The sequence below is a fragment of the Engraulis encrasicolus genome, chromosome 11 (genome assembly GCF_034702125.1).
Source record: "Engraulis encrasicolus isolate BLACKSEA-1 chromosome 11, IST_EnEncr_1.0, whole genome shotgun sequence".
Taxonomy (NCBI): domain Eukaryota; kingdom Metazoa; phylum Chordata; class Actinopteri; order Clupeiformes; family Engraulidae; genus Engraulis; species Engraulis encrasicolus.
In genome coordinates, this window is record NC_085867.1 from 27472272 (window position 1) to 27543662 (window position 71391).

Consider the following 71391-nt stretch of genomic DNA (forward strand, 5'->3'; position numbering starts at 1 on the left):
CTTTTAGCTATGTATCAGTAATACATTAATAATGCTAATTATACTATAATAATATATGTTCATAATAGAATTACAGTTAGTTACATTATTCAACAGTGAAGTTTTTAATTAATTGTTTAGTGATATATTGTTGTCATTGAGGAATGTTTAGATAGTGTTTTACAATTGATTTATTATTATTTAATAAGTAATTATAATAGTTTCGTAGGTGCACTACAAATCATTAGTAAACCATTTATTAGGCCTACTTGTGTATTATAATATCCAGTAAATGTTTAGTGAGTGTTTTACAATTGCTTTATTATTATTTAATAAGTATTTATAAATAAATAATAATCATATTATATATGCACTATTAACCATTTAATAACTATTTACAGCATAGTTAAAACTGTTTAGTTAGTTTATCATTAAAATGAATAAATGTTTAGTAAGTGGCATACAATTGACTTATTATTGATAAATGAGTAGCATTACAGATGAGCTACAAACCATTAGTTAACCGTATATAGTTATAGAAAGTGTTTTAGTTATATGTCTACTAATGCATTATTATATACAAAACGTGTTTAGTAAGTGGTATACAATCGTTTTATCATTGTTTAATAGGCATATATAATAGTATTATTAATGCACTACAAACCATTAGTTAACCACTTATAGTGCTATTGAAAGTGTTTCAGTTATATGTCTATTAATGCATTATTATACACAAAACGTGTTTAGTAAGTGGTATACAATTGTTTTATTATTGTTTAATAGGCATATATAATAGTATTATTAATGCACTACAAACCATTAGTTAACCACTTATAGTGCTATTGAAAGTGTTTCAGTTAAGTCTACTAATGCATTATTATATACAAAACATGTTTAGCAAGTGGTAAACAATCATTTTATTATTGTTTAATAAGCATTAACAATGGCATTATAGATTCACTACAAACCATTAGTTAACTACTTATAATGCTATAAAAAGTGTTGTAGTTATATGTCTACTAATGCATTATTACATACAAAACATGTTTAGTAAGTGGTAAACAATCATTTTATTATTGTTTAATAAGCCTTAATAATAGTATTATAGATGCACTACAAACCATTAGTTAATCACTTATAGTGCTAAATAAAGTGTTGTAGTTATATGTCTACTAATGCATTATTACATACAAAACATGTTTAGTAAGTGGTAAACAATCGTTTTATTATTGTTTAATAAGCCTTAATAATAGTATTATAGATGCACTACAAACCTTTAGTTAACCACTTATAGCGGAAGGTTATTGTAAAGTGTTACCAATTATTATTATTAACTACATTTTATTCATGCTTTATAAAATGTTGTATTATAATATTATGTTCAAGATTTTACATTTATTCATTTACAAACATTTGTTAATGTTTTGTTCATCATTTGTTCATTATTTACTAAGTGTTATTAATGCTTTATAATCAGACAGTGTTACCGTTTTACTTTTTTTTTAATCGACTTTCTCCTTGAAGACTCAATGCCCTGAAGATGTTACTCATTACTCTGGGAAAAACCCCTGAGTTGACTCTCACCAGCTGGTATGTTTGGCCTTCGTCTTCACGATACCATCTGGGAACCCCCCACAACTGACACGTTTTCAGATGATGCTCCTTATTTAAAATCCTTGCATGTGACAGGATTAACAACCTGTCCTCTTACCTGAAATGAGAAACAACCTTATTTTTTTATCAACTTCCTCCATAAAGGTTCATTTCCTGTAAATAGTACTGGTTGTTCTGGGAACTACATGGCATCATCCAAAGCGTTAAAGGATAACTTCAGTCAATTTCAACATGCAGTTGTAATGCTCACATTGCCCTGCACTTGTCAGTACCTGAGGTTTTTTTTCTTCATCTTGAGCCTTTTCCAAGATCCTGGTCATTTTAATGGGGGTAGCGGTTTGTTTACATAAAAAAAACCCAAAAACATTTATATTTATCCCCAAAAACATCCAAAAGGTTATGCAACATCAGCAGACAACTAGCAAACAGCGGTACCAAAGTATTTGGAGGAGGCCTATGTTCATTTTTTTTTAAAATGTAAACAAACGCAGACCCCATTAGAACAGCTCATATCTCGGAAAGGACTAAGCCGAAATATGTGGCATCACCGGGTACTGACAAGTCAAGGGTAGTGTGAGCAATACAACAGCATATTGAAATTGACTGAAGTGGTCCTTCAAGATAAAACGGCAACTTGAACCGTCTATCGTGTGTATGCACTACTTTACAACCCCCTGACAGGTTAGGAAACCCATTGGGCCACAGACAGTTCCACTGTTGCTGATGGACATTTTGTTCCTATCTTTCGTAAACTAGAGCAGTGCAACCTTTTTGTTTAGCATACCCCCTAAGCCTTTTCTTTCATACCACTAACTCATGCTCCATATGCATTCCTCTATCCCAGCGGTGCTCAAACTGTGGTACGCGTACCACTGGTGGTACTTGAGACATCATTAATTTCTTGATCAAGTTGTTGAAAGAGGTGTTCGAAAATGTCTCTTTGGTCTCACATTTTGTAATATTGAACTGTATGAATCTGAAAATATAATGCAGAATAATACAGGCAAGCAAGAAATTTAAAAACACTGAATGCACTGAATGTGACCGTAGCTGTTGATGCCATTATGAACCTCTGACTGGCAAAAGTGAATATGGAAGGTTGCTGCGATATTCCAATGTTGGTTGTCAAGGTGGTACTTGGAGAGCTCAATATTTTCTCGGGTGGTACTTCACACAAAAAGTTTGAGAACCACTGCTCTATCCCAATGTGACTATGCTCCAGACATTTACCGTACTATTAAATTTTCCACTCATCTCCTGCACTGTGCTCGCATACACCTAGTGGGGGTCGTGGTGAGAGGACCCATACCTCACACACAGAGTGGGCATTTCTAAAAACCTAGTGCAGCCCACTTCCAAGTGTATCAGCCTAATTAGTTGCGCCCAGTGATTGGATAATCGAACTCTACGGAATATCCAATCACTGGGTGGGACTAATTAGGCTGATACACTTGGAATGCACTGCACTAGGTTTTGAGAAATGTGCCTCGTTCAGGACCTGTGCTAGGCATAGGCGAACTAGTCCTACTCACAATAGAATTAGTTTGGTCTGGGGCAGCTGTGCATGCGTAGGTAGAGCTGTGCTGGTATACTGTATGTACAGTATGCTATGCAGACTCGCATCATTTTCTTAATGATCAGAAAGCCATTCGTTTGTGTATATACTATATACACTGTGCATGAAATGAGGGTAATATACAGGTGCTTGACAAGGGCAACAAAGTAACCAGAGCCAGCCCTGGACTTGTTCCACCAGTATTTAATTTCATTTTATTCATTCATAACAAGTATTTGTTGATCTAGTGGTCTAAATCACACAAACAACTTTTGTAGAATGAAACTACATTTGGGTGAGGAACAGCAGCCTGAAAGCATTTTATGTAGATAATGTCTGACCTTAAAAATAGTATCTAGACTGAAGTTCCACCTGTTAGTTCTCAGAAATCCTATTCAAAGCAAACTTTAACGATACCTTTTCAGATGGTTTTTGCTCATTGTTACTACGGCTGTTGAACAAGTCACTGTTAGTCAACCCATACAGGAACAGAGAAAGACACTGAAAAGACACTGAAAACACCACAATACCTTCATAGTAGTTTTTACAATTTTTATTCATATTTTATTATTTTTGTTTTTCAAATCCCAGTCACAATTGACTTTTAAAAAAAAAAGAAAAAACAAAAAGGGTGGTACAACAGCACACATACGCTCGCTCAAACACACGCCCACACAATCTTTTTCTTTGGTACCTAAAGAAAACAAATACAACCGCAACATAAAGAAAAATACAAAGGGAAAAAAAATTAAGGCAACTACAGCAAGTCTAGAGTCTTTATGTCATGTTTTGCAGCCTGCACTGTAAGCAGTTGTGGAGGTGATGGTAGCGCAGCATCCTCCTCTCCCCTCCCCTCCCCTCCCCTGCGTGGACCACTGCAGACACCCCCCACCACCGGACACGGGGGGCCGGGCACCGCGTGGACCAGCATGTGGACAAGCAGAGCATGTGCCAGAGCATGTGCTAGTGTGTGCACGTCACAGCAAACAGGGGTCTGCGTATGTGTGCGTATTTACGCGCCTGTGTGTTCCATTGAGAATAGCATAAAAGGGCTTCGTCAGGCTGTTTTTCCCCCCTCCCCTCCCCTCCTCTCGGAGCTGCATTGCAGCAGCAGGGCTAAGGGAAGGCCGAGCAGAGCAGAACAGAGCTGATATACATTACGGCGTCTTCACTATGTGTCAGACACAGTCAAGTTTTACAGGTAATCAAATCAAAAACAAACAAAACAAATAAAAAAAATGGATTCAGAATTTTAAAAAGAGATCAATAAACACATTGTAAATCGTGTTCCAGCATCGATGTCTCTTCACTGCACTGTCACAAGTGATACTTCAAGGTCTTCAAAAGTACAGGTTGGTAAACTGCATGACTCAAAATGTGTATTGGTAAACAATATGATCGTAAACTAAGAGTAATATATGGTGGCCAGTGCTCCCAGCCTGTGACTGAGGGCCAGACACACCACAATAGACAGCAGGCAGAGCTCATGAGCACGCAAGACGGTGGTGTACCTTAACTGGAGAGAATGGTAACTTGACAGGGACGCAGGTCTCCTAGGAACACCAGAGTGTTATTGAAAACTGTGTTATGGCAACAGACACAGAAAATGGCCCAATCCCATCCACTGCCAAGCATACACACTCACACACGCACGCAAAGCCCAAATCGTGCGGTAAGCCTTACTAATCTAGCATGACTAGCGAGTATCAACTGTAGGCTTTAAAATGGCTGACTAATTGGGATTAAATGGTGTTTTAAAGATATACTGCACAGCAACGAGCCGTCTTACAAGCTTCTTGCATTAGGTGCATTGATTACAGTAATTAAGCATATTAATCAATCATTTGCATTGGTTTCCCTTTTTTGAAGTCTTGCACATACAGCATGACCAGATAACACAAGATGGTTATTATTTATTAATATACTGTGATATATATGAGGGGAAGGGTCGTATGTTAACATGACTAAACAGCGCCCCCTTTGGGTGGGTGAGCCGAGTAACCACCCGTGTTGTCATACTGAGGTCTGAAGCAGAGCATGTGACTCTGTTGAACTGTAGTGTTATAAGGTGAACCGAGAGAAACAGCCACTCCCTTCCTCACCCTCAGATGGGCCTCTTGTTGTGCCCATGCCACCTTTAGACATAATATGCAGGCCTACAATGCCCACCTGTCCTAACGCGCAACTTGTTTACAAGAGGAATCGATTCTGCGTTATTTTAAAACGCATCACTGCTCGCATGCCAAGCCTTGGCTGATTCAACGCCTAAATTTCTCCCCGGGTAGCACATACCGTATATGCCCAGTCCTCAACAAGCAAACACACACACATGCACACTCACATACATACAAACGCAAACACTGCACTTTGATGCATTCCACACCGCCAACAGGCCAGCGGCAGTGAACCTCGTTTTGTCATCGTGTTTTCTCCATGGAGTCGAAGCCCCACAGCCAAGGCCAATACTGCATTGAAATTGATCACATACTTAAACTTGTAGAACAGTTTGTCTTTTTTTTCTTTAAAAAAGGAAAATATATGTACATAATTACAATATAAAAATGAATTGTAGAACCAGAGCAAAAAAACAAAAATCCTTCCCCTTCCCCACTCCTCCCGCCCCCAAAAGAGATTAAGCTATGTACAATGACTACGCATTGAGGTGGCAACGATACTGCCAAAGTTTAGAGAAGACGAAGGAAGTGAAATGTGGAAAAGAAAGAGGAAAAGCTGTTCCCATGGCACGCTGGCCCCTGGCACACCAACAGAGCATGCTCACAGTGGCCAGAGCGCGCCAGCCAATAGGGTAACAGCAGCCAGGAACCCCAGGGGTGGGGGAGGGGAGGGGACTCGGGCAAAAAAAGGGGATACTTTTTTTTCTTCTTTAGTTTTTCTACCCCCCTCTCGTCCTTCCTCTGCCCACAGTTGGGAAGGGGGTTCATCACCATCCACTCCACTCCACTCCACCTTTTCCCTCTTCTCCTCTCATCATGCCAACTCCACTCCACATCTCCTCTCCTCTCTTCTCCCCTCTCCAGAGAGAAGCCGATCCCTTGTTTCCTCTCCTTGCTACTCCCTCCTGGTCCGCGGGGGCGTTGCATTGCGATGCGTAGCTGGGGGTGGTAGTGGGGTCATGGTGGTCAGGAAGGGGTTAAGAGGGGAAGACCAGTTGGGTGAAGATGGCCATGATGGCGGCACTGATGAGGCCAGATATCGGCACGGTGACAAACCAGGCCATGAAGATGTTCCGGAACAGACGCCAGTCCACCGCCTTGCGGGAACGCAGCCAGCCCACTGCCACTACCGAGCCCACCTAGAGGGAGAGAGAAACAGTTATAGACCAGGTCATGATATGCTAATATGCTTTGCAGCCCACGAGATGCAGCAGCCAGTTGTGTTCTAGCCTCGTTCTAACTGACGTATGGTTGTAGCCATTATATTGCATTGTTGCTAGGGAGCGGTGCATTTGTTGTTAGGTAACAGACATAAGAGTCTATTGCAAATGTTTAGATCGTTACTTTGGATTTCCAAAGATAAGATAAGATTCCTTAACTTTTTACTTAACACGTTTTCTTTAATACGCCCCTAGGTCCCAATTATCTATGGTGAAAGCAGGTGCATACGTTTAGTGCCTTGTGTATTCATTGTGCATATCTGTACCGTGAGTGCTGCTTGAACTTACCTTGCAGTGAGTGGTGGACACAGGCAGTCCGATGTTGGAGGCGACGACCACAGTGACGGCTGAAGCCAACTCAATGCTGAAACCACTGCACACACACAGAATAGCGGAACATTACATTACATTACGCTTAGCTGATGCTTTCATTAATTCAAAGCTAGTTATTATTTTTCAGGGTATTGGTTACAGGCCCTGGAGCAATGTGGGGTTAGGTGCCTTGCTCAAGGGCACTTCAGCCATGGATGGAGATGTAGGGAGAGGTCAGGGGGGATTCGAACCTGCAACCCCTAGATTGAAAGACCAACTCTCTAACCACTAGGCCACAGCTGCCCTACCACTAGGCCACGGCTGCCCTGGCATTGGAACACAGAAAATCATACGCATGTGTGAGACCCTTTCAAAAGGCTACGTGTGAGTGTGCCTATGTGTAAAAGAGAGCCTGTGAGAGTCTGAAAGGGCCTTTTAGAAACTTTATTTCACAAAGTTTGTGTGTCAGAGAGTGTGAGTGAGTAGGAGGCACTTTAGACAGTTGGGAGTGTTGTGAAGCGGGTGTGAAGTCTGAGACTGCGGTGTGAGGAGGTGGCTGGAGCACTTCATACAGATATGACACACACAGACACACACACACGGTCTGCAAGTGAGTGTGTATCTGCATTTCAGTGTGTGTACATGCGTGTGTAAGACTAATGAAGGTGTGTGATCTTAGGATTTACATGTGCGGAGACTCAAAACCCGAGTGGGTGGTTTGTGCGTGCACGCGGAGTCGTGTGTGTGTGTGCGTGTGTGCGTGTACCTGACGAGTGGTTTGTGAATTTGAGAGGGTGTGAGTGTGTGTGTGTGTGTGTGCGCGCGCATCTGTTCTGCATACCTGGAGGGGGTGATGGGTGTGAGGTCCTTGCCCATGGTCTGAATGACTCTCCTGCCCCACACCCAGAGGCCCATGCAGATGCCCACGCCCCCGTACAGCAGCAGCCAGATGGGGGTGGGGTTACTGGACACCACCGAGCCGCTCTCGTACACCAGCCACAGCGCCACCAGGGGGCCGATCGCATTACTGCAGACAGGAGAACCAATAACACAGCAAGTTACAGCAAACCTACCAAGTCACTACAGAAGTTACAAACTCACTACACAAGTTACAGGAGTTACTATACAAGCTACAAAGTTACAGCGTTACTTCACAAGTTACTACCATGGTCACCAAAAACAGTAAGTTACGACCATGGCCAAACCGCATTGGAGAGCTGCAGATGGCAACACGCAAGGACAAACAGAAATTGCACATAGCTGCTGTGCTTGTATCCTTTTTTTAGGTTTCTCTCAGAGCTAGCATTGGCCTAACAGCATTCATTAGAGCAGGGGAACACCACAAGACTTAAGTCAGCAGCAAGTGAAGTTACTTCTACAGTCCAACAACACTGCCGCTACTAGCGAGGCAGTATCTTGAGCTGCAGTTAAAATGCTGACTCACTGGATTCTCATAATGCCGATCTATATTTAGGCCCTGTACCACACACACGCACACCTCCATGTGTGAAGGAGCCAAAGCATGTGGGTTTTCATTCGAATGCTGATGCCTATTCACAACATCCATCACACAAACGTGTGTCAAAGAGTCAAAGCATGTGGGTTTTCAATAGAATGTTTATGCCTCTTCACATCATCTGAAGTTTTCTCCATGTGCTAAAGATCCAAAGCAGGCGTTGTTTTAAATACCATCTACTGTCCCACACACACACACACACACTCTCGCGCCCCCACCTGACGTCGTTGCCTCCGTGCGCGAAGGAGCCAAAGCACGCGGTGAGGATCTGGAGGAACTGGAAGAGCGTGGACACCTCGGGCCGGTCGGCCTCCGGCTCCTCCAGGGAGCTGTGGCTGCTGCCGGCGTCCTCCTCTATGGGCAGCGTCAGGGCCACGTCTCCCTCCCCGATGCAGCCCTCCCCTGGAGCCCCGTGCTCCGCCACCGCATTACAGTAGCTGGTGTAGCTGTCCATGCGCACACGCTTACGCTCCTGCAGGAGAGGAGGGAGAGGAGACCGGAGAACAGCATTAGAATCGTGCATTTTACTCAGTGTTTTGCCGGACAGGAGGAGAGACAAGAGAGGAGAGGGGAGGGGAGATAAGTGGAGGTGAGGGGAGAGGCAGACTAGAAGACAGGTCATGGTAAGGCTATAAGTATACTGCATTTCATACAGTTCAATTTACTTCACCAAAAATAGAAACACAAAACCACACACAGATGTAATAAGCTTAATAGTGGGCGGAGAGACACAAAAAAGGTGTTCAAAAGGCTAAAGGTAAGCACCTGAGCGCCTGTCTGTCCTGCGCCAGCCTTATCCCCCTCCTCTCCTCCGGAGGCCGCCGCCGAGGCCTTGAACTCGGACTCGCGCAGCCGGAACTCGTTGTGCATGCCGATGATGGTCATGGTGTAGGAGGTGTAGCTGTTGTTGCGGCGGATTGGCTTGTCTCCCGCCTCACCCATGCAGTCTCCAACCTGGACAGGACAAGATTCACAAGATCACCATTATTGCTACATAAGCTCACCTAGTTTTTGGTGTATTTTTTTTGGTGCTTTTCACCTTTATTAACCCTAGGACAGTTGAGGGACAGGAAACGAGTGGAGGGAGCAGATTGGCAAAGGACCTCGGGTCGGAATCGGACCCAGGGTTGCCAGCGTAATGGTAGGGCATCTTAGGTCAATAATAAAAAATAAAAAGATTGGGACTTGGTGGCTCAATGAGCCATCAGCCCTGTACACTCTCCAACCTCGACAAAGAGTTTGGTTATTATTTTACAGTTATTGACTCTTGTATGGGCCTACCTAATCTCTTGTCCATGCACATTTGATTATCATTTTATGATTACTGACTATGTGTAGACTATGGGTCTGTCTAAGCTTAGGACATTCAGTTTCTCGTCTGCCAAAAGAGGTTTATACATTTTATTTTTCTATTAAGTGTATGAAAGGACACTTGAGATTCAAACTCGCCACTTCTCAGTTACTCAACATTTCGGCGTGGGAGGCACAGGTGATATACCACTGATCCAAACGTCTAGGCCGATAGCTCAGCGCTACCGCACGTGTGAGACTTTGGGAGGGAGGTTTATCTAACGGATATCCCCCTTTAGGCAGACCGGAACCTGGTCATGTTAGGTGCCCATAGCAACCTATTACATTGGCATATCTCTATATACTTAAAGAATCTCTGGCCAAACTCTGTTAGATGGCATCCATTACATGTACACGCTATGCAACTCTGAAGGTCACAACAGTCCTGGGATTTGCCTTAGTCATCCTCTACCAAAGCAGTCTTGGGCATTAGAACCATAATAATGGTAATAAACCATTTCTCTGCGGGACAGCAGATGCGTTGCCTTATTATTAAGAGCATGTCCTAGTCCCCCACCTTGGCGATGTGCAGCTTGTGCAGCAGGTCCTTGTAGAGGCCGGAGTCCTTGTGTACAGTGTGGTAGGTGCTGTAGCCGTTACTGGGGGCGTGGGTGGGGCCGGACGAGCGCGTGCTGAACTGCACCTGCATCGTCTTCTGGACTGGAGGTGGTAGAGGAGGGAGACAGGACATGAGGCAGATGCATGTACAATGGGAGAGGGGATATCACAGTTTCATCAGCTGTATACATCAGTAGCACAAAGTGTACACTAAAATTCTGCACTGCAATTTTTCATTCATCACAACTGAATTCCTATCTGTTTTCAAAAAAAGAATAATCTCTATTGCCCTTTGAAAAAAGCAGCTACTCTTTCTGGGGTCTGAGACCTACTACAGGCCTATTATGTGCTTTTTTTTGGCCTTTTAAGCCACTCATAAGGCTGGTTGTAGTGGGCTTTATTCATATATATGGATATATCCATTTGTTTTTTAGGGACCACTCACTGTTGTTGGCGTTCTCGGCAGCCTGGCTAGTCTCTTTGCAGTCTGCGTCGTCCGAGTCTCCGCCGATGTTGAAGGTGACTCTGCGCTCCTCGGTGGCAGGGGGGCTCTGGGGGGGCGGGTCAATGGTCACCTCCTCCTCTGGCACCGCCTTTAGGATTGGGCATGACGCCAACTCACGCTTCTCCATCAGAGGACTCTCTGACGGACTGGAGGACTTATTCTCCCCTGAGATTTGGGATGGACAGAGAGAGAGACAGAGAGAGAGACAGAGAGAGAGACCGAGAGAGAGAGAGAGAGAGAGAGAGAGAGAGAGAGAGAGAGAAGGAGAGAGACAGAGAGAAATGGAGACAGAGAGAGAGAGAGAGAGAGAGAGAGAGAGAGAGAGAGAGAGAGAGAGAGAGAGAGAGTGAAGGGTACACAGGAAGAGTTTGAATGGGGTGGGTGGTGGGGTGGGGTTGGGGTGAAAGAGAGGGAGACGAGGTAAGTCTATAATCAGACACTGGCACAGACACACAGACGAGTCGAACAATACAATGGGGGCTTTTGCTTAACCAAACCACACAGGGCAGGCCAGGTCAAATTCCACACAGATAAGCAGCTCAAATTAGGCTGCTCATGTTCAAACAGAAGGGAGGGGAAAAAATAAGCCGGCGAGAGATAAAAAGAGATGGATTGAGAGAAAGGGTAAAAATGGGCACGCCAGCAAAAGGGGCAAAAAGGCGCGTCTGATTCCAGCTGAAAGGTGACCAGACCAGCTGCTCATGTGCGCCGACGGGGGAAGTGATATGACTGGGCAGCAGGATTACGGGAAGTAACGCGAGACACAGACACCAGTCACAAGTCTCTTTTCAAGCACTGTGCCAAACAAGCTCTTACTGACCACAACAAATGGGGCCAAGAATTACAAAAAAGGAGGAACAATTATGGCACGAGCGCATTATAACCCTCAACACTACCACAAAAAAAATGCATGAATGTTTGAAACAAAACCCAAGACCATGATTATGGTCAGGGGAAGTATGTGAGCTTTTAAGAGCTCACGATGTTTCACACGCATGCATATGTGCCAAGTATTCCTGTGGACAAACACACTTGAATATCAGCTTGGTGTGGTCAACACTCAAAAGTACAGCGGAGAGGAACCACGGAGTACTGTGACCATGATGGCTGAGAGAGAGGGTAAGGGCCAGGCCATCTCCAGTTCTACACAAACACACCCACTCGTCTGAAATGAAAACCAGTGCAGCGCCTCAACAAGACTACTGTAAGCACACATACCGCTGTCTTGTTGTTATGGCCTAACGAGCTGAGGTACAACCCCCTCCAAACATCAGAAGTTAGGGCTTGAGCCGGGGCCAAGTTAGTTGCAAGCTCATTTTGACGAAGCGGCTCATTTTCAGAAATCAACAGAACACTTGACTCATCTGAAATGAAAACCGTTGGAGGGAGGCTACTCCCCGACAAGCACGTCTCCAGATTCACACGATCCCCAAACGCCTCAAACTCACATGAGTGAGCGAGGAGTATGGAGGACTAGCTCAACCAAAGCCCAGGGATCATAAGTCAGCTGCCCACCGCCGTGTTTACAGGGGTCAAGTTGGTCCAGGTTAGCTGAGGATTGTGGCCCCTGACCCCTTCACCCAACCAGGGCTTTTTCTAGAAATTTTTGGCATGAGGGAGCATCATGCCGGGGGGGGGGGGGGGGGTGGACTTCATTTTATTTTTTAATTAAGCTAAAATGGGGCCCTCTGAGACTATTTCAGAGGGATTTTTTTTAACCTATGGGGTCACCTTAAAAGTAAGTAGCCTCTGACCCCCTTCACCTAACCACCCCCACCCAACTGCCTCCCCACCATCACCCAAAGATCTCTGCGCGCTCCCGGGTCGCTTCCCATCGTCAGCACCCCTGAGCCGCCCCTGGCCGGTCTTGGGCAGGCTGGGCTATTCCAGTGCCGAGAGCTGAGCTCAATTACCGGGATCAACACATGACCCAATTAGTCTGGACACATTGTGAGAAGCCAGACGCTACGCCTCTCACCACGTCACATGACTCAGAAGTCACACCAACCGACGCCTCCGTATCCCATCACAAGGCACTCTACACTACGCGTTAATCTGCTTCTGTAACTGAACAGCACCATGTGAGTTTTGGACTGTCCTTAAATGAGAGAGAGAGATTTGCCTGGTCAATGTGTGGTCACTCTGGGCCACTGGTATCCTACATCTGAAGCGCTGCCGTTATGTGGCCCTACTAAAAATTAAATCCTCTGTTGTCACGCGTGTGAGGAGCAAAGACACTACGCCACAGTGGACATCACATGACTAAGAGTCATGTCACAGAGTCACCTTGTCGCAAGAAGGGCACTGCTCTTCAAACTAATCTCTGTCTATAACTTAACTGTAGCATGGGAGACATTTTTTTTTTACCAAGCACACCGGTGAGTCTGCCCATAAACGAGTTTAAGTTGTGAGGAAATGGACTTCCATGAAAACTACGGATTATATGACCTGGATGAATGAGAATCCTCATAAACGCAGGGGCACCATATGACAATGGTTCCACTAAAGGATTCCGATTCCCCAATTCTTCCAGTTTCCTTCCCGTAAGTTCAACATGATGAAATGCACTTTGATCTTCCCCATGCCCTCTACTCCCATGTGAGGAGGCCAACACTTAGGCCATAGAGGAAGTCACATGACTCAGGAGTCAGAGCACTAACCTCATCCCACACACTGTGCTACGCTAATCTTCAGAAACTCCCATGCTTCACCCGAACACATTTACAGTCATTCTGCATCACTGTACTGGAAGCTCATAACCGTTTCTCATGACCCATTTCCGTCAAGACATATCAATAGTTAACCACAGCTGACAGAGCTGGCTTATAAGCTCAGGACCCCCATCACACTAGATGACCCAGTGACCAGAAAAAAATACTCAAACTTTAATGAAATCTGGAGAATGTAAAAACTTACAGCTAACAAATGTGCAGGAACCATGAAAAAAACCTGCTGATTTGTGGTGTGTATGATTTGTTCTCAAACATGGAGGTTCAGAAGTCTAGCCAAGCTGAACATCCTCACCTATGCTGTATCTGCTCATCAACAGACACTAGACCACAGGCCGATTCGGTCCCTCATTACAATACTGGCGTGTGCCATGGTGGACATGAGGACTTTAAACGATGCCGTACCAGGCTGGAAGCATCAGGGCACACAATATACCAAACCAACGTGATGAGACAACCCAATGTAGCATCATAATGCACGCCTTTCCACCAGTGGAACACGAATACTCGCTGATGTCACTACCATAGTACTAACATTGACATAACATAGTGCCTTTTTAGTGCCCGTCGTTCTGTTAACAACGAATTTATAACAGGGGCCATGTCTTCACCCCACTGCAAGCAACCAATTCAATTCTGTCCACAGAAGCATCGCTTGTTTCATCAGGGGAACCTGAATAGTTCGGCGGATGGGACACACAAAAGGGCCTTATCGTGCACTTTTGAGTAAAAGCATGAAAATCGGTACACATATCCTTCTTGATATGCTGATTAAGTTTAGCGTTGGAGGCGTCGCGAAAAATGCATCGTTTTCAAGATGGCCGCCAAATCCAATATGGCCAACCCATATTAATGAATCTACCTGATATTTGGTAGTGAAAGCATGAAAATCGGTACACATATCCTTCTTGATATGCTGATTAATATTAGCATTGGAGATGTAGCGAAAAATGCGTTGTTTTCAAGATGGCCGCCAAATCCAGTATGGCCGACCCATATTAATGAATCTACCTGACACTTGGTATTAAAAGCATGAAAATTGGTACATATATCCTTCTTGATATGCTGATTAGTATTAGCATTGGAGGCGGTGCGAAGAATTTAGCATTTTCAAGATGGCCGCCAAATCCAATATGGCCTACCCATATTAATGAATCTTCTTGACACCTGGTAATAAAAGCATGAAAATCGGTACACATATCATTCATCATATCATTGAGAATGTGGTATTTGGCATATGTGTAGCCCATATCCAATCATGTTAGTTGTATCTATTCAAACAAACTGCAGCCATCGCCTTTACACCCCTACTCATTCTCCTGATTGCACCCCAAGATCTGGTACCCTCACTGAGGGATGGAATCCATGCTACATTTCAGATCAGAACAATTGTGTAAAGTAGTAGGATTTCACAGGCTATGGTATATACTATGGCCAACATCAATCAAACTGCCAATAATGCCTAATTAAAAGATTGACATAAACTTTGAATAAATGGTGAATGGCACAGTTGGAACATGATGGCCATCAAAAAGTCAACTCAGGGTATGTAAAATATAACTTGAGTGAAAAGTTTACATGTACAGTATAGGATTCATTTCTAGACCATGATAATGATGTGAAGATTTGGCATGTGTGTGTGTGCGTGTGTGTGTGTGTGCGTGTGTGTGTGTGTGTGTGTGTGTGTGTGTGTGTGTGTGTGTGTGTGTGTCGCGTGACAACCGGTGCCGTACGGTAGTCTGCCCACTGTGCACAGCTGGTGTGTGAATGTGTATGTATGCGTGTATGTCTTTCTTCAAAGTGCTTTGAGTAAACTTCATAGTTGTGATACTGTGCTACATAAATACACATTGCAATGTATTGTATTGTAATATGGGTCAGTCATATTTGATTTTTGTTCATGGCCCCTAATATGAATAAGCATCTAATGTAAAGTAACTATGTGTACCAATTGTCATGCTTTTACCACAAATTACCAGGTAGTTAATATGGGCTGGTCATATTTGATTTGGCGGCCATCTTGAAAACAATGTTTTTTTCCCCGCGACGCCTCCAATGCTAATATTAATCAGCATATCAAGGACATGTGTACCGATTTTCATGCTTTTACCACCAAGTGTCAGGTAGATTCATTAATATGGGTTGGTCATATTGGATTTGGCGGCCATCTTGAAAGCGATTATTTTTTTGTGACTCCTCCAATGCTAATGTTAATCAGCATATCAAGAAGGATATGTGGACCGTTTTTCATGCTTTTACTAACAAGTCTCAGGTAGATTCATTAATATGGGTCGGTCATATTGGTTTTTGGCGGCCATCTTGAAAACGATTAATTTTTCATGACGCCTCCAATGCTAATGTTAATCAGCATATCAAGAAGGATATGTGTACCAATTTTCATGCTTTTACTACAAAGTGTAAGGTAGATTCATTAATATGGGTCGGCCATATTGGATTTGGCGGCCATCTTGAAAACGAACAATTTTTCGCGACGCCTCCAACGCTAATATTAATCAGCATATCAAGAAGGATATGTGTACCGATTTTCATGCTTTTACTCAAAAGTGCACGATCAAATCACCCATCCGCTGGACTAGAAACAACCACCTTCAATTTGGGGTGCAATCGATCTTGTGACAAATGGGACGAGGAGCACTGAGCCAGCCTTGGCATCTGGCGACTCTTGGCACCGGCCGCTCGGCGAGTCCTTTAAAGTGGCAGCAGGCGCCGTGCCATCCATCTCATCTGAAGGCCTTCTGTTCACCTCAAGCAACTGCGCCATTCGGACACAAAGCAACCCTTTTGGCACGAGGCGGTAATCGCAGCAGCAAACTACTGCAACCTCCCCATGCAGACTAAACGCACTCAGTGCAATAAGAAGCAAATCTGAATGTTATAGCAGATCTGCAAAATCTTCACCACCAGTGATCGGCTCAAAGTGCAAGATTTTCAACCAGAGTCTTTGGTTCTAAACAGACAATCGCAAAACAATTCCCCATTTGAAGGTAGTGATATTGATTAATGAGAACACTGCTGTAGAAACCCACAATGCATATTCCGCTACCTTTCCATGAGACTAGAAAAGGGGGAGGAGAGATGGCAGGAGGCAGTGCTCCCCTCCTCTGCAGTCCTCCTCACATGTGGCTCAGTTCTGTTCAGTTCAGTTCAGTACTGCTAACGTGGTTTACACCTTAACGAGCCCCATCTTCGCCACAGGGTAGCTCTCTCTGCTGCAGTCTCTTTTCCCTCCTTTTTTAAAAAGGCAAGAAGTTCTGCAGTCCAAGTTCAGTAATTGGACAGAAATCAATTTGGTAGGCTGAGGCGGACTGTGTTGCAGTCTGTAGAGATGTCTCTCTGCACTGCAACATTTAAGCTTACCCCTCCAGACAGTGAAACTGCAGCATTGACTGACTGAGATCTACACACACTCATCACTCAAGCCTGGAGTGTTGTGCACTGACCGGACTACAGATGTGCAGGTTTGGTGATGACGGGCACTCGCACGCGCACACACACCTCAAGCTAGATTGTGGTGCTCCAATACAGCATCACTGGTGTGGTGGACACAAACAAACACACACATACACAGACAACCTCTGTACAATGAACTACACAGAGGATATGGTCTGGTGGTTTGGCTGATGGTGATTTACACACACAGAAACACTGGTCTGGTGCTGAGACACACACAAACACACACGCCTAGTGGAGATCTACGTCCGTCCCCACCCACAGCAGCACAGGTCTGGTGACTGGGCACGTGGCGCGGCTGCTGGTGTGAGCAGAATGCAAATTGGTTTCCAAGGAGCTTGGCTCCACTAAATATAGACCAAACAGAGACCTACGCAAGGCCTGCATTAAAACACAAGGAGAGGGGGAGGGGGGACAACGGAATAAAATGATAGAAATTGGAGACTTATGCAAGACCCGCACATATTTGCTCACCCGCAAAAGTGTGGCAAATGTTATAAAACTGACATTTTAAAGAAATATAGGTTTATGCACATGTATAGTGCACAGGCTATAAGGGTGCATAAGGACAGTTATGAAAACGTCAAATGAAGTTTGAACGGATGTTTTCAATTTTAAACAGTTCTGATTGAGCCACCTCATGAAAGTGCATGAGAAAGTGACTACACAATCACTAAAGCACAAGGTTCACATGTGGACGTATGTGAGGAGTGACTTTCTTCCTTAAAAAGGGTTTTAAGCAACGTTAAGTTAAAATTTTAAGTTGAGGTGTACTTACGTTCGATCTTCTTCCTGAGGCGAGGGCAGACGACGAACCAGACGATCAAGGCGGTGAGGATACCAAAGCCAATGGAGATGAGGAGGGTACCCCACCATGGAATCTTGTCGAAGCCCAGCACTGCACACGGGCAAAACGCAGAGATGGGCACACAGCAGGCCACAGTGGATGGATGGGTAGAAGGAAGGAAGGATGGATGGATGTGGGGGAAGGTACGGAAGGAGGGAAGGGAGAAAGAAAGAAGAGAAAAAGGTGCTTTTGAGACAAGGTGGCAGCTGGTGCTACCATTCCCTCACCCCCAGACAGACAAGACAAGACAGACAGACAGACAGACACACACACAAGCTAGGGAAGGAAAAAGGGAGCAAGTGTATACACAAACAGGGAGAGCAAGGGACATGTGGAGTTCTGGATGGGGCTATTCTTAGTGTGGGGGCCTGTGAGCGCCCAGTGGCAGAGGCACAGACAGACCAGCCGGCAGCCGCAGTCGGCCCAAACAAGACCTGACATCATATTGGTCTGACTACACCACAGACGGGAAAGGGTGGGGGAACAAGTGAGACACAGACTCGAGGAAAAAAGAGGAGAAGGGGGAAAAAAAAGAAAAGAAAAAAGGACCAGGAGAAATAGGACATGTCATTCAACTTCTGTGTGCTGTAAGGAAGGGCAATGTGGGCCGGGCAAAATGTGTTGATCTAGAAATTGAAACGGTTTGTATGCAAGAGGAGAGTGCGGCTCATGCAGTGCGGTGGGTAAAAGCAACACTCCCGTGTTACAGTAGGCCTCTGGCTGGTGCTGAGAAGCCCAGCTGGGAACCAGCCTGCTCTGGGAGGGGAGAGGAGAGGAGAGGAGAGAGGGGCGGAGTGAACTCACAGCACACACACTGGCCCTTAACCTGGACACTGTGGCCTGGAAGAGAACCATAGGGGGTTGGGTGGACTGTGTGTGTGTTTTAGCAGCACAAGGGTGACAAATGTGCCAGTAGCGTGCTGTATGCAGGGCTATGCACCATACATCCGAGCCCTTGGTTAATGACACACACACACACACACACACACACACGAGGGAGAAGTAAAGTGTCACACACACATGAGGGAGAAGTAAAGTGTCACAGTGACCCAGGTGCTGGGCATTCACCGCTGCACATGAACACATACGCCCATATATGGGCATAATGCAGCCCGCTTCCTCCTCCTTCCTCCACTTTAATGGCATGGTGGCAATAGTCTGGAAAATGTGAATTACAGGGACACACAAAATGGTGTAGGAGGGACAAACCACAGTGGCATGAGCGAGAGCAGGAGGAGAAGGAGAGGAGGGGCGAAAATGTCAAGCTTGCTGTAGTGGTAGAGAGGTGTGTGTCACATGCAGAGGATGGTTGGGGAGACAGACAGGACAGATGGCAGCCATTACAAAAAAAGCCCTCTCTCACACACACAGTCCTCAAGCATCTCGCTCTCAACAAGCACCCAGTCATCACAAAAAAAGCCATCTTGACACACACACATACACCATAAAGGGAGAGTCCACAAAAGGCTGAGATTTACAACAAATCCCCGCCACAACTAAAGAGGGAACTGGAAGGGGATGGAGAGGGGAGGAGAAGGGAAATAATAAGGAAACCCAGGAGACAATAACCCACCAGTCAGGCAAGACAGCTGTGACTGTCTGTGCATGCCTCAGTGTGTGTGTGTGTGTGTGTGTGTAGGGGAAATATTTGCTGAAGGCAGTGTGTGGCGAGTGTTGTCTCTCCTCTCTCTGCCTGCGGTGTGGACTCGCACGCAGGCCTCACATGCCCCTGCTGCACTGCAGACTGCGGCACACTGTACTGTACTGTAGCACACCGGGACGACAGGCAGACGCGGAGAGGGGAAAATGATGAGCCTGATTGCATAACCTCACAGTGTACACAGTAGAGTACAGTGGGGAAGAGAACAGCAGGAGATGAGGGAGGAGGAGAAGAGGAGAAAGGACATGCGTGAGGTGAAAGAATAAAAAGAGAACTGGCCAGAGTGGAGTGTGAAACAAAAGGAAGGAGGCAGTGGGACATGGGGGGGGGGAAAGAGAGAGAGAGAGAGAGAGAGAGAGAGAGAGAAAGAAAGCGAGAAAAAGAAAGAAAGAAAGCGAGAAAAAGAAAGCGAGAAAGGAATAAAAGACAAGTAAAAAAGAGCAGGAAGGTGCAGGTCAGGTCAGGCAGAGAGCCAGGGAGGTGGATTAGGGAAAGAGGAAAGGCAAAAAAGTACTACTTTAGAAAAGACTACTTAAAGAAAGGAGCTCTGTTACCATACTTAAAAAAACAGCAGTGGTGGGATAAACAGAGGGATGTGGGAGCAGAGAGGAGCTTAAAGAACGGGATGGGTTTCTCAGGAACAGAGTGTGACATGAAGAATGAGGAAACGAGATAAGAGTAGGGTGGTGGTGAGGGAGCAGCTGGGCTCGGGCCCGTCGCTGGGCTAGGTTGGCAGAGACTGGTGCTGCTTACAGTGGGCACTGGCTTCTGGCTCTGCTGTCCTGCAATAGGGGTGTTAGAAGGGGAGGGAGCGGTGCCGTTTATGGGATGTCAAGGGGGGAATCGTAGGAGTAGGAACCCGTAGGAGTGAGCAGGTGATACCAGCAATGGGGCACATGCACTGATGCACTGAGGGGGGCGGCGTGGGTGATGGGGCAAGTGCTGCTGGTGTCCTAACAGGTTGTACGTGTGTGCTAGGAAGGGGTGGGGAGCAGGGACAGGTGCTAGCGACGATGGTGGGCTCAGGGTCTGGTATCCTGACAGGGCCTTGCCCTGGGGCTAAAATAAGCCATATCGACTTCCTACAACCCATTTGTTCAGAGATGTCCTGATGGCAAGCAAGGCAGCCGAGGAGAGGAGAGGGAAACGGTATAAATGATATGGGGACATGAGGAAAAGACGAGAGGAGAAAGGAAAGAAAAGGCGACTGACAAACACAGCACATCGAAAGACGGGCAAAGTGGGTGAAGTTGAGGGATATTATGGCTTCTTTGTGTGTGGGCGCAGACCAGACAGTAAACCCAGTGACTTTAAAAAGAGTCACAGGGGGGGGATGAAAACAACACTGATGCAGACTTACAGGGCAGAGGAGTGAAGAAAACAAAAAAACAAAAAACAAAATTCCCCCAGCGGCAGTAAGTGGTGAGTGCGCGACCACGCTGGGCAGCAGTGGGCTGGCTGGGTGTGGCTCGCTTGGCTTACCCACTTCCTGTTCTGTCGCTCCTGTTTGGGTCACACTGCACAATAACAAGCCAGCCCAGACACACATGGGCTGCGTAGGTGTGTGGACAGGCTGATTGGTTGGTTGGCTGGCTGTTTTTTTTCCGCTAGGAGAGGGGGGGGCATCCTATCCCATCCCAGTGCGTGCCTGTGGCCTAGCCGTGACCGTCTATGACTCAGAGTGGGTGAGAGTGAGGCGTGGCCGCATTGTGATTATTTTCCCTCACACCCAACACTCCCACTTTTTTTTTTTAAAGACCTATATCCCCCCAGTCAGTCAGTCATTCTTTTTTTCTCTTCTATGGAGCCGATCAGTCAGTCACTTTCATCTGGAAATTTTCCATTGTGCATTATTTCACCCGTGCGCGCCGGGGCCCTGTTTGCTCTGGCGGTCTCTAGGCAATCGCGCCCTTTCAGAATCATTCAGACTTTGATGACAAAAGGTTGACAAGGCTATACAACCATTCCCACCATAAATACCATAAAATACTTAAATGGGCATTGGGTTGGTGTTCTTCCGACAGGAGGACACAACGTTTTAACCATTTCAAGTTAACATACTCCCTACTGGTTACTTATTGTCGGGTAGTTAATTTGACATTATGGTCATCCTTGGTCAGGTCATCTGCCTCCTGCGTCAATAAACAAATAAAGTAAAAACGACGCCTCGCTTATCTTATCACAATTCTCCCTCCCGCCATCCTCAACACTGCCATAAAGTCATTCCACACAACTTAGCTTCCCATACACAAAAACAAACAACATTCCCCACGGGACTTCCAGTCAGAGCCGGATGGGCCGCAGACTTTGTAACCGTCTGCAAATACCCCGCCTGTCCATTCATTTAGACTGCGCCAGGCCAGCTCTCTTACCAACTCAAAACGGATGGGCCAAAAGCCATTGCCAATATGCCCACTGTGAGCAGGGACCTGCCTAGAAGGATTCTGAATGGGCCCAGTCCCCTGGTGTCCTGCACACTCCCTCCCCACTCTACTCTACTCCACTCCACTCCACTCCCCGTCGCCAGTTTGTTTTTGTCCCCCTGGCAACCAATGCCTCCCGCTGTGTTTTTCAGAGAAGAATCAGACCAGAAAATTAGCATTCCAGCACACAGACAGGGGGTGTGGAGAGGGGGGACAGGGGTGTTTGTGTGTGCTAGAGTTTGGGTGTCACAAGGGATGTGTGCGTGTGTGTGTGTGTGTGTGTGTGAGGGAGCTGTCAGTTACTAGAATGTCATAAGCCCTTATAGCTGAAGCGTCCATGCGGAAAAGTGCATACATCAGGACTAGTTGTGAAAACGTGACCAATTACGCACACTCGCATCTGAATTCTTAAAAAAGCACTTGCGCTGGGGATGGGGCGGGGGTGTTAGTCTGGCTGATGTGTCAAAGCGCTGACAGCAGTTTGCGGCGATAAAGGGAAATGTGATCGGCTGTATGTGCGGGGGGTGGGTCAGAGGCCGAAGCTTCCAGGAACGTCATGTTGCCAATGGACACTGAATGACCGGTAGCTGGGCCCTCTGCAATAATTTGTGGGGTGTGGGTGGTGATTTGTGTGTGTTTGAATACAAGCATATGCTATGACCCACATAATTTGCAAGGTGTTGAGTGTTCCTGAGCTTACTGGCGGGCGGTTTACGAGTGCATGTGTGTTAGAAAGTGGAGGGGTGGGGTGTTCAGGTTATGTGTAACCCCACCGCACTGCTGACTTCAATGTGTCAGTTCTACAAAGACACGGTGTTCACACCCACCCGCCCCGTTGGTAGTCAACCAGCCCCCCTGCCTGCATGCTGCGTGGGGGGGGTCACGCTGAGCCAACTGTACACAGGAATGAGACATACTATCCTCTCTCCACATACACACCCCCGTTAGGCAAAACTAGTACAAGGTGTCCTAAACTGAGGGCCAGTAGGAGAGGGGAGGAGAGAAAAACCCTAGGCCCTCCCCTTGGCCCAATTGGCTACAGTCCCTGCTACTAGCCCAAGACAAACCCCCATTACTATAGGGGCCCAGAAAGGGGGTGCGGGGGGATGGTCGTCTTCTTAGCACTGGGAAACAGACACACCTCCCTAATATATGGCCTCTGGGGTGGTGGTGGTGGTGGTGGTGGTGGTGGGGGGGGGGCGAGTTAGACACTTGAGATCGGGAAACAGGGTTTATGAAAAGCAAACTACTAAACTTGAGACATACGGGCCTCTTAAATCTCTCTCCCTGCCCCCGACCCCCTTCCTCCTTTCCTAAATTACATAAGCTGGGAGTGGGTGTTGCGGTGTGTGTATAAAATGCTAGGCAAAGCAGAGGTGCAGAGAGCTGCAGTGTAGAGGTCTATTGTGGCAATTTGGTAGCAGTGGACTAGGGGAGTGCAGGACAGGCCAAAGATCAAAATAATCCACCATCTTTCTAATCTCGTGCTGCCATGGCTAGTGTGTGTGTGTGTGGCAATTACCGCCTTGAAGTGTTCTGCGCCTGTGTGGCTTTGTACAGCTAACGTCTGGCTGTGTGAAGCTCTGTTTTAACACTGGCTCCCTCCTCTCTGGCTCCGTGTCTCAACACTTGCTCAGCCCATAAATGCGTGTTCATGTGGCTGGAAAAGTCGTTTTAAGTGGCATCGTTTTATGGGTGCGTGATTGGTATTGTGACTATATTTATCTCGGTTTATTAGTTTGTTGTTGTGCATAGTAGTACTTACATTTCCCTTTTAGTGTTTGTGTCTGTGGTGTTTCACAATGTACCAGGCCACAGCCCTGAGGAACAAGCAGGCTTCTCTACAGTCAGGAGGTATTTTACAGGAATGTCCTCTCTCCCTCTTCCTCCTTCCTTCTCTCTCTCTCTCTCTATCTCCTGTGCTGCGTCATGTCGTGAGGATTGCTCAGGTAAAGACAGGCCACCACAGGTTGAGTCTGCACTCGTCACTGCCTTTATTACATGCATCAACTTGCCTGAGGTGGTAGATAGGATAACAACCGCAGGGATTTGTCACAACGTCAGCCCGGGTACGGGCGAGCTTGTTACAACACCACCGTGACCCAGAGCCCAGACTGTCTCTCATAGTTTGACTGCTTTTTTTTTTTTTTTAAATCTTTGGACGAACAATGTCTGACTGTCCTTAGTTCCCAATACCAGGAGAGAAATCATTTGTTTCAGCAGATGGTCAAAATCATACAGAGCCTGCCTGAGTTCTTCCCTCCACAAACAAACCCAAAACCTAGCAGCGGCCCCAACATGATTACCGGTATTCCTGTTTGTACAGTGAGGGAAGTGTAATTTAAGAGGACGACTGGTGTGTTGAACCGGCTCTTATGTGGGTGGAGTGACAGTAGGCCATTTGGTATTTAAAGCAGTTAGCGCCTCTTGTCTCCTCGGGCCCTATTACACAACAACCGAGAGGGAGAGAGAGCTGGTCTGCTCTGGTTCTCACTACTGGCAACGACAACTACTGCCGCCACACTACAACCACCTTTGTTCCAGAGGGCTGCCATGCCTGTGTGTGTGTGTAGAGTGTATGTATGCATGTGTGTGTGTGGGGGGCTGGACATATGTCAAGTGTGTGTGCGGGTTTGAGTTATGTGTGTGCATACACACTCTTTAGAGTGTGATCTGGTCATACTCTGGCCTGTAGCCTTCAGTTAATGGCCAGGGCCGAGAGTCTCCGAGAGCTGAGGATCCCTGTAGGTAGAAGAACAAAACAAGGAGCAAAAGTTGCTCATTTAATGCAGGTTCCACAGGTCCAGACAGAGGAAAAAAATGAGAAAATAGCACAAAATGAGTTCAAAAAAAAGAAAGAAAGAAAGAAAAGTAGTACCCCCAAAAAAGGAAGTTTGCAATTTCAGAGTGTCATGACTAGTGTAGAGCATGGGTCTCACAGAAACCATTTCATTTGCCCTGCCTTCTTTTCATTCACTCATTCATTCGTTTCTTGCCAGTGCTGGACAAAGGACCACGTTATAATATTACACATTCATTGGGAACAAGGGGGAGAACGAGAGAAACACAGATTGAGGAAAAAGTCAAATAAAATAAAAAACAGTGCAAAAAGTTCAACATCAACAATACAACCCATCATTAAAATCTCACTAGAGTTCCAGTTCACTGTCCATTGTCCAGTCCTCCCAAGCACTTACAGCTTTAAGCTGGGCTGCACTGACTTCTGTGAACACACGGGGGTGGTGGGGGAGGCGAGGTGCTCCAGGAGGGAGGTTTAAGGCAGACAGGCTGACAGATATGCAAGAACAAGGGGGGTTGGGAGGTTTGCAGATTGTACACATATACAGACTCTCTCACACACACACACACAAACGCACAGAGACAGACACGCACAAGACTACGATACTCACTCGGTGCTCCAGTGAACATGATGGAGAAGAGGTTGATCCCCATGGTGACAGCGTAGAACACTGGCAGAGCCTTCAGCCCATTGGGCACTGGGTCTTTCTGTGGGGAAGCAAGGTGGAGAGAAAACTATCAGGCTGAAATCAAATGCTACTGAGATTGGGCACTGGCAGTGGAGGAGAAGAGGGAAAGGGGGGCAGAGAGAACAGTAAAAAGGATGATAAAAACAGGAGTGGCCATTATCATGTCAGATAGTGTTTGACAGTAATGGCGCACGAGAGAGAGAGAGAGAGAGAGAGAGAGAGAGAGAGAGAGAGAGAGAGAGAGAGAGAGAGAGAGAGAGAGAGAGAGAGAGAGAGAGAAGGTCAGAGCTAACGCCTCTGTAGGGAACACCGAGCCTTTGAGGCCTCCCCTAGGGGAGAGGAGAAGAGAAGAGCAGCAGTGCGGTGAGTACTGGAGTGGCCGCATGTCTGCAGTCACATGTCTGGCAGCAGCCATCAGCGAGACAAGAGGGCATCCTATTCCAGCGCCATATGATACGATATGATAACACAGGCAGGAAAAAGGGCCAACTCAACACAATGGACAAGTTTGTACTTTTTTTGCTATGGAATGAGACTGACAAAGCTTAACCTTGCCCAACGGTATGTGCGTGTTTTCAGGGAAACAAGGGTTAACCTTGCCCATGTGTATGTGCGTACACGCGTGTCTGATTTCAGGGAACGGAGGGCTTACCTTGCGCAGAATGAACATGCGGACAAAGTAGAAGAGAACAGCAGACATGATACCGGAGAGCAGTGGAGAAAGGAACCAGGAGGCAACTGGAAAACAAAGAAAAGTGGGAACATGGAGTATTAGCCATCCTCACGTACACAACACCACACAATGAAAACAAACAAACAGTCCCACCAAAAACGTGATTTTGAATGATCATGACCTGATCATGAACCTGACCAACAACAACCTCCAGCTCTCAATATCGGTTGACTTACCGATACGCAGCAGCTCAATCCACTTGACGCCCTCCTGGCCTCTGGCCACCAGCGTGAAGCCGATGGTCGCTCCCACAATGCAGTGCGTGCCGGAGATGGGCAGCTTGAGGAAGGAGGCCAGCAGCTGCCAGACGGCTGAACCTGCAGAGACCAGAAAGAACATGCACACACACACAATGATCACACTTGGCACACACATCAAAAGCCTGGCTTAACCTTTTCTCTGCCTATATCCGTCAGTCATTCATTCATCTCCAATGAATGCCGCCACATTACAGTGCACCTCAGTGCTGCTGTGCTGTTGCCAGGACGATGGAAGAATGGAAGCTGTGGCATGCAAATCGGATTGACACGCTGGCAGTGACACAAAACTTTAAAGTCCCTCAAAAATAAGACATTGCAGAAAAGGGGAGAAGAGTTGCCACACCGGGACTCGAACCTGGATCTTCTGGAGCACCAAACTCTGACTCAGACCCTACACCAAAGAGCAGAGCCAATTTTGGTGGTGCAGAGGGTCCATGTTCACAGCAAAGCAACTCGTCTCCCCTTCGCTACACACATTTATAAAAATGTAGAAGACTGATTGATCTGTTTTTTTGTTCCTTTTAAAAAATAATAACATGGACTAATGGGCATCAATTTTGATCCTTCATCACCCATGTACTGCACTTTGAGATGCTACTTGTATGTATGAGTAGTCAGTCAAAAAAAGCTTGCTTTGTCAATTCACTATGTAACAAGCATATCAAGCACAGATCATACAAACTGTGCCGCACTGAGGTGCACTGTGAGACGCTACTTGTATTAGTCAAAAAGTGCGTTTGTCAATTCATGCAACCAGCACATCACGTACAGATGACCGAAACTATTGCAGCAGTTAACCGTTTGCTTACCGAACATGGAGCTGACGGAGCCGGCCATGAGGATGTGTTCCGAGCCGTTGTACATGTTGACGTCGATGATGCCCTTGCGGATGGTCTCGCTGACCTTTGCCCCCAGCAGCACCGAGCCCAGTGTCTCGAAGATGGTGGCCAGGATACAGGCCTGCCGCAGAGTCACCACCCCAGAGCCCACGGCCGTCCCGAAGGAGTTGGCCACGTCGTTGGCACCCACGGAGAAGGCCAGCACGAAGGCAATGATGAAGCCGACTATCAGCAGCCAGAGGTAGCTCTCCATGCCAGCCGCCTGGGCTGCCGCCATGGCAATCACAGTTGCCACAGTTATCGCCGGGGAAGACATTACTGCTGTGCGGCTAGGACTCTTGTTTCAGATTTGTTTTTTGCTTTTCAAGATATAAACAGGTATGAGGAGTTTTTTCTTATGTTTTCACGCTTCACAATCTTACAGGGAATGTCTTAGCAAGTCTCGTAAGATTTTGCTACTTGTCAATAGTCAGCAGCAAACTAGAATAACTTAGAACTGAGGTAACTAGTGTTTTTTTTTGTTTTGTTTTTTTTGCCTTTGTTGCTCAAAACCCCCAGACCAACCTACACACCCTTTTTGCTACAAGTGCTCAGAAACCTCAAGTGGGTACTGACTTGCTCTGCTCTGCTGGGAGACAGCAACAAGTGAAGGGAACGAGGTGGAGAGTGGGCAGAGCTATTGCTATCCGCTCAGGCCACTGGTTTTGCTACAATTCGTCTGGCTTTGGTGAATTAAGCAGTTTGACAGAACGCCCATTGTGAGGTGGCCACGGTAGGTGAATGAAGGAACATCCTGAAAAGGAAAAGGGACAAAGAGAAAAGAAAAAAAGAAAGGTCCTTCCTGGTTATGCAACAGCAGATGCAAAGAACCTTTGAAGACAGCAACAAGTGTGCAATTCATCACTCTTCCTGAGAAACCTTTAAATAATTATACACACTACACATACACAAACAGCCATGTTAAATGGGAAGACAAATATCTGATGACATGGCCTGGAACGCAGTACACGCAGCTAGTAGATTACATTACTACCAGGTAAATAAATAAATAAATATTACGTAACGGCTCTACTATGGCCATTCATTCGTTGCATTATTCCAAGCCATGTAACCAACTGTAAACTCTTCTTCTAAGTGTAGCACCAACTGTAGTGTCAATGGTAGCACCACTAGAACTACTCACTCACGTTTCGTACGCCCTGCCAATTTAAAACAAGCACGCGACATTAGCGGAACTAGGTAAGGGGATGGAGACTCCCAACTGAGATCGCTCCCGGACGTGCGGTCCCAGGTGTTTCTATCACTCCCGGACGTGCGGTCCCACCCGATTATATTTCACGTATTATCATATACTGCCACATACAAGCAATTTAGGGTTAGGGTTAGGGTTAGGGTTAGGTTTAGGTTTAGGGTTAGGGTTAAGGTTAGGGTTAGAAACAAAAAACTAACATCAACAAGATAACTGGCTCCGTCATATGGCGGTGGTACCGATAGTCTAGCTAGTGGGAGCGAGATGAAAGGAGCGTCCTGAGTTGGGAGCGTCAATCAGGGAATCGCGGAACTAACACAAACCGGTTAGCCCTTACAGGAGCCTGATTTCCAAAGAACATTATGCTGTCTTACAGCAATGCACTACGTACAATAGACCATCAACTCTGACCGTTGGCTTTTAAACAGAAATAAAAGCATTTGACTATGATCAGTTGGAATGACGTCAAATATACTATGACAGGAAAGGATCTTTAATTATATCTTTAGATTACGGGGAAGCCCAAGGAAGGTAGCCATTTTAACCCATGGAGGGATTTTGTTAGCCTGCTGTTATACGCTTTAACAAATGTAGCCACAGCATAGCAGTAGTGATTACACCGTTGACATTACACGTACAACTATGCGTTGGGAGGTGTTTGTTGTAGTACGGACAATGATCAACCCATCCATTAATTAAACACAACCAAAAAGTCAACAAACTACTAGGCATCAAGCTAGCTGCCGGGGGAACTGAAGATAATGGCTTCTTCTCAATGTTTACCATCGAGGATCAATATTGCAATACAGTTTCAGAACCGGCCAAATGTTTTGTGTAATTCCAGCGACCCGTGAGGTAAATTTCTTTAAGATGCACACACAGTTGTGCCCATTTTTTTTTACCGTGTACTTTTCCTACCGAGATGACGTGAACCGGGCCGGCTGTCTACGTTCTGTAACACGTGTCGTCATTCATTCAATTTTACAAAGACGTTGAACCAAGAAACCAGTAGTAACTTCTATTTGACGACGAAACGAGTGAAAAAGAATCATGACCTCTCATTGTGCACAGACATGAGGCAATAACACAAAGTTCGTCATAAGTGTATTCATGAATGATGATGTTTACTTACGAGATCATTAAGCTTCAGAGAGGGCTAAGCTAAATTACTTAGCATAGCAAAAGCGGCTAACCTTATTCACTGACAAAGGGGTGGTAGTCACGACAGCTTAGAAAACCACCGAAATACTTAACAGCAGTATGGCAGAATGAGTTTAAGTGCAAGAATACTCACCACACACAGCAAAACGACTTTTGAGATGAAAATAGGATTGAACAGTTGAATTCAAGTTGATTCAGCCCGCCTAAACCGCTAAATTCGGCGCGCGCGGGATGTGACACCTAACACACTCTGACAGCAAATTACTTCTACAGTACGTTCCGCAACTAAATTTCTCACACTATAACTATTATGCACCTTGATACTGTCTCGCTTATCTTACACTAACCCTGACACTTGGGGGCCGCTATCTGACCCGACCAAGACAACCGTTTGTAGGCTCTCTAGCTGCGACGGCAGTGTGCGTAGTAAGCTACGGCGGTGATGGAGGGATATGCTTTTATGGGCAAGGCAGGGGAGGTGGCAGTCGGGCAGTGACGCCTGGACTCTGCCCCGCCCACAGCTGCCGGTTTTGGCATGTAGCTTGTGGTCTGTGAGGGGGAGGTGAATGAATGAATGAGTGAGCGTGATAAAACTTTTCTTGTGCTGCACTTCGCGGTGTAATATATCTGAAAAGAGAGGGGAGAGGGAAAAAGGCAAAAATGAAAATCTAGGTCAAGACATAGCTGAGCTCAAGCTTACATAACCCATCGTCTTTTAAGTTGCGAGGTCACATTCAGGCCTGTGAAATCTGTGGCAGTCTGTCGATATGATACATTCCCATTATCTTTTTGTCTTCGCAAATTCTTCCTCTATCCATTATTGCTGTTACTTTTTTATCACTGATTTGCCGCGTTGGCCAGTAATGCATTACACAAGTAATGAATTATTTTAGCCTAATGCATTACTTTTTGCTGTAATGCAATAATGTAAGGCATTACAGGGCAAATATCTGTGATATATTAGTTACAATGCTAAATAACTTAAGTTACAATGCATTACAATGACCTGGATTTTAGCGGTATTCAGTGTGGTGGGTCCGAAAGAAGCTACACAGTACAGTATATCATGTAAGTGAGCACACGCCCTCACATTTTTGCAGATTTGTGAGTAGCCTATATCTTTTCATAGGAGAGCATTAAATACATTTCACTTTGACATGTATGTCAACATGCACTACTGAAGTAGATCATGATACTCTCCATAGGATTGCATTCAAATCTCACACCAATCTATTTAAGCCAGGTGCAGACTCAAAAGGTAAAAGTTCAATGTAAAGAAAGGTTGAAACACACACCGATGACCTCTCTTTAATCCCTTTTCATTTCGAGATGATTCGGCCAACACGGCCCCTTCTCTACCGGATTGTAATCTGGGGTGTACTCACTTTTGTGGGCAATGTTCAACCGTTAATGGCTGTATTTTTATTTATTTTTTTCTGAGTGAACAAAATATTTCACGGTTATATATGTTGCTAAAAGGTCACTAATCATTATGTCAAAGTGACATTTCTTTATTGCTCTCCTATGAAAAGATATACTCACAAATCTGCAAAAATGTGAGGGGGTGTACTCACTTAGGTGATGTACTGTATTCCTGAACCTGGTAGTTTTTGCGCTGTATGCTGCCAAAAACATGAGCTTGATTTACACTGTAATAAATTGCCAGATCCAACTACAGTTCTTTTTGTGAAAGTAACTGAAGTAATGCAAAAGTAGTGTAATGCCTTACATTTTAAAGGCCAACTTCCGATAAAACTCAGTTTTACTCACTCCTTTCGAAGATCGGACGGTCACTCCAAGTTAAACTCACTTGCAAGGCTCTCATAGCGGTGCGTCAACTCCCCTGGCTGTGTTTCCCGGTGTTTCCCAATTTACATCAATAATGCAGAGAAACGAGCGAATCACGAAAGCCTTTCTGTGTTTCGTCACGTCGAAAGAAGGCGTTGCCCACAAAGGTTTATATCGACCCATTTATCTAAAAACATGTCGAGTAATTTTTTTCTGCTTGTTTTCAAAACAAGCAACGTCTGGTGGTCCGAAACATAGCTTAGCTTAGCTATCAGCTGGTTGCTACTCTCAGGTACACACACAGCACAAAGCCTCTTACATAAAGCCTGCCCACTCCTGTTGCTCCGTGCCTACAGCTCGCCTAGGGGTCGCTGTCGAAAGAGCACAGCCCTGAATGGAGCCTGCACGCCTCCGTTGGCGCCCCTATAGTGCAGTACCATCCGGGGAAGTGGCGACTCTGTTTCCCATTACATTCTCTCCCAAGGCTGGAGGACTGAGCCAATCAGAGACGCGTTTCTTTGAGAGCAGGAGGAGTGAGCCAATCAGAGACGCATTTCCACGAGAAACACGGAACACTCTCTCGTTTCTCCACAAGCCACCTTGCCAGCTTGCAAAAACGTCTTGAAACAAAGCAACCAGAACGTTTTTTAAAACAGGACCAACGCGTAACACATTCAATAACAATTGGGAACACGGCAATATTAATTAAATTACGTTGAGAGGCGATCTTTAAATATAGTAATATTGTAGTGTAAGGGATTATTTTGAAAAGAAAGTAACATGTAATTAGTAATGCATTACAGATTTTGAGTAACTTGCCCAACACTGCTTATTTGGCCTACGTGCTTATGTCGTACAACTTATCCAGTAGTGAATTGTTGAGTTTTGTCTTGTATGTCGAAAGAAATTAACAAGATAAGTAAAAGAATAAACATAATTGATAACAACGACAACAAGTAGGCTACAATCGAGTGCAGCAGAAATTTGACTTGGGATTTTGACGCAGCACAGCGAGTAGGCCTACTGCCGCTCTGAACGCTGTCTCTTCAGAGAGGTGGAGGAAAATCCCTTGTGCTCTTGCACCCTCTAGTGATGCATTTGTACATTGCAGATGTACACTTCTAAAGCCGAGGCACATGATGTTCTCAGGACGTACTGCTTACCTTGTTAGAAACCATCTCTGTTATTACTTACTTACTGTTACTGCTAAATGCACAGACCTGTATAGCTGTATAAGTTGTACAAAGCTTAATTCTACGGTGAGGCATAATGGTGGTGTATTTGCATAATCTGAAATATTTTGGGCAGTTTTTTTCGATTTCATATGTTGAATCTGAATTTCCATGATATATGAAGGTTTAAACATTACATATTATAATTATTCGTTTACGTTATACGTATTATACGTTATACATATCATGACTTGACATTAATTCGACTGTTCAGATAGTTATAACCTTTGCCCTATATAACATTCAAATTTATCCAGGCAAAAGTGTAGACACCTTTTCACCTTTATAAAAATAGGGTCCTACAAGCTCACTTATTACTTGCTAGCGCAAGAAAACAAAACTGACAAGGGCGAAATCCAATCAGAGGAAGAAACTTCTAAAGGGGCTGTGATATGGACCAATGAGAATGGCTATGACCGTCCCCTGTGGCTTGGTTGGGTGGGCGTGTGCTGCTGCTGCTATGTCCACTCTCATGTGTAGTGCAGTTGCTGCTGCACTTCAGTTGCAAGGCGTGTGAAGTGTCTTTGCACAGACGGGCTAGTTTGTGAGCTTTTTTGGGGGAAGGGCACCTAAAGGATACTTGCCAAATTGGATAAACAATTAATGTTGGTCCTAGGATTAAAAAACAAAACAAAAGCAGTGGCTCAAGAATTCATGTAGCAGAACTGCCGTTAGGTAAGGAGCAAGGGACCTCTACTGTTAGCTAGTTGCTACGTGTTAGCGCAAAACCAGTTTAATGACAGTTGTGTATATAAAACTATTTCTTTGATACACTGAGGTATTTCTTAAGTAGTTAAGTGTTGACCGGACAACTGTTCGATGCACCGTGTAACGTGAAGTAATGTAAAAGTCGGGCAGTTTATGTAATGTTGGATTTTGATTTAACCCCATGCTAGCTAGCTGTTAGCCTGGCCTAACCTTGCGTCTCTGGTTTAATCTACATCGCTACAATGACACATTGGAGCCTTGACATCTAATGTCGTGAATATATTCAGGTGGAGGGATATTATAAAGGGAGATGCTAAATGTCAACAATATGCTTGGTCGTCAAATTGGTTAATATTGTGGGGAACTGTTCACCTCGTGACTGATGCATGTGCCCCCTCTTTGACAGAACAACCATTTCCATTGCGCCCTTGGTCTCGACAAGTATTCTTGCTGAGTTGCTGGATGGACCATTTGACTTCAGGTGAGACTGAAGTACTTTTGACCTCCCCATTGTGCTGCTGGTGGTGACATATTGCACAGTCTCGCTAGCATGTTTCCCTCCGTGCAACGCCGTCCAATCTGCGACATTGGTGTCCGAGCGGTCCGGTTACAGAACTCCACCAGGCACCTGAGGCCAGGTCCGGCCAGCAGCAATGCCAGACCGGGAAGTGCCGCCTGGCTCGGCCAACGTGTCGGACAGGTTCTCGTCTGGCTCCAACGAGCCGTAGAAGGCACCACCGAAGTCAGCTCCGGGAAGAAGAAACAAGGACTCATGTCAATCTTTGCCAATCACTGTAGTTTTGTCACTGGTCAGAGGCTTCGGCGCGCTTTTCAGATTGGCGAGTTGTACTCCAACCTGTATTCGGAGCGAACAAGGTGGACACTAGTGGGGACCATATGGCAACGCCTGCAGAGCAAAGGAGCTTCGTCTCGGAAACTACTGGCTGCTCTGGCCGGGGTCTTCATGTGGGAGGATGAGAAGATCCGAGACGACGAGCTGCGCAGGTAAGTCCAGCTGCTATAGTTGCTATGGGTGTTGTAGGAGTTTTGGTTTGTTTGTCCTATGAATAAGAAAATCCACTCACCATACCATAGGTGTACATGGAGCTTTAGTTTGACCAGTAAGTAAGTACACATGCTTATAGTGTTTTAAGAACTTAAGTGTGTCCTGTTAGTAAGTAAATCCACTCTCAGGAGTCAGACTTGGCATCACCTTTTAGTTTAAGTAAATCCACCTGCCATAGGTTAATGTTAGAGTTGCCAATGCCATAGAGTTTTGGCACCTCTGCATTGAGGTGCCAAAGGTGTTAGGGAGTGTTAGGGAGTTAATCTGCCTGCCTGGCATAGGTGTATCAAACTTGGTATAGAGTCACCAAGGCCCTCGTTTCGACCTGTAAGTTTGCCTGTTGTAGGTGTATGATGTGTCTCTCCACCTCTAGGTTGAGCTTGTACTTTGAGATATTGGAGTCTGCAATCAGAGCATTTGACTTTAGCAAACAGCGCCTGGGCTTTGAGGTTCCAAGTGTGTTCCCGCCGAGGTAATGGCTAACACGTTGGAATGTTTGCGTACCTGCACAGGTGTGCCTGGGAGCTGCAGGCGTTGGAGGCTGTGAAGAACCAGAGCGTGGCAGTAGAGAAGCCGGCTGTGCAGACCACCACGGACTGGGAGGTCGTCATCGACAAGAAGTCCTTCCGAGTGTGGCGGAGACCCATCGAGGGCAGCCACCTGTTCGAATACAGAGGTCAGAGGAATGGGCCAGAAAACAAAGGGAATTAATGGGGTGCTCTCCAAAGAAACTAAAGCATCGGGGGTTTGAGGGACCTTATCGTTTACAAACTGATTGGCTGCCAGCTATTTCCAAAACGAAGAGCCCAGTGCCATGAGTTTGGAAGTAGGACTAAAGCTAAAAGATGATTTCCTGTATGTGTAGAAATAAAATAAAAAAAATCTATCTATAGATGTCATTGGCTGTGAGTGAGTGAATGAATGTAGTCAGTGTAAAGTGCTGTTATACCCCTGTATTGGAAGTTACCTCTGAATTCACACTGAGCAAAGGCAAGTTTTCCAAGTGGAGGTCAGTCATCGAGAGCAGTCAGTGTGTTTGAATACGGAGGAATGGGCAAGAAAACAAGGGCACAGTTCAAATGAAAGCGGATACTTTGGGGTACCCCCATAATCTGTGTGTCACAGAGAGGCAGAAATAGCAGGGTTGGGGGGTCTGCCATCACACTAATGTAGTATAATCTAAAACACAGGGGACAAATAAAGGGGAGAAGCCACAATTACAGCGGAGCAATCACACTATGAGCAAGGGCATATTTTGAATCACCAACAATTTCCCTGTAGTTACCTTACAAATGGATTGTAGTTGGTGTATAGTTTTGCTGTATCAGTAAATCTTTATTAATGAACTGTAACTGAGAATAGGCATGTAGTTGAAGTGCTGTACATGGCACGTAAACACAGCATTTTAACCTGCCAGACCTGTTTGTGTGTATGGTAAGTGACCTTATCTGGCAGTGGTGTTGACAGTGAGTGGCTATTGTCCTTGGGTGCCAGGAGCCTCATGTACTAAGACTCGCGTAGATTTCCTTCTGAATCTTTGTGTATGTGTGGGTTTTGCGTTTTTATGAGTGTGGATTTTTGAGAACAGCTTTTCGAATTTTAAAGAATGATTCTAAATTGGAACGCATATCGAATAACTTATTTGAAAATCTTAAAGATGCATGTCCACTTTAAATGTGTCAGTCCCGGCATTAACATATTTTCATGCTGATTCACGTGGTACCTCCGATTTCACATGAAATATAGTAGACGTGCACTTTTTCATGTCAAGTCAGTTTTAGTACATCTGAACAATTGCATGAAAAGTTACTTACCAAGCTTTACTTGTGCATAAGCAAGTTTTACACTTGAGGCCCGAGGTCTTTTGGTGTTTGGTGTGTCGTTATTGTCCTTGCCTGCCAGGTCTCTTGGTGTTTACAGTGTGTGGTTATTGTCCTTGGGCGCCAGATCTCTTGTCCTTGCCGTGCATGTGGGTGAATGTCGCATAACTATGCAGGAATAACAGGGCCGCTACACTGCAATTGATTATACTCGTATGACTGTGTGAATAAGTAGTCGTGTGTGTGCGTGTATGTTTATAATCTCTGCCTTTTTCTCTGTCCAATGCTTTGTTCTTGTTTTGATTTCTTTTGTGTGTGTGTGTATGTGTGTCTTTTTTTCTCTTCCAGTCTTTGGAACCTACACTGATATTACCCCAAGGCAGTTCTTCAATGTCCAGGTAATGAGAAGACCAAACCTGTTGTTTACAAACACAGACAGACAAATATAGCACAACCTTCAATGCCATACTCGACAGGACTGATGGCAATGGAAGGCGTATGATCCTGTTTGCATTTGTGTGAGTGTGGGTGGGTGTGTGTGTGTGTGTGTGTGTGTGTGTGTGTGTGTCTTGCCTGCGAGCGCTATATTTATCCTGTGACCTTCTGTGTGCCTTTGGTGCCTGTGCCCCCTCTGCTCTAGTTGGACACGGAGTACAGGAAGAAGTGGGATGCCCTGGTCATAAAGCTGGAGGTGGTGGATCGAGATGCCAACACGGGCTCCGAGGTGGTGCACTGGGCAACACACTTCCCTGTAAGTCAATACCGTTACTTATGGATTATATTAACACGTTACTTATAGGTGGTAGATGACTACAGTACACCGGTCCAGAGGTGGTGCACTGGGCAACACACTTCCCTGTAAGTCAATACATGGATTATATTAACATGTTACTTACAGTATAGGTGGTAGATGACTACAGTACACCGGTCCAGAGGTGGTGCACTGGGCTGCATACTTCCTCGTGAGCCTGTTTACCAGACACGGCCACTTACGGATGGTGGTCATGCTGCCTCTACATCAACATTTAGCAGCCACTGTCACCTATAAGCACAGACTCCGAGGTGGTGCACTGGGCAACACACTTCCTGGGAGTTACAGAACCAATACTAGCACATTTTGCCACACACTGTGACTTAGTGAAGGTGCCGCTACCTGCATCACCATTTACCAAACACTGTCACTTATAAACACATGCTCAGAAGTGATGCACTGGTAATGCACTTCCCTGTGAATTACAGCACGTATACTATCACATTTTACCAAACTCCATGTCTTCTAGGTGGTAGTCAAGGTGCCTTTTTTCCCATCACCTTTTACTGTCCCTTATGAACACAGGCTCTGAGGTGGTGCTATGCACTTCCCTGTGACTCCAGTGACACCAGTTACTGTCTATTTGACACCAGTTACCAGACACAGTTACTTATAGATGATAGAACTGGGCAACACACTTTCCTGTGAGTCACAGCATCTTTAGTGCCACCTTTCACCATCCACTGTCATTTATAGAGATGATGCATGGATCAGGATAGAAACGAGAAAACAAGCTCCAGTAAAATAACCTCAATGAAAACCCCACAGGAGAACTCCATAGCATGAGTTATCGAAAACTTAAATGGCATTAGGGGTGGCACATGAATTAGGTTGAAGACTGATGAGGCCACCAACACCGTTTACTATCCACTTTGCAAGTCAGTTCAACATAAAAAAGCAAGTTGCCTAGCTAGCTTAATTTTTTAAGTTAATTCAACCTGAGAGCCTCAAGTTGAGTTAACTTACAAACTTAAGGTAGCAGGGTAACTTACTTTTTTACGTTTAACTGGCTGCTATGTTTTAGGGTGTAGATGAAGGGAAAGTAGCTGCAACAGAGCTGCTGTTTAAAAAAAAGATCACAGAGATCAGCAATATCCAAACAATTATATCTATAATAATTATGTTGTAGCACCATGGTATCAAATTTCTTTCTCTTAAGTGCTGATTCATAACTGCGTAAGCAGTGAATGGACTGGGCATTGTTGGTTTGTAAACACTGTATTTTACACACCGTTTAAATGCACTTTGATTTGGTGTAGTATTCTTGTTGGAGATTTGTCCATTTGTGAGACTGTTAGATTTATCCAGGGATTTAGCGACGCTAGTCTAGACGACACTACTATTCCTCCTCTCTGCTAATCCACTGACGTTATCCTGTGGGGGTGGATTGAGGCCGAAGCATTAAAATTACTATTAGCATAGCATAGCATAGCATAGCATAGCATAGCATAGCCTTACCACTGTGAAACAAGTGTTGAAGGCCTCTAATGTTGTTGTCCTTGCGTTACTGCACTGCTGATATTGTTACTGCTGATAATTGCCAGTGCTGAGGTGGTGCAAAACTATATCTGCTTGTAAACAGACCTACCTAAAGAATTCAGACACATGGTGAGGGTGTGTGCAACAATACGCGGTGCAGCTAAAAATAGAAAAACAGATATGCAAAACTACCTATAGGAATTTGCACGTGCAGGATCCAATGCACAACACATGCAACGATGTACACAAAGCTAAAAACAACAGTTTGTTCATCAAGGGGCACGTATACGTAAGTGTCAATGATTTTTGTTTTTTTTTAGCTCAGACATCCGGTGACGTTACAACCCCAGCTAATGCCCGTAAATTAATTAGCAATTGGTAACTAATGTACTGCGATGATTAATGTGCATCTTAGATAATCCACTTAAAGTTTAGCAATAATCATTTCATCCATACAATAGTGGCATCAGCTGTGGTTGCACCGCCCTGACTTGTGCTATTACTAAAATGTCAGACCCATAAATCAATGTGTGCACAGTGAGCACGGCATGTAAAGAAGCAATGCATGACAGGTGTTTGGCACCAGAGGTGTATTACATGAAGTCGTTGAGTGTTACACATAGCGACAAGAGGTCAAACACTGGCTATTGCACAAGACCCAGCAGCGGCGTGTGTGTGGACTTATAAGGACAATTTTTAACCTTTAACAGGTTTTTTAACCTTGCTAAATACTGCTCAATCTCTGCAGTAATTAGTAGTTAAGCAATCTGGCGGAGGCGGTGTCATCTTTACCCCTTAGAAGCCAAAAATTGACTGCCCATTCTGGCCTATAGTTTTCCACCAGTGTAATGTAACATACAGTAGGGCTTTATGATTCTGGTCAGTCCTTACCGACTGCTATGAAATTTTCTTCCAGCAGTATTTGGATCTATAATATCTTCTTGGTGAGATCCAAATAAAAGTATTGAAGTGTGTGTGCGTGCGCACTTGCGTGCGTGTGTGCGCGCCGAGGGAGTGGAAACTGGGGGTGCTGTAAGTCCCTGGGTAACGGGAGGAGGAGGTGTGTAGAGCACCAGGTGGTGTTACAGACAGTTCAGGAGTGTGTTGGCAGTCTAGTACAGTGGTTACTTCTCTTAAGCCACACTGTCGGGGTGTACTATACACCTGGATAAAGTAGCTTGCTGTAGTTAATTGTCCTTGGTAGCGTTTGATTCCCCAATGCAGATCAGAGCTTAATGGCAGTAATCAGGTTGACTCCTGACCCAGACGCCGCCCTCGCTGCCTCCCCACAATGCCACATGTCTACCACTCTGCTGTCTCGTCTTACAGCACCCGATGGATTCAATACCAATGCTGTGTACTCTGATGGTGGTTCTTGAGGCGCCCCACTAGTGCTCTGTGCGCTCCATGGACTATGTGTACAGTAGCCTATATACTGATTTTGTGTGTATGGCCTCAGTGCCGCATGTGCTCCAGGGACTATGTGTACAGTACATACTGACTGTGTGTGTGTGTGTGTGTGTGTGTGTGTGTGTGCCCACAGTATCCCATGTACTCCCGGGACTACGTGTACGTGCGCCGCTACGACGTGGATTTGGAGAATAACCTGATGGTCCTCGTCTCCAGGTACTGCAAGATTACCGAGCAGAAGTTTCCACAAACTTCAGTTTCTTGCTATATGGTACATGTTATTGTGTGAAGAAGGGGGTTTCAACTGGTTCTGGCCCACAGACCACCATTCAAAGTGAGCAGTAGTTTGCAGCTTTTTTTTTAAAATATTTGTAGTAGTTCAAATGCACAGCAAGTCACGGCCCACCAGCTATGTTGCCTTGGTGTGGAGAACTGACAATTATTATACATGCACTTTTTTATCACATTGCATTCAGCTGATTGTTTTAAAAACAACTTACAAAAAAAGGGCACAACAACCTACAGAGGAACATAGAGTTGACTAGGAATGCACGATGTATCGGCTTTAACATCGGCATCGGACGATATTTGACATTTTTCAACACATCGGACTTCGGTCCGATGGGTTTAAACTGGGCTGGTGTTTTTTTTAAATATTTTAAAATCTTATTGATTCTGATATGTTTTTTTTAACATTCTAAAAGATTGAACTTGACAGTGACTTTCATTGTTTGTCTTCTAGTTTTTAATCTAGGTTTTTTCAGATTTTATCACAGGGAGTTAAACAGTGTTTTTGAAAATAAAAGAAAAGAGGACAGTCAAAAATTCAGTTTGCATCATTGTCAGTCTGTATTAAATGTTATGTCTTTAAAAAAAAAAAACAAATATCGGTTTCGGTTTATATCGACCAAAACCACAATATCAATATTGAGTATCGGTATCGGCCAAAATATTTGACATCGTGCATCCGTAGAGTTGACCAAGCTGTATTGTATGCTTGAGATGTTTGACGGCGCGTGTTTGTTTTGTGTTGATGTGTAGAGCGGTGCAGCACCCCAGTCTCCCAGAGAGCCAAGACTATGTGCGCGTGCACTCCTACCAGTCTCGCATGGTCATACGGCCACATCGCTCCTTTGATGAGGTAAGCCTGCACCCCTCTCCCTGTCAAACCTCTCCCTTCTATTCAAACATGACACCCATAGGGGCCTCCACCTCCTCCACACTGAAATGTGACACCAATGGGGTGCCGACGTCTTTACCCTGTCTGGACGGCTCGTGGGGCCTGAGATGTAAAATTTCTATTTGGATCTAATGGGCTGGTCAAACCTATTTTCCAACCCACCTTGCCTTTTCCCCCAGCCCATGCATATGCTGTTCCCCAGGATTAAGGATATATAACCAATGGTGTGGTTGTCGAATTCACACAAACACAAGATCATTTAGTGTCTGTCTATACGTTTTATCCATCTGCCATTTTTAGTGTTGGTTGGGCTAAAAAAAAAAAAAAAAGTATATGAAGTTCATTTTTTTGTTTCCAGGAGGTGTGTGTCTTTATCCCTAAGACATTCTCTTTAGATGCACATGTGTATCTTGTGTGTGCTCTCTGTAGATGTAATGCAAGGTCCTAGGAGCATGTGTGCACTCTCTCAGGCTGGCTGGCACACTCATGCTCTCATTCTTGCTCAATGCTCAGTACTCTGGCCTTCCTGATTTCCTGTTGCGACAGACATACCACAGAAGTAAAGCATGTCTGATATGAAATATGAACACTGATATCTTTTTTATTTCAAAATGATCAAAGTACTCAGTGAATTGTTTATCAGTTTCGTAAGTGTGACATGTTTCCTGTTGTCCTTGGTCTGTGTAGAATGGCTTTGACTACCTGCTGACGTACAGTGATGACCCCCAGACCGTCTTCCCTCGCTACTGCGTCAGCTGGATGGTCTCTAGCGGTGAGTTGTTTTTTTTTTCTTTTCTTTCTAAAGTATCTTTTTGGCCTGTTTGCCTTGGGCTCGCGCTGTGGCACAGCACCCTCAGTTATTGCTGGGCGATATGGTAAAAAAAAAAAATTACTTTACTTTATTACTTTATATCACTAAAGATGTATGTCATGATATACCACAGTTGGGTTTTTTTTGTCTCGTGCTGTAAAACCACATATCTCTAAAATGAATCTTTTTATTCTTCTTTTTACAGTTATATGAACTACTTAGACCGTGCATGGTGACAATAATAAATGTTTTATTTTGATTTATTTTGATTTATATTGAATATTAGCTGTAGTAATGGATAAAATAGCTCATCACAATAGAGGAGAAATGACACGAAAGACACTGATTACCCACAGACACACTGATGACCAATCAGAAATGCAGACTTCATATGTCCTGCCCTGATATTGATTGGTAATTTCTGTTTTCCAATTCCAACCCGGAAATGGAATGCTTCACTGAATTGAACGGAACCTCTGTGTGACCGTTCTAATACACATGCAATAATTGAAACGTTGCGAAGCTTAGTAATGGCTTCTAGGTCTTAGAGTCTAATCTAGCTCTGTTCTGAATATCATGCAGCTGTATTCCTCTAAGTGCTGGACTTTTCAGAAGGCTGTCTCTTGATGATCTGGCATGAGAAGTCACATGGCATAATTCCTCTTCAAAGTGGGTGGCGTGTTAATGGTGGTGGCTCATGCCCAGGCCATATCAGAGGTGCCAGTCCAACATTATGAAATTAAAAACGCTGCTGTACATTTGTTCCATCCAGCCCTGTATCTGCCAAGTAAGCACTGTGAGACTTTCTGCAGGGCCCAGGATCAGGTCTCTCTTCACAGCCAAGTCACTATAATAATAATACATTTTTTAATTCTGAACGCCTTTCAAGATGGTCAAGGACGACTTTGAGCTAGCACAGGTTTGATGTAGCATACAATTGACTATGACAGCACTTCGACTTGGTGAATAAGTGCAACGTCTGATTGGCAATTGAAACGACAGAGAATTCCTCACCCACAGACTAAGGAAAATGAATAAATAAGTGAATAGCGATAAGTTAACCAGCATGTCTTGTTTACATCCTCAGATATTAATGAACAGCAAAATGTAAATGTGTGTGTGTGTGTGTGTGTGGCCTCCTCAGGCATGCCTGACTTCCTGGACAAACTGCATACGGCTGCGCTGCGTGCCAAGAACCAGGATGTTGGCGTGATGGACTTCGCCAGCCTGGTGAAGGGGCCGCCTCAGCCCGAACGCCTCTCAGCAGACAACACACACAACCTCGGGGGCCCCGCCCCTCAGATCTACGCCTAGAAGAGATCGCGCAAACCCCAAACTCCTTCCAACCCCCAGATCTACACGTGACCCGCCACCCACCCCTCAGACCTATGCCCAGAGCAGGAGATCACTCTACCCTCAGAATCCCTCCAACCACCAGATCTATGCCTAGAGGAGCTCACTTGGCCCCCTGAAACCTCTCCACCAACCCCACTTTCCCCGCCTTCCCCACTGTCTTGAGGGGCGCTCCCCTCAGCTCTGTGCCCAAAGGCCAGGGCCACCTTGACTCTGGAATCCTGTCTGCCACCCCCATTCTCTTCACTACTAGCCCTACCATCAGCTGTAACAGGCACTCAGTGGGGGGCACTGGGTGGGTACCCCATCCCATCCCATCCCATCCCATCCCATCTCATCCTTAACCCCACTCCTCATCTCTTCCTTCCTCTCCACTGCTTGCCTTGAGCAACCAGAGCCAGAACTTTCTATATGCCTGAAGCAGCCCATCATTATAGTAGCCTAGGTGGTACTGATCCCTGCATCCCTTGATCGAATCCCCCCAGCCCAGCCCCACCCCAATTGCTATTCCAGTCCTGCCATTGGAAGACTCCAGTTACTGACTGAGAATGAGAGCAACATCAGCTCAGTGTGTGCGTGTTGTTAACACATGCACTTGAAGAAAAAAAAAAAAAAAACTAACTAAACTATAAAGGAGAAAAGGCTTTTTGCATGTTTGTGTGTTGGTTTTTCCTAGTATGTCTGTTTTTTTCTGTCACTCTTGTGGCCTGGTGATGCCAAATGCTGAGGCAACAGGTGTCAGACACACTGGTGTTCGCCAAGTGCTGCGTCTGTCTGTCTGTCTGTCTTGTTTCCAGCATCCAATAGGATCCTGTTCAAGGGTGGGTGGGGACTGAACCGAGCCTACAACGTCAATATAGTTGTTCTAAGACGGCTCTACTAAGACTGAGCTTACACGACACCTCTACGAAGGCTCTTATGAAGCCGCTACGAAGCCCCTACATCAGCTTTTTCCATGAGTGTCATGGCCGACAGCCCTGAGCCAAATAGTTTCCTCCTGGGCTGTGCGAGGTTCAGCACAGCCATAGTTGAGATTCCTGCTCCTCCACCTACAGCCGAGCCAGAGATGCATCACCCTGACCCCTTGTCTACCCCTCCACCTCCTCCCTGGACTCTGTCAACATAGCAGAGGCTTGGCTGTGTTACCCGACTCCTAAAATCAACCCTCCCTTATTCCCTCTCTCTCCCTCTGCCCCCCCTCCTCCCCCCTCTCTCTTTAGACTGTGCAAAGGGTCAGTACACTTTGAAGGGTGGGTCTCCTCAATGCTCCCTCCTGCCTTCACCAACACCCCTACTCACCCGGTGTGCCCAGTAAGCAGTGTCCTTATATTAAAGCACTCTTCAGCACCATATTATTGCCCTTTCTGTCTATCTGCGTCTGTTTGGTGGGCACCATCTCAGGAAACACCTCTCTAAGGATTAACTTGTAACCTCTCTAACTCCTTTGTCGAGGTGTTTCTTGAAAACGGTGCACTTTGCTAGCGAGTCTAACACAGGAGTGCTTCTCACGCCTTTAGAAGAACGCAGAGGCCACAAGTGGGTGTCTTCCAAACACTCATGTGTCTCCACACACACACACACACACACACACACACACACACACACACACACACACACACACACACACGCCTGTCTTCACCTCAGACTGTGAATGTTTAGATTTTGCTTTATAGATAAAAGAGAAAAACAAAACAAAAAGTTACGAAGTTCTGTTGGCGAGGCGGCCTTCGCAAGACATCCTTCAGCGCAATCAGCAGTCGTCCTTGTGAAGCAAACACAGACGGAGGGAGGGAGATCAGTGGGCGTGTCTGGTTGGTATTCATGTGTGCCATTAGCTGGAGACGCTGCCATGGTGACGGAGATTGTGCTCCCTGTGGTCACACGCGTACACCGCAGCCACTGGCATCCAGCTGCTGTTATCCACCCTGGCCCCCGGATGCCCTTTGACTGGGCGCCTGCGTCCAGTCATTGTTTATGCAGCTCTTGTAGCCCTTTACTGATGAGATCGAGAGCCCCAACTCTGCAGCCCTGTATACTTGGGATCTATCCTGGTGACCTCTGCTGGTGCTCTCTAAGCTCCGGGGCCTTGACGCCTATTGACTCCTAGTGCTGTTCACTGGCTCCATTCTAGGCTCGGCACTCCCGTCTGCTTCTGGGCCCTGTGCAGGTGTGCTGTGCTGCTCTGAGGACAAGACATGTGGTGGCTGGCCACGTGCCTGATTGATTTTTTTTTCTCTTGCTGTGGCCATTTGGTGCGAAGGCCAACTCTGCCACGCCGCTGCTTGACCACCAAAGAGTATGGAAACTCCCATCGTGGCCACAGCAGCCAGTACTAACCAGGACATCCTCTTCTGGAAAACTCACATTGTTTCTGTCTCCTGTGCTTTATTTGTCTGGACTCGTCTGGAAGTCTCACATTGTAACTGATAAGATAAGAACTGATGTCCTTAAAATGTTGTTACTGTGTCTGGCAATCGGAGGAAGGTTTTTTTTGTTTGCTTTCCTTTGTTTTTGGAATGTGTCAGACGGTCACAAGATCGCCTAGATTGGTGGTGCACATTTCAATTTATATGTCTGTCCAGTGTTTATTTTGCCATATTTGGGGGCATGGCAGTGTCAAGTGTAAGAGTAAAACAATAGATGCATGTCCTTTGAGCAGAATTGGGACACAATTTTGGTAATTTACTGTGGCAAATCGTTTTTATATGCCTTTTCTCCTTAGCATTGAGTTGTTACATACACGTTGTGTGTCTGTTATTAACTTTACAGCAACATCACTGCAGGCAGCATTGCTCTCCGTGTAACGAGCAGGAAGTGCTATTGCAGCTTAATGGCACTTAATTTATTGCAAAACAACAACAAAAAAAGGGTTTCACTTTTAACTTCCACTTTTAACCTTCAGCTGTTTCAGGTCTGGCCTGAAATGTCTTTTCATGGGGCACTTGAGCAGACGAGGCTCTCAGTCAGACTGCAGATGAACTGTATGGCCGGACACCATTTTGCTTGCCCAGTGACTCCTACTACATATTTTCACCTATATAGTGTTTGACTGCTAGGTTTAGGAGGTTTTTTTTTTATTAAAAAAGACGCACACGCACACACAGAAACACAAACAAATCGTTTGACATGCTGTCTGTTTTGTTTAACATCTGTTAACATTCTTTTCCTCTGGCTTTTCTGTTGTGCCACCTTTTGGATTTTTCCAGTAGTGGTCATAAATGGTACCAATAATTTTATTTCATTCATACTGTACTTGTTGTTAAGTTATCAGTTCATCCTTTCATCTGCCGTTAGTGTTTTTTCATGTTGGGCTCTGGGTGTTTTTCACTGGTGCTGGTCTTTTCTTCTTTTCTATTAACCAAATGCACTATGAGTAATGCTGTATGTGAGCTCGTAGTGGAGACCAGCTTAGCATGCTGCCCTCTGTAGGCAGAGCAAGGGCCTAAATAACCTCCATGAATTCATACATTAAAATGATTTTGTGTGCGTTGCCCTGAATTACCAGCAGTGTGTAGATGCAGATGACTTGTTTTTCATTGTTTGTTTTTTTTTTTCTTCCTTTTTTAAAAGTAGTATTTACAAAAAAAAATTGAAACAAGAAATCTGTCTGCCAAATGAATGTCACCTTCTCAGGTAGATGTTCTCATTTGCTGTTTTGATTCTGTTTTGGATGATTTGTTAACTAATGGTGATGTTCTGTAGGCTGGATACTTTTTCTTTTTTCCTCCATTTATGGTCAGTTTATCTGGTGAAGATGAGCCTGGCAGGTTACTGAAGGCACATGACTTGGCCCAGTAAAAAGCAGCTTTACTCTTAGACCACCATCACAGAACACCTCTCTGAAATTACTTTATCGTAAAAGCTCCCTCTACTGTAAATCTAAATAAATGAGAATTTTCACACACTTATTTCCTTAACTGTTCAGAGGTACTCAGCATACAACTCAATGTGTTTTTTTCCCCTTTCTCAACTGTCTCACTCAATTTGATTTTGCCCCTAATATCCCTGATATTCACCTCTCTGTGTGCTTTTTAAATGGAAAAAAAGACTAGTGTTGACTGAAGTGTGTCAGTATTATACGATCACTCCCATCACACTGACCAGAAAGAAAATTATACTGTATGTGTAACTTTGCTGTGAATGAAAATGAAAAATGTGTTTCTCACTTGTGCTTGCATTGGATTTGTTTGTCTAACCTTAGCAACAGGTCTGATTTAGCCTGAGAGCTGATGCTTTGGATATGGTAATGGAGGAATTGTGTGTGTGTGTGTGTGTGAGAGAGAGAGAGAGCGTGAGCAAGCAAGGATTTATGAAGGCATGTTCACATGGATACACGCAAGGGTGACATTGACTTGAGTGCTTGCTAGACAGCTAAGACACACACACACACAGCTCGCATGCTCTTGCAGTTGTTGGTCAGTCATGGTGTTTGTGCGTGCGTGTCTGCTGGATTTGTGTGCGTGTGTGCCTGCACGTGTGTGTCTGCGTACGACTGGGGGCGGGGTGCTTGTGTGGAAGGAAGTGTACCTTTAAAATGAATGTACCTTCCGCTCGAAGAGTTCATAGTGTTCTTTCTCTAATGGAAAAGACCTGTCTATTCTACTCACCTACTGCTAAATCACATGGTAGCTCGTTATGAAGTCTGCAATGCTGTGTTCAGGTACATGAATGAGTGTTGAGTGTGTGAAGGTCCTCTGGTATAATTGAGATTCCTTTAATCCAGTCTGTCTCACCAGTGGGGTGTCTGGCCAGGGGTGGTGGAAAGAGCACAGCTGCTGGTGACATACTGCATAAGTCATACTGCATACACTATGTTACCAAAAATATTCACTAGCCTGCCTTGGCTCACACACAAGCTTTACTGCCATCCCATTCCTAACCCATAAGATTCAATAAGATATCGGCCCACCTTTCACAGCTATGGATGGATGAACTTGACTGGCTTGCACATAGTCCTAACCTGAACCCAATAGAAGACCTTTGAAATGAATTACAGCGGCTGACTGAGAGCCAGGCCTTCTCGACCAACACCAGTGTTTGACCTCACCAATGTGCTTTTGGCAGCAAATTTTAAAAAATCCTTTCAGCACACCCTGCAACCTTGTGGGCAGCCTTCCCAGATGAGTTGAAGCTGTAATATCTTCAAAAGGCGGACCGATTCAAACCGTATATCAAATCCTATGGGTTAGGAATGGGATGGCACTTCAGTTCATATGTGACTCATGGCAGGCTAGTGAATTATTTTGCTAATATTAGTGTATATACATCTACAGGGCTCTAAATTAACTTTATTCATCACTAGCCAACATGGCTAGTAGATGTCAATCTTACTAGCCGAACACCCTCACCAATGGGTTAAAGTGGCTAGTAAGTTGGTCTTTTCTACCGGCCAAATAGAAATTGCACCAGCATTTGGCCGGTTGGCTAATGTTAATTTAGAGCCCTGTACATCTATATGTGTGTATGGGTGGCTGCATAGATACTAAACTCAGAGGCGACTCTAGGTCCAGCTGGGGCCCCAAGCGAAATTTCAAAGGAGTGAACATGTGACAGAAATTTGCCACTAATGTAGCAAAATGTGAGCTGTTATTCACCATCTAAAGCTTGGGGGCCCCAAGCGTCTGCCTGCCTAGCGTGGTGACAAGATGCGCCTCTGACTATACTATATGTGTATGTATAGTAGACTGTATAGCCTCTATATATATGCACGTGTCACGTGTGTGACTGTTGTGTGGAGTCTATAGCACTGGTGCACAGCCTGTAATGGAAGCCCTCCTGTGACTGAGTGTGCCCACACCCCTTCTCTCTGTGTGTGTGAGTGTGTCCATGGTATGAGAAGAATTCTAATAAAACACAATAAATCTTTTGGAGTATAAAGATGTCTGGCTCTTTCTCTGTGTCTTATGTTGTCCCGGTTGGTTGAGATGGGTCTCTGTAACCTGTCATGACATTGGCTACTGTCTAGTCTACTTACTGGATATGACACACACCATCTCTCATACTGTATCTTATTACAATAAATAAAATATAGATGGACAGTTACCTCTCAATAAATTACTTGTTTTGATCATCACAATTACATCTATTGCTGTGGTCATGCAAATTATATTTATGGAAATTCCATTCGGAGTGAAAGCAGAAATAAAAGCAGGATTACAGTGAAAGCAGAAACGAAAAAGAATGGTTGAAAAGGGAAGGGAATATGAGTGCAGTATGCAGACAAGGGTTTTTGGTGTGGGACTCTTCATCAAAGTAGGCAGCTCATCACCGTGAGATCTGTCAAAATGCAATTTAAATGTGTGGAATTATTCATCCTCATGAGCATTTTTCATGGTGAGTGATTTTTTTTCTATTTTACTGAAATAGTGGGAGAAGATTTAAGCATTTGGTCCGTCAGGTTTGGTAAATGTCTTGAACAAGAACTGAATAGATAGCAGCAACAGCACATTGGAATAGGCAAAAAGCTTTGATGACAGTTTTACATAAAATGTGGTCCAAGTTATGAAAATGCAAAAAAAAAATGGAAGAGTTCAGATGCAAAACCTCCCAAGTGCCTTTTCAGAAAATAATCTTAATTAATTTTTATTTAATACAAAGCTATCAAAATTGCATATTTTTTTATTTTATTCATGTAATATAACTATTTATATGTATTATCAAGTACATGAATGCAAACCAAACCAACAACTGGGTTCTCTAAAAATATAGAGGGTCTCCAGAAATGGAGTTAGGGGGTTTTGCATCTGAACTCTTCTGTAATTTGTGAACTGGTACCTGTTGAGTGTCTCTAAATATTCTTGAAAAATCAAATGTTTGTGTCAGGTGTAGTTGACACCTTAAAGGTGCAGTGTGCAGGAAATGGTCAAAAAAGGGAGGCTGCTGCAACTATGCTGTGCTACATTAGTGAATGGGTAGCATGAATTCTGGAAATAAACAACTAAAAATCTAATATTTTGTTCATTACCAGAATCCATGCACGCAAATTCTAAGTATTCAACAAGACTGGGAAAATTGCACTTTTCATACGTACATGAAAAGGGGGATCTTGTACGCCATTTTTATTTTCCAGAAATAAACATTTCCAGCTGCAAAACTTACTGTACTGCTTACCTACTAGTAAATGCTAGTTTCTTCCTTGGTAAATATTCATGAAAAGATCAAATTTGGCAATAGGCAGCACACTTTCAATGAGAAGCATAGTTGCAATAGGCCTACCTATTCTGGCCACAGTCTTACACAGTGCACCTTTAAAGCTGCACTAGAGGAAATTTTCCTCATTGGAAATGTGGATTCTTTGTCTATCCATCCAAATGGGGTAAACATGTCAGTGACAAGTTTGAGAAAGTTACACTGGGGCTGCAATGTTGGGAGTAAAAATATGCAAACATGGAGTGTGCGGCTATTATCTTTTCAGATTTTCTGTTCAGTTTTTCTAGGGTATTTCAGTTGCGAGCAGTCTGCAGATATTAATTAAAACAATTTATTTGTATGTCCAATTAAAAAATGTTTTCCAGCTTGTACCTCGGAGGAAGTTGATGAAGGAGTGAGAAAAACTGTTACGTGTTCACTTAAGAAGGACCCCAGTCTTACATCCATGTGGCTAAGAGCTTCAGAAAATGGCATACAATTCCTTGTGTCAGTAAAAAGAGGACGAATTGTGTCAAGATTAGGAACTCCTGAATTTATTGAAATAGCGGATAGTGGTCATGCTTTGACAATCAAAAGCTTTGAGAAGAAAAGAGACAGTGGGATCTACAACTGTGGTGTGTACATTGCCAACACACTGACCTTTGGAACTGCCCAGCTCCTTGAAGGAAAACCAGGTTGATATATTTACTTGATTTACTTTCTATTTTTTTCCTTTATTTGGATCAGCAATCTAACATCAACACTTACTCAATTGTTTGACAACTTCTAGAAAAAATCCCAACAAAAAAGCCTGAGACGTTCACCTGCAAGCCCTCTACTGTGTCTGATGTTACTACCACTCCTGCGCCATGTGTGTGCCCTACAGGTTAGCAATGTTCATGCTCCTGCCAACGTCACACACACTAGGAGGAACAAAACAATGAATGTAATTAATTTGTAATACAGTGACACAATCATTCATTAGTGTTGTTTCCATCTGAAAAATTGGTCAGACAGTTTTTCGAATGTTTGTTCCTAGACTCCAAAGCAGTCCTGATCACCGTTGTTTGGTATGATCAGGGGTGCCAACGGAGGACAAAGGGGACAGTTGTCCCTGGCTTAGGGAGAGAGGGGGCTCCCTTGAATGTATTGGGTTTGGGGGAACTTTCAGATGACTTTGTCCTGGGCCTGGCCAAAGCTGTCAGCGGCCCTGGGTATGATTTCATCTGTCTATCCTCCACCAGAGACCAAGCGTGAAGACAAGAGGTGCGAGCTGCTGATCTGGGCTCCGCTGGCGGGGGGCTGCGGCCTTCTCCTGCTGCTCCTCATCACCGTCTCCATCATCTGCAACCGTGAGTGGACCCACGCTCTATATTTTGTTGTGTTAAATCAACACCCAGAGAGTTGAATTAAATATTTACAGTGTTGGCAATTTCTGACAGTTGCATCACCACCATAAATTATCCATTCACTGGGTAACATAGGCTAGAATCCAGAGATTTTTTAATAAAAAAAAAAAATTGTGTGTTTTTTCTTTTTTACTTTATTTAGACAGGACAGTGAAGAGTGAGACAGGAAACGAGTGGGAGAGAGAGACGCGGGAGGATCAGGAGATGACCCGAGTCGGGAATTGAACCCAGGTCACCCGCATAGCAGTTCAGTGCCCAGCCGACTAAGCCACTGCTGGGTCATCCGGAGATATTGATACCGCTTGTTATGTTTACCAGGTACAGAACATTATTTTGCCCAATCAAAACTAAGGGGTTTTGACACTGTGAAGACAATGACTACTGTTAGATGTAATGCAATAATGATTTACAGCCAATATAGTCATTAATTGAAATTTTAATGCAACACTGATACAAGCCAGTGTAATAAAAAAATGACTTTTGACTGAGTGAAAAAAATGTTTTTACTTTATTGATTTTTCTAGCTAATTGTATAGCATTTTTAGCACTATGGCATGGCATGAAGGATATTAGCATCCTTTTAACCCCTTAAGACACAGCATTATAAATTAACTGTTACCAGAATGGCAATGACCAAGTCGTAATGTATTACTAAAGGTCCCATGCACTGTCATAGTAGTGTAGTACTATAGTAGTTAACTTTCAATGTCTATAACGGTATTAAGGTGCTAAAGCTGAGTAGGACTCGTCTGTCTTTGTAATTGTTTTTTGAATTAGGCCTAATAAGTAATGATGTACTGCCGTTTGGTGATGACATACAATCATATGTGTAGTGTGAAGCATTATAGATGTAGGCCTATAAGAACCCTACTGTAACAACAACAACAACAACAACAACACAAATAAACTAGATTGCATTCATTGGGTGGCATTTTAGAACAATTTTCCCTTTTGCCTGCATCACAGATGCCCTTGAACAATGCAGATGCAACGGGTCTGAGCGAACCCCCCTGACTGTGTGACAAAGGGAAGGCTGAGCCGTGGGCGGGCTGTGGGCGGCTGCTATAGCCTTCTGTAAATGTTTGGTTGGTCTAATAACAGGGACACTTGTCCTTATAGCGTCCATATTTGTTTGTGCGTTAGTAGTAGTAGCAGAGACTCTTTAAGTATAGTAGTTCATGTGTTGAGTTTTGCGATACAGCAGACATATTTTATTTGCATACATATGATTTTACTGACCGTGCATGTGTGCGTGTGTGTGTGTGCAGTTTAAAATGGTGTTTGGTGAGAAGAATATAAAAGGACACATTCTCCCCAGAGAAGCACTCCCCAGTGTGGCTGTAACTGTGGCGATCTCTCTCTGACACACAAACACACGCACACGCACACACACACACACACTAGGGTTGCCAACCGTCCCTTGAAATACGGAATCGTCCTGTATTTAGAGATAAAAGTACGGGTTCCGTATTGAACTGAAACGGGACACGGGACGTTAGAATGCAGGAAATTACATCTAAGAAATGCAAAATTTTCTGGGGGACGACCCCCAGACCCCCGGCACGATGAAGTGTCCCGTATTTTTTTCATTGACAGTTGGCAACCCTAACACACACACACACACACACACACACACACACACACACACACACACACACACACACACACACACACACACACACACACACACACACACACACACACACACACACACACACACACACACACACACACACACACAATCATGACATTGGTCATTGCCTGGACTTGCGTGTAATGGATATAGACATACACACTCAACTATGACATTGGTGTTACTGTCTAGTGGCCTTGGGGGATAGGACACCCACATAATCACTGTCTATTCACACGCACGCACACGCACACGCACACACACACACACACACACACACACACACACACACACACACACACACACACACACACACACACACACACACACACACACACACACACACACACACACACACACACACACACACACACACACAGGTTAACTAAGCGCTTTTCATTAATTTGTTTATTCAGTTTTTCTTAGCCTATGGGCGCCTATGGCGTTCTCTGCCGTTTCAATTGCCAATCAGATGTTGCACTTATTCAACCATGCTGACTGGCCAAAGAGCAAGGTGGTACCAGCCACTGTCCACTGTATGCGTATAAAGTGTATACAGTAAGTATGATAATATGTTGACAATCCAATATAACCAGTATGACAGTTGCACTCAGTGGAATTTTTACAATCTAGGTGTGCCCGATTATTATTATTATCCACATGGTATAGCAAGACTGTGTATAATAACAACTGAGTATATTAGGACTGTACCAGAAGCACTGGTCATTTCATCAGTGAGCATCCCTGAGATTTGCCAAAATTCAGACTGAGTCCTGAGGCCACTTTCCCCTTGAGCGTTTTCTTGCTGCAACTCGTTAATATCTCACACTGACGCTCTTGCCAGTGATTCATTGCTAATCAATGCAGCCAAATTAAGCAAGCTCCACCTTCTACACTTTTTTTTCTTGTCTGTCTTCTTTTTTCATATCTATTTTTCATCAATTTCAGACCATTTGAGATCTCATGTTCCTAATATTGGGTATAGGTCCTGTCCTTACACCGGTCCTTACAGCGCTACACACATAGCCTACATACAGTATACGCACACGAATTTGGCGAAGAGAAGCAAACTTTGCCATTCATTCTTATGAGGGAGGCGGAGGCAAGCGAATAGGAGCTAAGCAAAGCAAGAATATTGGATCAATTTTATATTGCAAGTGAGGAGCGAATTTAGTCTGCGGCAGCCAATCAAATCAACAACATAAATATTCATCTATTTCATTCCCTGTGACGACCTGATGACGGTTGAGCTGGTGTGATGTGCACTATCCCAGTGGTTTTGGGGGGCGGGGGGCGGGACCCCTGGGGGGCCTTGAGGGGGCCACAGCAGGTTGGCAGAAAAAGCATAGCAAAAGAAAATAAATCATGGAATAAGTAATGTACACCAAAATAAACCAAGAATAAGCTGAACAATATTCATTTGTTAAGAACTGCATAATAATCTATTACATCTCTCAACATTGCTATCCTTATTATACATCCCAGTGGGGCACTGACTCACAGGCCTACTGTGTCTCAGTAGGTGCACTTGTGCACTTTGGGCCTTACAGGTTTCAGAGTGTAATTAATAAGCCATATGCACTGAAGCATGACAACTGAAGTGCACAAGTGCACCATTTGAGATCCAGCACTAGACCATGGTTGTGAAAAGGGTTGCACAGGAAAGGATAGTGTGACAGGACTTGTGTAAGGGGGCTCTTGGCTGGAATCTAACGGTAGGCCTAATGGGGGGCCTTGACATGGTTACGTTTTTGGAAGCCCTGCACTATATCCTACCACATACAGTAGCCTACTGCCTGTTACTATTGGTGTGCTGCACTATATCACATGCTGCCTGTTGCTTTGCAGAAGCTGCTTATCATTGCAGCGGCAATTAATGTCACTTTGTCGGTGGTTGCCAGGGAACGGTGTCATATCAAATTGAAGATCTTGCTGGCTGCCAACAGGAAGTCTTTCTACGGGCTGAAAGAGAGCTTTTATTCTGAAGCCTGTCTCATCTTTATAGGACTCTATAGGCAAATTATGGATGGGTGTGAAACAAATTCGACTCACATCAGTTTGACATTGGCAAAGTTTGCAGTTGGTGAACACACTATCAGGCATTTCATTCTTAGGGTATAAGATTTTTTTTTCATAAAAGCCTTCAGCAACCTGGCGAACAATGATCATACATATTATGTTTCCCTCTCCAGCTGTGGAGCTCGGAACCTTCAATACATGAAGTGTTCTTTTCTCTGGGCTCATTTATGACCTCTTATGGTGAGGTTGCGCAACTACAAGCTGCCAAGTAAATTAATGGCCATTGAAGGCCTGTCAGAGGAGGGAGAGTACCATGGACATTCTCTTCTGTATATGTTTATGGGTAGCTGGACCACAGAGCACTCTGTCAGGACTGGCCACTTTCCCCTTGAGCGTTTTATTGCTGCAACTCGTTAATATCTCACACTGCCATATCTCTTGCCAGTGATTCATTGCTAATCAATGCAGCCCAATTAAGCAAGCTCCACCTTCTACACTTTTTTTCTTGTCTGTCTTCTTTTTTCATATCTATTTTTCATCAATTTCAGACAATATGAGTAATTCAGTCACACACGCTCTGAAAAGTCTTTTATTTTTTGTGCTTTTCGCTCTTTGTCTTTATTGGGTTTTTCAAACGATACAACAGGGACACATCAATGACATATAGTAATACAGACAGACAGTCACTGCTTCGAAGCCTGTCTCTTTTGTCCTGCCAAGGGACTCGGATACCGCCACGTTTGTGCTCACAGCACACAACGATCTGGAAATCTAATTTCATAATGTTATCTTTGTCCTGTAATGTAATCTTCCATCCTTCTGTTTTTCCTTCCTTTTCATCTTATCGCTGTGTATATCTCAATTTCAATCCTGTGCTCAAATCTTCTCGTCACACACATTATCCAGCAGAGACTGACACTAATACTATAACTACAGTAAGCAGAGGGTTGATTTAGTAACTGGACCGGGCTAAATGAAGTGTGCTTCCCTATACCTGAGCCGCTGAAACATAGTAAAGGAGAGGAGAGGAGAGAGAGAGGGATGCGCGAGGGAGAAGAACATGCTCACGGCTCTCCAAAGTGCTTGGCTCAACCATGGACCAGAGAGGAGCTGCATGGTTAGATCAAGCACAATGGAGACCTGGGCAGACACCCATAGCATCAGCATCAGCAGCATCAGTAGTATCATCAGCCTCAGCATCAGGACCACCGACGGTGGCAACATCAGGACCGGTGCAGGGAGGAGAGTCTTCACTGAGAGAGAGGAGAGAGGAAACAGAAGGGGTGAAAGAGGGAGGGCCGAGAGAGAGAGAGAGAGAGAGAGAGAGAGAGAGAGAGAGAGAGAGAGAGAGAGAGAGAGAGAGAGAGAGAGAGAGAAATGGAAATGATAGCAGAAATCAAAAGCAAGCGAGAAAACGAAGAGACATATGAAAGAGACTGTGGGAGTAAACGCTAGTAAAGAGCAGATCATGAATGAGACTGAATGAGAATATAACGAAGCAAAAAAGCAAGAGAATCGTAGTGGCAAGCAGAAAGAGAAAGAGAAAAGGAGAGGAGAAAGAAAGAGAGAAGAAAGCTCATGGTGCAGATGAGGCGATGGCAGGCTGGTGGAGAAGAAGAGGATGACAAGTCTCCACACTAGTGAAGGTGAAGAATAAAACTGCTGAGCAGATGAAATGAAGATGCAGGGGTCATCCACGGGTGCATGAAGATGCCTACCTGGTCCTATCACTATAATGTTAAGGTTCCGTAACAATAACTATGATTCCGTCACTATAACTACAGTTCCATCACTTGATATTTTTACTGATGTTTCTAAAGGGGCGCCATGTCCCTCGACACAGATGACCTTGTGTGTGGCGTTAAGGTCTGGTCCAGTCCTCTGAGCAGAACACCCAAGTTCTCCGCTTTCTCCCTAAGATCTGAGAAGTCCTGGTCACAAAGTGGCAAAAAATGATGAAGATGATGCCTTAAAAGTTAGAGGTTCCATGGGTGAGAAGATGTTTTGCAATGAGAAGAGGATGGAGGTGTTGGCTGATGGAGCAAAAATGGCGGCAGCTAACACAATGGAAGTGTGAAGTGTGGGCGTGTGAGCGCTACAGTGCGACTCGGGACATCTGCACAATTAAAAAAAAAAGAAACGAGCGAGAGAGAGATTAGTCATAGGTCATACCCTCACTGCAGAAGATGCAGGGCGCCGCCCTTTTTGCGCATAAACTGCGTCAAACCCCGCCCCTACCCGCCAACACCCTGACGCCAAAAAACCCTCACACCTTTCGCTTCAACTGTTTATCAATCTTTAGAAATTAAACATTTAGAAGAATTAAAACAACAAATTGGCGATTAAGTATGGTACTAGCTTTTCTAAATAACAAATGTATCAGGGAAATCTTAAAATGTAAATATGAAACAAATAAAAAGAACCCAACCCACACTCACACATCACAGCAAACCGAATGAGCCGTCTGATAATCAAATCACCCAGACGTCCAATGAATTAGGCGCTCAATTTCTACGGAAATCAATGAGAATGGGGTTAAAGCCAAGATGGTTGTCTGGGTAAGGAACCTCGCAATGTCAATAGCCGCTAAATAAGCTTGGCTCCCAGATACCCCTCTAATGGCCCAGAAGTGGCCCGGCTCCGCGCTCTGCTCTCCCTCTCAAGGGCACATAGACAGAACACACACATACAGATGTCTACCACTGCAGACCACTTCCACAGATAGGATCCACAGATTGCATCTTAAGAGGGCAAACATGCAGTGACCTCTGAGATTAAATGCTCAGACAAACTAGTGGCGGGCCAAGCTTTTTATCCTGGAGGAGGATATAAAAGCTCTCCTTCAGATGCCAAGCCATCATGTGTTGGACATAATCTCGTTATGCCTTTTACTCTCCATCTCCCTGTCTCTCTGTTTGTCTGTCTCCTGGTCCCCTGGGGGGACACTAAGTGGCCACCGGGAACTCTGAGGGTCCCAAATCAGCTCTACTGGGGTGGGCTGTCAACGGCTGGCTGCACTTAGTGTAATGAATACGGCATGCGGCGCGCATGTGGTCCGCGCCTGGCCCGCTCGGAGCACCGGGAAGGATGAGGACGGAGGGCAGGAGGACGGAATGTGGGAGGAAACAGCCGGAATTGGAATTGGGGATGAGATTATGGGGTTGATGGATCAAAATGGGAAGTGGGTTTTTTCCAAATAAGTCGGAATATGGGACTGGGAGAAGGATGACCTTTGTGGATGGCGGGAGGAGACCGGCCGATACGGAGGAGGAGAATGAGAATGATGGGATGGAGTGCTGGGAATATGGAGGGAATGATGGGGATATGGATGGACTGATGGGAATATATAGAGAATGATGGAATGATGGAATGGTGAAATGATGGAAAGATGGGATGGTGGAATGATTGAGATGACTTTACTTCACCTGGTCTCACCATTCTAGAACTCTCTAGGTTGCCTTACCCATCTGTTTGGTCTTCTCTGGCTGCCTTCATCTTCGTCTTCTTCTCAGTCGCACTGAGTCACGCTCTCTCTGTTCAGGACAAGGTTTGCGTCGCCCACCAAGAGCAAACGATTCATAGGAGATGATTCTTCAGGGTTTTTTTTTCTGGCACCCTCCCTTCTGTGCACCTTCAAGAAGGTTAAAGATGGCTTTGACATTGCGTTGAAGAGTCTGAAAGAGAATTTAAAAAAAAATCTTTGTAAGAAACAAACAAACAGGAAATTGTAAAAGACAGCAACAGATAAAAGTTAAGAAAGAACATTTACCCCAACAAGAAGACCATGACTATGGGTCATCTGGACCTTACAGGATCAGGATCAGAGCTTGCCGTACCTTACTCAGGAGATGCGGGATGGAGAGCCAGTGGGTGCCATCCTGGTCGCCTCTCTGGATGGAGATCTTCCCTCCTCAGGCTCTGCTTGGCTCCTTCTTCTCCGTCTTCCATCAACCCCTCTAGCACTGCCTTCAGACCGCCCGCTACCAGACAGACTGGCTGACTGGCAAACAGGCTGTGGGCTGGTTTGGTGTGTCGCTGCTTGGGCGGTCGGGCGGCTGTAGCGGTGGCAAAGAGGACGAAGACGAGAGCGAAGGATGGAGCTTCTTCTGTTCTGTTCTCCTCGCAGCCCGAGGCTGAGCTTCTCGACTGGACCCGTGAGCCCAACTGGACAGAAGACCGTCCCGAACTCCTCTCCTCCCAACCAGCGGCCGCCCCCCGCCCCTCCCTCAGCCCAGGGGGGGGCCCGGCCCCAAGGCCCCGGATAGGTGGACTGCCGGGGGGGCCCAAGGGTGGGGTGGGGCGGAGTACTTGCCATTGGGAAAGGAAGCAAAGTGGGAGGGGGGCCAAGGCGGGATGGGGGGGTAGGCAAGGTATGGGTGTGCTGGTGGTGGGTTTTGGAGGAGATGGTGTATGGACCACGGTCTATGGAGGGACGTTCAGTTCCGCAATTCATGAATATTAATACTGAGTTCTGCCTCTAAGTTGAGCAACAGGATGGGAGGAGTAGACTAACCAAAGGGGAGGAGTTGGGGTGGGGGTGTGGGGTTGTTAGGTGGGGAAGCAGGGTTGAGTTAGGGGGGTCGTGGGTAGTGGAGGAGGGGGGGGTGCTGCAGGCTTTAATTTTGTTAGAGGGGGAAGTGCTTTATTCACTTAATGGCTTTTATTAGTGGCCGGACTTCAACTCTTTCATTAGCTAAAGTGCTGCCATAATTTACAGGAGAAAGTGCAGCAGAAGGCTGAAGGGGAGGGGGGAGGTGGGGAAGGGGGGAGGGGGTAGTGTCAGGGTGCAGTTGAAAAGGGGGCAGGGTGGAGTGTGTGTGTGTGTGTGTGCGTGTGTGCGTGCATGTGTGTGTGCGTGCATGTGTGTGTGCGTGTGTGTGTATGTGTGTGTGTGTGTTGGGGTGGTGGAGGTGGTGGTGAAGTGGGGGGTCGTGTCGTATACTATCATGTTGGTTGTAAGAAAGCTCAGCAATCTACTGTAGTAAAAAGGGGGGGTAGACTGGAAGTCTCTCTCTCTCTCTCTCTCTCTCTCTCTCTCTCTCTCTCTCTCTCTCTCTCTCTCTCTCTCGGTCCGGATCGGATGAACCCAATGACACCGAGCGGAGTTGGAATGCTGACGTTCCAAAGCGGCAACGGGACGCATCAGCACCTTACTAACTTCACAGCATCTTTGGTGGAACGCTGCGCCTAAATCACCGGCGTTGTCTACGTGTAGCGTTGTGTCCCACATAAAACCATGACAGGACCTGATTAGCACGTCCATGTCTAACTACAGTACTATGTGAACACTTCTGCTGTGGTGGGGGAAAAAAAACCCACAGCAACTGGATTTATCAATTTTCCTTCAACTGCACATGTCCACCTGTTGTATTAGTTCATAAAGCATGCACTGGTGAGCGTTTTTACTCTTGATTGACAATCTTTCCCTCGTCTTGTGCCTTAATTGAATTTCAGTTGAATGGTTTTGCCTTTTTTTTCCTGACAGGAACTGAAGCAGTAAGGCAGGTGATATCTCTGCCTCCCTCGTATGGAGGATATGCTGCGTGCATGAATGTCATTCGGGACAATCATCCAATGGGCCACTATGTGCCTTAAAAAAAACGAAAAACTGTCACAATCAATTAATACTATATATAGAAAAAAAAATGTATGAGCGACAGACGAGAGGCCCAAAATGGGTGGGGCGCCGCCCCAGCATGATTTGCAAGGTATGAAGGGAAGTGAATGAGTTCTATATGGATATGCAGAGCAGCAGCCAGCGTGCATGAATCCTGATCTCTCTAGTAAGTCCTCATCTCATATCTCAAGGACATTGCATCTCTGGTGTGTTGCATTCTCCACTGCAGTATCTACTAACTACAGTATATACCGGAGGGCAACAGCTGGCTCTAATTCTTCCATGTCCTGGATGCAGTACAGACAGTTTTTAATTCTGTATGTTTTTTTGTTAATTCTACCTATCCTATCTTGTCTCTAGTTTTTTTGCCCTTTAAAAAAAGCATCCGCTTCCCATCCTGGTTGAAGATCTGGGTGCACACACACACACACACACACACACACACACACACACACACACACACACACACACACACACACACACACACACACACACACACACACACACACACACACACAAAGAGCGTTGTCCCTACCTTTTTTTTAAAGGTTTTAAATTAATTTTTAATTTAAAAGCATATCTTTGTAGGACACAGCATACTAAATGTATGTTTCTAAATATGCTTTTGACTAAATAAACCTGATTTTAAATAGGCTTGTTTCCACCAATAAATGAAATTGTTTTATAAAAGTGTTCTATGAATAAAAGCAGCATGACATTTTAACAGGTCTTTTTTTCCTGTCGAAGGAAGCCTTACGATATGAGCACCACATTGGTGAACTATCATCTTTCTTTAGAGATCCAGCGTGTATAATGTGATGTCCAAAAAAAGATACAGTGTGTCATTGTATTATTATTATTATTATTATATATTTCCAAAATGGATGATAAGCAAAATGGCCATTCACAAATTTCCTCTTTTACATCAATGTCTAGTTTTCATTATGGTTCCATACAGGAACAGCTGGATTTTCTCCGTGTAAATCTGCCTAAATTGTAAAGTGTCAAGTCAACATTATTTTTTATAGTACAAGGGCCATTTAAACTTCCAACTACCATCCTTGTAATGCCATGTATGTGTGTAGGAGGCTGAAGTAGATATGCACTTTGAGTATCTCTATGATGGCACTTTATGAATGTATGTACGTATGTCTGTATGTGGTTTGTTATTTTGTTTGCGTCCTGTGTAGCTTATCAGTGTTGTGCGTTATGCGGCAGCTATGTACTGTATGTCCAGGACAAATTTCCTTCGCTTTGGGACCATTAAAAAGAATCTTGAATCTTGAATCTTAAACGTTCAGTGTGAAATTATTTAGCAGTTTATTTTTCGAAAGCATATGTATGTTGCCCATTCATAAATATTGTTCTAACCAGAGCACCGGTTTGACAGCCGCAGTTGATGATTGGTCAACTAAACTACCACGATAAATAATCACATTTCAATGTTTCATATACTATATATATAAAAAAAATATAATTATGATTTACAATTTTGTGGAGGAATAAATCTTCAGGACATTAAGTTAAAGATGATGCCCTCTTTCGACTCAGGGTAAAAACTTCAACGAATAATGAAAAAGAAAAAACTACAGTATACCCACACTCTGCTTCTCCCAGTGATTTTATTCGATGAACAATGCTTCAATCACGTAGGACTTTGTAAGGTTACTATTTGGTTCATGAACAGTGTCGTCGTGTCAGTGTGATAGCACAGAGCACTGCAGAGTTTCTGAGAAGACTGCCACAGACTTCACAGCAGCAGCAGCAGCTGGGGGCTGGACTGGTCATCTGGCATACAGGGCATTTTCTCGGTGGTGCCGCCGACAGTCCTCAAGGGCCAATACTATTGTTTTTTTTTCCTGTTTGCTTCTTTGTTTCGTTTTACTGTCGTTCCTTAGAGACCGGCCTACCATTTTAGATGTGCCGATTCATTGAACCAACTTTAATTTAGACAATGGAGTGAGCCAATCATAATTTCGTAGAAAAAGAGGGTTTCTGTGTGTATGAGGGGCCGGTCTACGCCCCAAAACGGACAGGCCGGTTTTTGCCCCAGTTCAGCCCCTGGCAGCAGCAGGACACAGTAGGGCTGCAAAATGGCCGCTCTGTGGTGGTAGGCAGCTCCCCAGCTCCCATTACAGCGCTCTGGGTGTGATATCTGATTATCCTGAGTGAGTGTCTGGCATGGAGAGACTGTGTGTCTATGTGTGTGTGTGTGTGTGTGTGTGTGTGTGTGTTAGGGGGCTAAAATGGAGTGTGTGTCTATGTGTGTGTGTGTTAGGGGGCTAAAAGGGAGTGTGTGTGGATTCCATACGTCACGGCGGAGACGACAGCTCCTCCATGCTTCGCATCTCAATGGGGCTTTGCGGCGAGCCGAGCCCTGGCCCAGAGTAGTCGTGCTCGCTGTCCCACCCCACACACACACACACACACACACACACACACACACACACACACACACACGCCTCCTCTCTTTGCCGCATATTGCTAGGCCAGATCTGGCAGTCACAGTGGCATGTGCCATGTGCCCCCAACACCCCCCCCCCACACACACACACACACACACACACTCCTCCACCACCGTTTACCGCATATTCTAGGCCAGAACTGTGCACACACACATCCACCACCTCTTTGCGGTGAATAGGCCTACTGACTCAGAATAGATGGTGTCAACTCTCTAGCACACATCCAGACTCTTATTGGCTCTTTCCCATTGCAGGTTTTCTAGAAGGCCAACAGGTCGACACACACAACGCGACTCGGCCGCCAATTTTTGCTTTACGATTGAGCTGTGTCTGCAAAAAGTGACGGCGGAGTCGCGTAGTAGGCCTACCAGAAAAGTCCTGCAGTGGAAAAGAGGCATACGTACACCAACCCTTCTGGCTTAACCTAGGCCAGAGCAGTGCTCGCTGCCTCACCACACACACACATTCATACTCCTCCACTACTTTTCATTGCGTACTACCCTGGGCCAGAGTATTGAGCCGGCACACACAGTCTAAACCGCCCTATGCTTTTCAACAGGGACTCTACAGCCCCCCAAGGGACGTTAGGGAGCCCTTGGAGGGCATTGAGGAGGCAAATGAGAGGGGGCACTCAGTTGCAAACGATGTACAATCGAAGTCTATCCTACTCTATTTCTTCAACACTAAAAGTGGCATTAGCAGGTTAATGATGAGATCAAGGGGACGTTGGCAAACTTATGAGGTCAATGAGCTTCAAAAAAGTTTGAGAACCACTGGTCTACACCACCCTCTTACTGCATGCTGTTCCAGTGTACCGTGTCATTCACTCACACACACAAACACACTCCTACATAGTTCTTCGCGGTGTACTGAATACTGTCTCAGAGTATTGTGCTTTTTCACTCTCACACACACGCTCGCAACCACTCCAATACCCATTGTGAATTATGGCCCCACTGTGGCACGTGTTGCTTTGCTACAACACACAGGGTGCATCCCAATATGTGACCTTGCCTCCTCCACTTGTGCTTGTCTCCTCGTCCCGCCTCCTGGCCCCTCCTCCGTGGAGAAAACGTTAAAGTTTCCCAGCTGTCAGCCTCGCCACAACAACTTTTGAGGGACTGTTTTTCATTCACCATCCCAATTGCAAATGAGAAAAAGACTTTACAATTGAGCTTTTGCAAGATATTGAAATATAATGCTGTTGTCAGTGATGTCATCATGACGAGAAGCAAGTGGAGGAGGCAAGTGGAGGAGGCAAGGTCACATATTAAAACGCACTCACACACACACACACACCTCAAAGCTCCTCCAACACCCTCTTTGCAGCAGATCCTGGCCGAGTGTTGCGTGTCGTGCCGTTCCACCACACACACACGCACGCACAACCCTCCCACCCATCCTCTCCTCTCCTCACGTGCCGTCCCACCAGCACAATAGATCCAATTACTCTGCGGGAGCCCAAGTGGGATTTTCTTCCTGTGGGTCAAATTAATTTATCAGCCCTCCCCGCCCCGCCCCGCCCCTCCTCCTTCAAATGGATGGCTCAGCTCAGCTCAGCGCAGAGATGAATGAATTGAATCTGCATAACACTGAGTGCTGAGCGGGACAGCTCTGACATCGACAGCAGACACTTAAGGGATGATGCTTACGTCCTCGAAACGCAGCACACAAAGGAAACCCTCCTGACATATCACTTAGGAACCATAAATAACTGAAAAGGCAAATAGGCACCATACCACACCACCGAGCCAATAGTGAATGGAAGTGAATGGAACACACACACAGACATACTTGAGTCACTTTTATTCTTTATTTGTCTTTACTATACGCCTTTTAAAACATATATATTTCGGGATGGAAAGACCTTTTCTCTCCCTGAAATGGTTTGTAAGCATATCTGGAAAGTGAATGTTTGGGTAGGGACAGTGTTTGAGATTGGGTGGGGGCAGATTAAATGCACTTACGTATTTACAATCTTTTTATTGTTGTTTTTCGACATTTCGCTTTATTTCATCACCGCAAGATGACCATGGCAATATAGGTTTGTTTGTGTGTGTGTGTGTGTGTGTGTGTGTGTGTGTGTGTGTGTGTGTTTTTTTATAGTTATTTTTTGGCCCGTGTGAAAGCAGAGTTCGACAGATATCATGCAACGCACTGGTGTCCTTGACGTCCTTGATATGCCGTTCTGTCCGCACCTCTTTTCTTTCTCTCCTCCTCCTCCTCCTCCTCCTCCTCTCTCTCCAGGTCGTGTGTGTGATGGGTCTATTTCTTGACGAGCTGGATGACATCCTCATCGTCGAGTGTGTGCTCCCTGCCCACCTTCTGGGGGTTGTGCTTGACCGAGGAGCCCCACACCAGCGCACTGCAGACAGGTCAAGAGGACAGAGTTAGGTTAGGCAGGATCAGCATTTTACATTCTTAAAAGGGAACAAAAACCTCTCCAACTTAAACTATGATTGTATAACCTGCCAAATGTGAGGTAGGATATTTTCTCATTTCATTCATTTTTGCCGTCAACAATACCAATGAAGGATATATTGCTTAATGGGGCTTACCTCGCAAGTGCGATAACACAATAACGCAAGCTTCCCTCCCCCCCACCCCCTTCGTCTAGCATCCCTACCCCTCCCTCTATAGCACAAGAATCCCAGTTCAGTGGTCCAAGACACTAACATCACTTCCACACTCTTTTCCTGCACCCTCGCATCCATGGATGTAGAGCAGTGTTTCTCAACCTTTTTTAAGGTAAGGCACCCTTTCAATTCATGAAAAATCTCAAGGCACCCCAAACAAGCCGTAACATGGCATCGCATCCGATACCAAACAAGCTTAGAAAGGTAAAACATTTGGAGACATTCGAAGTTGCAGCTTTATCTCAGACAGGCTACGTGTAGGCCATACTGGGTGAGCTAAATTAAATTTATTTTAGATTCCACTGACTAAGCATTCATATAGACAAATATATATTATATTACATAATTTATTTATTCATTTAGGTCAATTTCACATACCGTCAGCCACGTTTCCGTGGCACCCCTGAAGGGGGCGTGCGGCACCCCGGTTGAGAAACACTGATGTAGAGTATTAAACTAGAGGCAGCACTGCAATACGTGACAGCACTGGAAAAGAGCTGTGCTCTTCAGTCAGTCAATACAAATGAATGGAGAACACATCGACCTCTGTCAAAAAATGGCCAAAAACTGTGTGAATGTTAAGTGTTAATCAAGGACCATATCTGAAATGCCAGGCTGTATTTACTTAAATCATAAATGCATTTTAAAATCAGTTCACATTAGTTAGGTACCGGTACATACAGCATATTTTAAATATTGTCCTTTCAAATATTGCCCGTGTTGTCCATTTTTGACAAAGGTTTGCCCCCTTCTCCATTCAGTTACATTGCTAAGGTCACAAATAAGGGCTGCCAGGATTGCAGTGAAAAAAGGGACGGTGTCATCTCTAGTCTAGTGTTCTACCTCTATGCTCGCATCTCTATACCCATTGGTCTATTGCAAAATGAAAAGCCTCAGTCATAACCTTATGGTCAACAAAATGGTCATGACCAAGTCTTAATATGTTACTTAAGTCTCTCTGTAATGTCACAGCAATGCTATTAAGACGTAGTTGAGTGTTTTCGGCACATCTGCAGCAAGAGGCTACACTCCTTGATGAGGTTCTTGTGGACGTCGGTTCACGCAGAAATCCTCCAGTCCGACCCGGACCCCAACCCCAACTACTGCCTCTTTCCGCCACCCCCCCCATCCTCCTCCTCCATGACATCCCCCCATCTGCCCCGTTCCTGCAGTGTCCCCTGTGATGTGCTGTACGTACTGTTTAAACTCCTTGATGAGGTTCTTGTGGATCTTCAGGCAGAAGTCCTCCACGGTGGTGTGCTCATCAGGCAGTACGACCGGAGACGTGTAGTCAGGCAGCTGGCCCTTGGGCTTGGTGTAGCTGCAGAGGGAGAGGTAACACAGGCACACACATTAGGCTATGTACTGTAGAAAAGAAAGATGTCCTCCGCGCTCTAGCACTTCACAATCTGGTGCGTCATGGAAAAGGACTAGTATGTGCAGACAAAGAAGGAAGTCACCGGAGCATCTTCAGATGTGAATATTTTACTGTTTGATTGGGTAAATGCCAAGACTAACGTTTCAACATCCTCACATCTTCAGAGTCAATATGATATATATGATGATGATGATGATGATGTATGACATACAGGATGAGGATACATATTGACTGAATAAGACGTGAAAACGTCGAAACGTTAGACTTGGCACTTGCCCAATAAAACATTAAGACGTGTTTAAATTCACACATGCACGGATGTGTGGACGCCCACACACAACCGCACTCAATCGCTGTCATGCATGCACAGACATGGGTGTAGCTGTGTGTGTGCGTGTGTGTGTGTGCGTGTTTGCGCATGTACATGCGTATTGAAGGAGAATTTCGGCCAGTTTGGGTTCATATCACATCTTGGGTGGACCAAGGGAAATGGGTGAAAGGGTAAACCGTGACGCATACCACGGCCAAAACGTTCAAAAGTGTTTTAAGGCAGGCTAGGAGCTTCATAACAGGTTAAATCTATGCCCGTTTCGCCACGCTTTAACCGAAAAACGGCGCAATTGAACAACTTTGTGCAGCACGCATGAACCTTTCACGCGGTTTTCCCTTTCACCCATTTCCCTTGGTCCACCCAAGATGTGATATGAACCCAAACTGGCCGAAATTCTCCTTTAAGAGCGGGGTAGTAAGGTGTGTGTGTGTGTGTGTGTGTGTGTGTGTGTGTGTGTGTGTGTGTGTGTGTGTGTGTGTGTGTGTGTGTGTGTGTGTGCGTGCATATTATCTGTTCTTACATGCGCACTAGCTGCAGGTAGTCCCAGATCTTCTCCAGCAGATCGTCAAAGTTCCAGCGATGATGAGCAGAGATGGGCACGCAGTGGGGGACCTTAGGGGACCATACATTACATTTAGATTACACTAAATGCAGATTACACACGTGTAAATACAGAGACTGCCACACTGTGGAGAACCTGGTAGACTACACTTTACATTACTTTACGATTAGATTTCATTAATATACGCATGGAAATATAGAGATGGATAAGCAGTGGTGTACCTTTAGATTGCATCATGATGCATTACATTTGGCAGACACTTCATACTTCCATAATCAATCAACAAATATAGAGGTAAGGCCATACACAGGCTGTGCCCTCCTAGTGATGCAACTCTTTCAGAGTTGCAACTAGTCAGGTCAAGAACAATGCAAGTACTTTCTGAGTTAACGAAAACACGGGAACTCCTCCCACTTTGTCAACCATAAGCAAACCAAGGGAGGCGGGTCAACCATGCCGTTTGGGAGATGTTAATTGTTATGCTCTTGGTCAGACCAAGTTTCAAAGAGATTTGAATGTCGATGATAATCAGGCTAACACATTACATCACATTACATTGTACATTGCATCGGTGTGTTGCATACACACATACTGTATGGCGATGGGAAGCCAGTGCTGTACCTTATAAATGATGTCTAGCTCCTCCACGGAGATCTGGTCGATCTTATTCAGCACGTAGATGCAGGGGATGTACACACTGAAGGGACAACAAACAACAGACAACTCAATCAGAACCAGATGAGGAAATACTGCACTGCACTGCAGCTGTGGCCTAGTGGTTAGAGAGTTGGTCTTTCAATCTAGGGGTTGACGGTTCGAATCCCCCTGACCACTCCCTACATCTCCATCCATGGCTGAAGTGCCCTTGAGCAAGGCACCTAACCCCACATTGCTCCAGGGACTGTAACCAATACCCTGAAAAATAATAGTTGTAAGTCGCTTTGAATAAATGAAAGCGTCAGCTAAATGCAATGTAACATCCTGCATCAGGGTAGCCATCGTTTTCACCTCCTCAAGGATATACTGTATGTGGATTTCACGTTTGTAAACCCTGGCCGCGCGACCCTGGCTGCGCACTGTTCAACCTCTGATTATTGGGAAACTGCTGTCGGTCAAAAAAACTGAGCTCACATGGTTGGCTGCCAGCATGTTGTCCCTCCTCACAACATCAACGTCTGCAAATGAAAAAACCTATGTATGGACAGCTAAATTCGAAACTGCCTCTTAAGTCAGCTCAACCTCACTTGATGTTAGGAACAGTCAGAACAACGGCGAATGGCATTGTAAAACAATACTTACACATTCTAGACTATTGGCAGTAATAGAAAAAGAAGTGGTTTTACTATTTTTATGACTACACAGCATACTATTGTTATTAAACAGGGACTTTACTATAATGTTTCAGCTTGTTGAAAATGCTGAATAATAATTAGGGATGCACCGAATCCCAGATTCGGTTTCGGATTCGGACTTGTTGATGGGGTTCGGTTTTGGTGATCGGAGTAGGATTCGTTATTAGGTTTCGGATTCTGAAAAATCTTAAGCAGTGGATTTGGTACACGGCAAAACCTTAAAAAAAAAAAAAAATCAGGATTCTATACATCCCTAAAGTAATAAATGATAGTAATAACAATAGTAGTAAGTAATAATAATGAGCATCATGTCCTATCTGCCTCTGTAGGGGGGTCAGGGGTGGAAGGTCATGCTCTGGTGACCTCTGACCTCTAGGGGGTGCGCGTGACCTACCGGTTGCCCTCCACCACGTCGATGAGGTCGTCAGCGGTGGCGTCACAGCGGAGTGTCACGTCAGCGTTGTGGATCTTGTACTCCGACAGGATGCTCTTCACCGTGTCACCATCCAGCTCACTCTGGGCACACTGCAATACAATACAAGGAATTACAGTACAATACTGTATGGTACAATACAATACAATATAATGCAATGCAATTTAAAACAAATCAAGTCGACTGTACTTTATTGTCAAATTCTTCTTTATGACTTACATTACACATCACATGATCCTATACTAGCTGTGAAGTTAATGCCCTCATTAAAGATGTGTTTGGTGTATGCACACACAACTAAACACACACACAGTCCTGTAGTGTACATGTACGTACGGTGGCGGTGAAGTTGATGCCTCCTTTGTCCTTCTTCTTGAAGCCGATGTTGGGCGGGCGCTTGTTGAGCCTGATGCCAAATCCCTCCAGCTCGTGCTCAATCAGCTTCTTATGGCCCAGAGGCTTCAGCACGTCCAGCACGATCAGGATCAGGTTACACGTACGTGCCACTGGAACATAATATAACATGAACAGCGCATTACATAACAATACAAGTCTGACAGGCGGACAAAGATTTGTCTTTGTGAGCACAGGAGGGCACAACAATTTCAAGAATGCGTTTCAGACGGACAGACAGATCGGCCGACGGACGGACATACCCTCTTATAGAGATGCTAGGACGCATCTAATAACATGACCAATATAACATGGGGATTCAGTATGTCCAGTATAGGGTTACATGTACGGGCCACTGAAATACATCATCACCAACGTTACACAACCCATTATAATATAACATAACTCATCATGAACACTCATCTCAGGAGCAGGTTACACGTCTGTTTAGTTTATTTAGTTTAGCTGAAACAGGGACCATGCACATAGAGTCATTGGTTACAAGAGTAAGATGGCTAATAATAGCTAATAGCTAATAATACTAGTTTCCATCCGCAGAATTGTATGGTTGCTGTTGCTATACAATGTTTTTACATCTAATAGACGAAATAAAATCAATCAATCAATCAATCAATCAATCAATCAATCAATCAGTCCCTGGGCAGGTAAAGCTAATACTCGCCGTGCGCACCACTGCAATAGGATACCACCAGGAAGGATGGGACAACGCTCCC

General features: G+C 45.1%; 4 protein-coding genes across 4 annotated transcripts in view; 2 read left to right on the forward strand and 2 right to left on the reverse strand.

The window, feature by feature from the left end:
- Positions 1-3686: 3686 nt before the first annotated feature.
- Positions 3687-30081, reverse strand: slc20a1b (solute carrier family 20 member 1b). The gene is made up of 13 exons (XM_063210326.1): positions 29777-30081; positions 27204-28026; positions 26311-26451; positions 26054-26139; positions 25324-25420; positions 17762-17881; positions 10724-10948; positions 10238-10380; positions 9136-9324; positions 8589-8842; positions 7696-7881; positions 6831-6915; positions 3687-6461 (listed from the first exon to the last, which is right to left on the reverse strand). The coding sequence occupies exons 2-13, from the start codon at positions 27547-27549 to the stop codon at positions 6300-6302; spliced, it is 2034 nt and encodes a 677-aa protein (XP_063066396.1). The 5' UTR covers positions 27550-28026; positions 29777-30081; the 3' UTR covers positions 3687-6299.
- Positions 30082-33125: 3044 nt separating this feature from the next.
- stard7 (StAR related lipid transfer domain containing 7) lies at positions 33126-49180 on the forward strand. The gene is made up of 9 exons (XM_063210327.1): positions 33126-33338; positions 33778-34376; positions 34950-35113; positions 36606-36655; positions 36898-37008; positions 40091-40173; positions 40999-41098; positions 41825-41909; positions 43093-49180. The coding sequence occupies exons 2-9, from the start codon at positions 33922-33924 to the stop codon at positions 43260-43262; spliced, it is 1218 nt and encodes a 405-aa protein (XP_063066397.1). The 5' UTR covers positions 33126-33338; positions 33778-33921; the 3' UTR covers positions 43263-49180.
- A 1648-nt stretch (positions 49181-50828) lies between these two features.
- Positions 50829-52287, forward strand: LOC134458901 (T-cell surface glycoprotein CD8 alpha chain-like). The gene is made up of 4 exons (XM_063211283.1): positions 50829-51124; positions 51220-51315; positions 51674-51781; positions 51981-52287. The coding sequence occupies exons 1-4, from the start codon at positions 50896-50898 to the stop codon at positions 52061-52063; spliced, it is 516 nt and encodes a 171-aa protein (XP_063067353.1). The 5' UTR covers positions 50829-50895; the 3' UTR covers positions 52064-52287.
- A 13076-nt stretch (positions 52288-65363) lies between these two features.
- Positions 65364-71391, reverse strand: part of drg1 (developmentally regulated GTP binding protein 1) — a 10182-nt gene continuing 4154 nt past the window's right edge. The window contains exons 5-10 of the mRNA XM_063211284.1: positions 70601-70770; positions 70226-70356; positions 69101-69176; positions 68438-68529; positions 67407-67529; positions 65364-65937 (exon numbers count right to left, since the gene is read on the reverse strand). Of these exons, the coding sequence (XP_063067354.1) occupies positions 65838-65937; positions 67407-67529; positions 68438-68529; positions 69101-69176; positions 70226-70356; positions 70601-70770 (692 nt within the window). The 3' untranslated portion in view covers positions 65364-65837. The remainder of the gene's footprint in view (positions 65938-67406; positions 67530-68437; positions 68530-69100; positions 69177-70225; positions 70357-70600; positions 70771-71391) is intronic.

What these genes read in the sequence shown, in the direction of transcription:
- slc20a1b (XM_063210326.1), bottom strand. Translation starts at nt 27,549, where the DNA reads ATGTCTTCCCCGGCGATAACTGTGGCAACTGTGATTGCCATGGCGGCA. An exon ending in CTCCGTCAGCTCCATGTTCG is followed by an intron (nt 26,452 to 27,203) that starts GTAAGCAAACGG and finishes TGGTCTCTGCAG; the next exon opens with GTTCAGCCGTCTGGCAGCTG. An exon ending in TGTCCACCACTCACTGCAAG is followed by an intron (nt 6,462 to 6,830) that starts GTAAGTTCAAGC and finishes CTCTCCCTCTAG; the next exon opens with GTGGGCTCGGTAGTGGCAGT.
- stard7 (XM_063210327.1), top strand. Translation starts at nt 33,922, where the DNA reads ATGTTTCCCTCCGTGCAACGCCGTCCAATCTGCGACATTGGTGTCCGA. An exon ending in GGCAGTTCTTCAATGTCCAG is followed by an intron (nt 36,656 to 36,897) that starts GTAATGAGAAGA and finishes CCTCTGCTCTAG; the next exon opens with TTGGACACGGAGTACAGGAA. An exon ending in CAGCTGGATGGTCTCTAGCG is followed by an intron (nt 41,910 to 43,092) that starts GTGAGTTGTTTT and finishes TGGCCTCCTCAG; the next exon opens with GCATGCCTGACTTCCTGGAC.
- LOC134458901 (XM_063211283.1), top strand. Translation starts at nt 50,896, where the DNA reads ATGTGGCTAAGAGCTTCAGAAAATGGCATACAATTCCTTGTGTCAGTA. An exon ending in GCTCCTTGAAGGAAAACCAG is followed by an intron (nt 51,125 to 51,219) that starts GTTGATATATTT and finishes GACAACTTCTAG; the next exon opens with AAAAAATCCCAACAAAAAAG. An exon ending in CGTCTCCATCATCTGCAACC is followed by an intron (nt 51,782 to 51,980) that starts GTGAGTGGACCC and finishes TACTTTATTTAG; the next exon opens with ACAGGACAGTGAAGAGTGAG.